Source organism: Oncorhynchus clarkii, chromosome 19 (genome assembly GCF_045791955.1).
Source record: "Oncorhynchus clarkii lewisi isolate Uvic-CL-2024 chromosome 19, UVic_Ocla_1.0, whole genome shotgun sequence".
NCBI classification, from domain to species: domain Eukaryota; kingdom Metazoa; phylum Chordata; class Actinopteri; order Salmoniformes; family Salmonidae; genus Oncorhynchus; species Oncorhynchus clarkii.
Window position 1 is genome coordinate 29,074,246 of NC_092165.1, and position 72,089 is coordinate 29,146,334.

Genomic DNA, 72,089 nt, shown 5'->3' on the forward strand with positions numbered 1-72,089 from the left:
GTGTGCCTTGTTTGAACCAGCAGCAGCTGGTGCCCCGCCTTAAGCTGTGCCTTCTACTGCCCAGATGGGACCTAGCTGGCAACGAGTTTGTCAACAAACAAACAAACAATGCTATAGAGTCATACTGTAAATCCATTTCTACTGCACCCTTTTGACATGCTCTCCTGAGTTCTCCTGAACTTTCTTTAACGGATGTTGAAAAAAGACGTGTTATTCCTCTCTTGCTGACAAACAATTGCTTCATAAAAGCAATCCTAACATTTCACACACACATGGCATGAGTGCTACACTGGAGCACAGTATGAACTGTAGTGTGTCTTGAAAGCAATCAAATGTACCGTTTCTTACCAAAAACACTCGTATGCCTGTTTCTTATCAACCACAGTACTTGAGCTTCTGTCTCCTCCTCCGACTATGTGTCAGAAATGGAATAGGCTGTATAGTACTGTAGACATCGAAATTTCTGTCCTCGGAACTACCCTGCCCTGCATCGTGCTGCATAAACACTCGCTTCACTAATTATTGATTCACATTTCCTGAGAGGCAAAGCACAACACAGTACTGTACAAGCCAGACAGACACCACCGCTAAGGCTTCATGACTTCAGTCCTGGAAGGAGAGACCAACCGAATTGAATATCCATAGCTGACAAAATGTTGCTTATTTATACAGTACCATTACAAAACATGTGAACAGAGAAGAGATTCAAATACATTCTGTGAGTGCTTGTTTAATTAAGTAACCAAAAGTGCTACTATAAAAATGTATAATAGAATATGTCCATGCTCCCTGTGGGAGAGGGATGTTAGCAGGACTCTGCTGAGCTCATCTCCATGTAAGGGCTTTAAATCTAAAATAGATGAACCACCTGCAAGGTATAGGATTGTTCAGTGTGTGTAAACTGTGTGTGCGTGTGTACGTGCGTGCGTGTGTGTGTGTGCGTACGTGCGTGCGTGTGTGTGTGTGTGTGTGTGCGCGTGCATACGTGCGCAGGGGCGTCATGCATCCCAAAACTCTGAGGGGGCACCAAATATGTGAGGATGGCTTTTTTTCTGGATATCTAAGCATACATCTTGAGTTGTATGTATCCTGGTTATAAAATGTAAAAAATACTAAATATGCTTGCAACCCTAGTAGCAACGTTGTATATTTGTTCCAGCAGTTTCATATTTTCTAATGGGTTTACTTATTGTATTTTACACTATAGAGGTCAATCATCCTTACTGTAAGAAAACACCCACTATGAACACTGCACACTAGCCATTTAGAGGGTTGTTAGATACAGATCTCAAACACCGTAAAACATTATACTAACTGGTGTTGGTTGTACATAATTCAGGTGAAGGCAGGTGTCAATGCAAGTGTTAGTGGTACGTCTCAAGTGAAGGCATGTGTAACGTTTTGACAGAGGGTTTAGAAAGAGCTGAAAATGGCATGCAAGTTCATATCAGTCACACAAGAAGGGCTTTCATGGGTTTCTTTAAATATTTGGCTCTTTTTGTCGTTAACCACTGTCACAAGTTGACTCCCATCTACATTTTATTACAAAGTAGGCCTACGGTTTCCTCTGTGCTTGAAGTTCCTATGGACTGGACATAGAGACGAGACCTGCAATTTTAGAATATCTTACAGTGCATAATCCTGGTTGAACCTTATAATTCCCAGGGCTTTAATCACTGTTTGTAACTTTAATAACGCCTGCTAGCATACAGAGCACACATCATAAGGCCATTCTAATGACGTGGCCCTACACAGGAGCCAGGTTATATGGGCCAGCTACCCACAGAGACCTGGGGACGTCCCAAATGGCACCCCATTTCCTACAAAGTGCTATACTTTTTTTTTTTTTTACCAAAGCCTACTGGGTTCTTGTCCAAAGTAATGCACTGTGTAGGAAATAGGGTGAGTCTTTGGTCCAAATGACCACTGAATGTAGTGGACTCTTTCCTCCCCTCAAGGTGGGATAAAGGTTATTTTTTAACATTTCAGAATGTTCATAAGCTCCTCATGTGGCTTCATATTTCTATGTTCCTCATAGCTTGATCAAAGGGGGCATGCAGATTAAACCAACAGTTGTACAGTCAGTAGTCCTGTAATGTATTGCACTTGCAAGCCACCGACATAGGCTACAGTAGGCCTACATTTGTTCCTGTACTAGTTTGTATGGGCTACAGTAGTAGGCTCAAGGGCTACTTAATTGGCCAACATTCCTTACACCTGTTGGACATCTCCTTTATAGTGTCCCCTGGAACTCTCTCTCTCTCCTCTTGACAAATGTTGATGTGTGAATAGCAGGTTCTACTTTACATTTTCCTTGATGGCGAGTGAAATGAAAATGAGAAGTAGTTGTTTGAATGAGAGAGGTATTGAGTACAGGATATAATGCAGTACCATACGGGTGGCGCCCATGCTCGTTTAGTGCTGATGCGCTATATAACTGTAGCGTTGTGGTCCATCAGTTTTTTTGTAACATAAACGTAGTCTACCGGCAGAAGAAAATGTTTATTATTATCTCGGACAGGGAATCATACTAACGCGCCGTGTAATTCTAACATAATGCAATTATGTTTATAGCGGAAACGGTCTATCTGTGGTCCTATTCACAGCCATTCTGAGAACCATATCAGTCATTTTCTCTCTCTCTTTCTGAGCTGAGACTGGCTCTCCTTTCCTCGACTATACAGTGGCGGGATGGTGGGTATATACTGTAAGATACAACAGCCCACCTCGAAAATATTATCCAGGTGCTGTTAATAATTCCCTTCCTCTTTCCTTGTAGTTTGGTCATCTGTGCCATTTTCCGCGTCCTCGCTTTGCGCCATAGTGCTATGTGGGTGCTTTCTACGTCACCAGGGGGAAACTCAACGAAAACAATGATCCTTCGCCAGAAACCGTATCTACGGAATAGCATTAGAGTAGATTAGACCTTCTCTATGCTATAGCCTACCCCACTCGTGGCTCAGCGTCCGGCGACCACCACAATAGCCAGCTAGACAAGGGTAGAACGAAGGGGGATAAATAGGGTTGCCATCTCAATCGCCTCCAGATCACACGGGACTGGATGTAGCGTAGTCTGTTTTTTAAAAATATATATATATCGAAGTCCAGCCTGCAACTTTCCCCAGGGTACCGTCCTGATGGCTGGACACGAGTGGGAGTATAAGGACTGGTTCGAACGGGAGGAATTTATCGGACAGATCAGCGACATCCGAGTGCAGAATCTTCAAGGTATGTGGGGCAACCGTGGCTACCATGTGAAATAGAATGGAACCACTGCGTTCATTAGGCTTTATGTTAAAGCTTTGTATTGGTTGATTAGATTGAATCGGGGGACCCATAGTAAGTCAACCTCATCCGAATACCTTTCATGGTTGTAAAAAATGGTTTGTAAACATTCTACCTGTGCCATGCACAGACGGCTGAAGTTTGAACTTTTTGGGGTTTGTATTTTACCACACTCCGTCCGCGGCTATGGTTGATCTCATATCTCCCATCTAATTTCATGAAATCAGTTCGCGACGTGTAGGAATCTGAAAATGAAAGGGAGAAAACGTGACAATGGTGATAAACTGAAGACGGCTATGCACCACTAGAAACCTCAAAGACAGGGAGACCATGTTTTCTTTTATAGCAGACAATACACTTTCAATGAGGGGGCAGACAATATTTGATTGCTAATTCACAGCTGCGTGTCTGTAAAACTTCTAGAGCTACAAAGTTGCACGTCAAATCAAATTGTTTTTGTCACATGCGCCGAATACAACAGGTGTAGACATTACCTTGAAATGCTTACTTACAAGACCTTAATTAACCACTATGTAGTTCAAGAAATAGAGTTAAGAAAATCTTTATGAAATAAAAAGTAACACAAAAAATAACAATACCGAGGCTATATACAGATGGTACCGAGTCAATGTGCGGGGGTACAGTTTAGTCGAGGTAATTTGTACATGTAGGTAGGGGTAACGTGGCTATAGATAGATAATAAACAGCAAGTAGCAGCAGTGTAAAAGCAAACGGGGGGGGGGGGGGGGGGGGGGGGTTGGTCAATGTAAGTAGTCCGGGTTGCCATTTGATTCATTGTTCAGCAGTGTTATGGCTTCGGGGTAGAAACTGTTATGGAGCATTTTGGACCTAGACTTGGCGCTCCGGTACCGCTTATCGCGGTAACAGAGAGAACAGTCTATGACTTGGGTAACTGGAGTCTTTGACAATTTTTTAGAATTCAGGAATTCCTCTGACACCGCCTAGTATATAGGTCCTGGATGGTAGGAAGCTTGGCCCCAGTGATGGACTGGGCCGTACGCACTACCCTCTGTAGCGCCTTACGGTCTGATGCCGAGCAGTTGTCATACCAGGCGGTGATGCAACCGGTCAGGATGCTCTCGAACTTTTTGAGGATCTGGGGACCCATGCCAAATCTTGTCAGTCTGCTGAGGGGGAAAAGGTGTTGTTGTGCCCTCTTCAGGACTGTGTTTGGACCATGATAGTTTGTTGGTGATGTGGACACCAAGGAACTACAGCCCCGTCGATGTGAATGGGGGTGTGTTCAGCCCTCCTTTTCCTGTCGTCCATGATCAGCTCCTTTGTCTTGCTCACATTGTTGCATGTGACATTGTTACTTCTCTTCGCCCTGTTGTTTCTGACAGTTTCCCTGTGGTGTCAGTCTGAGTCGGTAGCCTATAGCCTGCCCTACGGTAGCATAGTCTGTAATGACTAGGCTATGCGCAGTGAATAAACAAGAATTGGGCAGCAAAGTGGGAAAAATGTATTTAATGAGTGTTGAGAATGAGAGCTTTGTCTCAGTCTCAAGAGGACGGATCACACATTAACTGAGGCCTCTGCAATGGACACACACACACACACACACACACACACACACACACACACACACACACACACACACACACACACACACACACATTTCTCCAGACGGACATATGAGCCTTCAAACGCACTTTGTGGCTGCTATAGCCTGCCAAATGCTTTTCACTGTAGCCAGATTGAGCCATCCACTACAACAAACATTATGTCTGTCTCTGTGTTTCACCTAGTAGTGCAATGAAATAAATGTAAAACGGTCTGATAATGCATAAGATATGTAAGACGTGTTGGATTGTTTGTGTGTGTGTGTGTAATGCATACGTTATAGGCCTATGCATATCCATGAAGAAGAACCTAAGACATGCTCTTGACATTTGAAGTGTGAAATGGTACACGAGGAGAGGTACCTGTTCCTGTTCTGCTCTGTCAAGCATCTGGGGTTGCTCCCCCCAGCTCTCTGTCGTTTTATCTTCCCCACGTTCTCTCTCCCTCCCTCTCTCCCTCTCTCCTTCCCTCTCATAACACCAACTGGTTTGACACTTCCATCTGATGACTAGCTGGCCCTGGAGGCTTTGTGGTTGGAAGAAAACATACTGAGGAGAACCCAGTGCATTAAAACAATGCTCTGAAGGGCCTTACATAACTAATACTCTCTCACCCATCAGAGAAAAGAGCAATGTCCCCCCTCTCTTTCTGTCTCTGCATTAGAGTGCTGAAATCTCAGAACTGTACGTTCCCACACAGCACACACACACAAACCCACCCACCCTCCCTCACTCACTCACTCACTCACTCACTCACTCACTCACTAAGGATCTACCATGGTCCACACACACCAACACAGTCATGAAGAGGGCACGACACGCCTCTTCCCCCTCAGGAGACTGAAAAGATTTGGCATGGGCTCAAAAAGTTCTACAGCTGCACCATTGAGAACATCTTAACTGTCTGCTTCACAGCTTGGTCTGGACACTGCTTGGCATACGACCGCAAGGCGCTACAGAGGGTGGTGCGTATGGCCCAGTACATCACTGGGGCCAAGGTCCCTGCCATCCAGAACCTCTATACCAGGCAGTGTTGTCAAAGACTAAAAATTGTCAAAGACTCCGGCCAGCCAAGTCACTTTATTGATTCATCACATACGCTTCTCCTACTGTTCATTATCTGTCCCTTTATTCCTAGTTATATGTACATACATTTAAAGTCAGAAGTTTACATACACTTAGGTTGGTGTCATTAAAACTTGTTTTTCAACCACTACACACATTTCTTGTTAACAAACTATAGTTTTGGCAAGTTGGTTAGGACATCTACTTTGTGCATGACACAAGTAATTTTTCCAACAATTGTTTACAGACAGATTATTTCACTTATAACTCACTGTATCACAATTCCAGTGGGTCAGAAGTTTACACACACTAAGTTGAATGTGCCTTTAAACAGCTTGGAAAATTCCAGAAAATGATGTCATGGCTTTAGAAGCTTCTGATAGGCTAATTGACATCATTTGAGTCAATTGGAAAAAGACCTCAGAAAAAGAATTGTAGACCTCCCCAAGTCTGGTTCATCCTTGGGAGCAATTTCCAAACACCTGAGGGTACCACGTTCATCTGTACAAACAATAGTACGCAAGTATAAACACCATGGGACCACGCAGCCATCATACCGCTCAGGAAGGAGACGCGTTCTGTCTCCTAGAGATGAACGTACTTTGGTGCGAAAAGTGCAAATCAATCCCAGAACAACAGCAAAGGCCCCTGTGAAGATGCTGGAGGAAACAGGTACATAAGTATCCATATCCACAGTAAAACGAGTCCTATATCGACATAACCTGAAAGGCTCTCAGCAAGGAAGAAGCCACTGCTCCAAAACCGCCATCAAAAAGCCAGACTACGATTTGCAACTGCACATGGGGACAAAGATCATACTTTTTGGAGAAATGTCCTCTGGTCTGATGAAACAATAATAGAACTGTTTGGCCATAATAACCATCTCAACCGTGAAGCACAGTGGTGTCAGTCTCATGTCGTGGGGGTGCTTTGCTGCAGGAGGGACTGGTGCACTTTACAAAGTAGATGGCATCATGAGAAAGGGAAATTATGTGGATATATTGAAGCAACATGTCAAGACATCATTCAGGAAGTTAAAGCTTGGTCGCAAATGGGTCTTCCAAATGGACAATGACCCCAAGCATACTTCCAAAGTTGTGGCAAAATGGCTTAAGGACAACAAAGCCAAGGTATTGGAGTGGCCATCACAAGCCCTGACCTCAGTCCTATAGAACATTTGTGGGCACAACTGAAAAAGTGTGTGCGAGCAAGGAGGCCTACAAACCTGACTCAGTTACACCAGCCCTGTCAGGAGGAATGGGCCAAAATTCACCCAACTTATTGTGGGAAGCTTGTGGAAGGCTACCCGAAACGTTTGACCCAAGTTAAACAATTTCAAGGCAATGCTACCAAATACTAATTAAGTGTATGTAAACTTCTGACCCACTGGGAATGTGATGAAAGAAATAAGAGCTGAAATAAATCACTCTCTCTACTATTATTCTGCAATTTCGCATTCTTAAAATAAAGTGGTGATCCTAACTGATCTAAGACAGGGAATTTTAACTATGATTAAATGTCAGGAATTGTGAAAAACTGAGTTTATATACGTTTGGCCAAGGTGTATGTAAACTTCCCGACGTCAACTGTATCTACCTCAATTACCTCATACCCCTGCACATCGACTCGGTACAGGTACCCCGTGTATATAGCCAAGTTATCATTACTCATTGTGTATTTATTATTACTTTTATTATTATGTTTTTAGATTCATTATTTATTATTATTTTACTTTTCTGGTATTTATTTTTTTCTTTCTCTCTGCATTGTTGGGAAGGGCCCATTAGTAAGCATTTCACTGTCATTCTACACCTGTTTACGAAGCATGTGACAAAAACAATTTGATTTGATTTGACACTGAGAGGCTCCCAGCTCATTGAGATGCTCAATGGACCTCTTTCTGAGCTGGTGGGTAGTTCTCTGTACTGACCTGAAGCATCTTTCATTTGAAACACTCCACTCATCACTAGTTGACAGAAAAGAATGACTATTGAAACATCTCAACTGCCTACAGTATATAGGGAATAGGGTGCCATTTGGGATGCAGACAGTGGATGGTGTGGGGAATGTGTCTCTGAGCTCAGCAAGAATAAATGATGCATAAAAGAGTTAATCAATATCGGACATGTTGTGCTGGACAAAGATCGTAGTAGCTGAGCTTTAGGTCACTAGCACGGCTCAGGAGTGCATGTGTGTGTCTGTTTTGTGTACGTGGACACACCTGCTTCTAAGTAGAGAGACCCACCGGCAACAGCAGTGTGTACACTCTACCTTTAGGGACTGGACATCTGTTGAAATAGTTTATGACAGTCTTCCACTGAAAGGAGCCTTCTGCCGATGCCATACAGTACCTCACAAAACACTCAAACAAGCTAGAGCCGCTGAGCCAGAGTGAAAGTCTGCAGTCCCTGCTGCGGTGGACTTGACTTTCTACTCGGAGAGAGAGAGAGAGCGAGAGAAGGCTTTTCTTCTAAAGCCCAGTGACAGAACAGATTTTCATACGATGTGTGGGGCGAGGAACTGCCTCAAACACTCACACTTGTTTGAATGTGATGTTCTTGAACGCTCACCAGGCCAGTCGAGTCCCCCACATCTCAATACTTATTCAACACAGAGTGACTAAGGGGGAAAGGCTGAGCACACACAGTGCTGCTTCCCTCACATTCTGGTATGAGTTTGAGGAGGGTAGGGTATAGAGAGAGAGATGGGGGTGGAGGCTAAAGGACAATGGTCTCTTCTCTTTCACTCACCCCCTGGCTTATTATCATTTGTGTTCCTCCTAAATTCTGTGTTGGTACTCAGGCAAGGCAAGTAAACGAGCTCAGATGTCCTCTTGATTCAGAACAAATTCAGTGTCCCTTTGATTCTCCCCCTGAAGCCCCCCATGTTTATTCAACTATACTGAAATCGTTGGTGAGACACACGAAACGCACTGAGTAATCACTATCAATGCACGCCATCCATCGCAGTGTTTGGATAACCTAACAGCAGTACAACCTTACATTATTTGTTGTGTTCCAAATGGAACCCTATTCACTATATAATGCACTACTTTTGACCGGGGCTCATACGGTTCGGGTCGAAATTAGTGCACTATCTATGGAATAGGGTATAATTTGGATTCCGTACGTTGTGTGCATGACCATCACTGACCTTCAGCTTGGTTTTCTCTTGGACAGAGCCATTATATTGCAATGTAAAAAGGGAACCAACTCAGATTAAATCAGTGCATAGTAGAGGTCGACCGATTATGATTTTTCAACGCCGATACCGATACTGATTATTGGAGCACCAAAAAAAGCAGATTGCGATTAATCGGACAATTTCTTATTTAATTTATTTGTAATAATTACAATTACAACAATACTGAATGAACACTTATTTTAACTTAATATAATACATCAATAAAATCAATTTAGCCTCAAATAAATAATGAAACCTGTTGAATTTGGTTTAAATAATGCGAAAACAAAGTGTTGTAGAAGAAAGTAAAAGTGCAATATGTGCCATGTAAGAAAGCTAACGTTTAAGTTCCTCGCTCAGAACATGAGAACATATGAAAGCTGTTGGTTCCTTTTAACATGAGTCTTCAATATTCCCAGGTAAGAAGTTTTAGGTTGTAGTTATTATAGGAATTATAGGACTGTTTCTCTCTGTACGATTTGTATTTCATATACCTTTGACTATTGGATGTTCTTATAGGCACTTTAGTATTGCCAGTGTAACAGTATAGCTTCTGTCCCTCTCCTTGCTCCTACCTGGGCTCGAACCAGGAACACATCGACAACAGCCACCCTTGAAGCAGCGTTACCCATGCAGAGCAAGGGGAACAACTACTCCAAGTCTCAGAGCGAGTGACGTTTGAAACGCTATTAGTGCGCACCCCGCTAACTTTGCTAGCCATTTCACATCGGTTACACCAGCCTAATCTCGGGAGTTGATAGGCTTGAAGTCATAAACAGCTCAATGCTTGAAGCATTGCGAAGAGCTTCTGTCAAAACGCACAAAATTGCTGTTTGAATGAATGCTTACGAGCCTGCTGCTGCCTACCACCGCTCAGCCAGACTGCTCTATCAAATCATAGACTTAGTTATAACACAGAAATACGAGCCTTAGGTCATTAATATGGCCGAATCCGGAAACTATCATCTCGAAAACAAGACGTTTATACTTTCAGTGAAATACGGAACCGTTCCGTATTTTATCTAACAGGTGGCATCCATACGTCTAAATATTCCTGTTACATTGCACAACCGTCAATGTTATGCCATAATTACGTAAAATTCAGGCAAATTAGTTCGCAACGAGCCAGGCTGCCCAAACTGTTGCATATACCCTGACTCTGCGTGCAATGAACGCAAGAGAAGTGACACAATTTCACCTGGTTAATATTGCCTGCTAACCTGGATTTCTTTTAGCTAAATATGCAGTTTAAAAATATATACTTCTGTGTATTGATTTTAAGAAAGGCATTGATGTTTATGGTTAGGTACAGTCATGCAACGATTGTGCTTTTTTCGCAAATGCGCTTTTGTTAAATCATCCCATATTTGCTGTCTTTGTTAGGAATAAATAGTTTTCACACAGTTCGCCACGAGCCAGGCGGCCCAAACTGCTGCATATACCCTGACTCTGTTGCAAGAGAAGTGACACAAAGAAATTCATGTTAGCAGGCAATATTAACTAAATATGCAGGTTTAAAAGTATATACTTGTGTATTGATTTTAAGAAAGGCATTGATGTTTATGGTTAGGTACACGTTGGAGCAACGACAGTTGCGAATGTGCACCGCATCGATTATATGCAACATAAACTAGATAGATAAACTAGTAATATCATCAACCATGTGTAGTTAACTAGTGATTATGATTGATTGATTGATTGTTTTTTATAAGATAAGTTTAATGCTAGCTAGCAACTTACCTTGGCTTCTTACTGCATGCGGGTAACAGGCAGGCTCCTCGTGGAGTGCAATGAGAGGCAGGTGGTTAGGGCGTTGGACTAGTTAACCGTAAGGTTGCAAGATTGAATCCTCGAGCTGACAAGGTAAAAATCTGTCGTTCTGCCCCTGAACAAGGCAGTTAACCCACCGTTCCTAGGCCGTCATTGACAATAAGAATGTGTTCTTAACTGACTTGCCTAGTTAAATAAAGGTGTAAAAAACATATATATTTTTTTAAATCAGCCAAATCGGTGTCCAAAAATATCGATATCCAATTGTTATGAAAACTTGAAATCGGCCCTAATTAATCGTCCATTCCGATTAATCGGTCGACCTCTAGTGCAGAGGATTTTGATATTGCTCTGTATTATTGCAGCCTATCCTGTCTGCCTGTACAGAGTGAAGTTCATACAGTATTCAGACATTATCATGCAGTATTCATTTGCTTAGACAGTTCTGCTGCTGCCTTCGCCTCCTCATCATCTCTTTCTCTCCTTTTCTCTCTCTGTCGCTCCTATCCACTCTGAGCCTCTATGTAAAACCGTGGGATCCGCGGTGGGTAAAAGAAAATCAGAATTAAGGTCATGTGCACTCTCTGTCTCTCTCTCTTACAATGCAGTTCTTGTAAGCACAGAAGAAAGAACCACTTTCATCCTCCCCTGCTCCTCCTCCACCTGCTCGTTATTCGAGGATTGCCTCGCTGCACGGTTCTCCAGAGCATCACTGATGTAGCGAGGTTCTGGGAGGCCGTAGATGTACAGCAGTGGACTTCTGAGTTCTGACGTCTATATTTAGTCTATTTACCACTTTCTCTGAGTAGCATGCATGAGGGGCTGACTTCCCTGACATGTACCAAGTGTGTGTAGTGTGTTGAAAAATATGCAGCTGAGAGCTAGAAGCCTGCGCAGCAGAGCTATTATGTAAGCCGTGTTTAACCCTGTCATATCCGGATACAGGAGCATGCTGTTGCTGACATGTACTAAGCGTGTGTGTGTAATGTGTGTGTGTGTGCGCGCATCTAGGGCTGGGTTGATACCAGTATCGCGATACTCGTTAGTATCGTGGCAAGGAAACAAAACGCGAAGCGACTTCACAAGGATTCATTTTCCAACTATAGCACACAATATTTTACATACAGAAGGTGTTTTAAAGGGCCAAAGAGTTAGATCTGCTTCGTGTTTTCATTTATGCCATGGAAAAGATATTGCAATACTTTTATCGTCCCGGCCCTAGCGCATGTGTGTGTAGTACAGAGGTTCAGTAGCATACTGTCACTGTAGCAGCCAGACAGTGAATGTGGAGTGTATCAAATATGGACGATTGCATCACTATTGCAAAGTCTCAGTTGACATGCAAGACGGGGAACAATGTTATTGTGAACTGAATAGTGAATAAACTCAACTGAATGGTGTCCGTATCTTTGAAGAAGCAAGTATAATGTGGACAACACTGTCCTCATAGCGGTGGTTTTCTAATGGGCAGAGATATTGCTAGGGCCAGACCAACAGTTCCAGGATGATGGTCGGTCCAAGTCAACTGTTCTTATTTTATCTTGAGTGATGATAAGTCTAAAGTTACGGTTTATGCTTCAAAAAGCACTCCTTTTGTAGGAGGCCCATTTTCCACTCTAAAAATACCATGGCGCATTTTAAAAGGTCAACGGTTATATTGTCAAATAAACCTGCGGAGAGAGAGAGAGTGGGGTGAGTTTACTCTTTGTCTGAGGTCTGTATGAGGGCCAGTTTTATTAGATGCAGGTGTTTCTACCAATGGGCTGAAGAAAGAAACGGTCCAACAGAACTTTGAATAAGTAACTCTCATAGATTGCAGTGATGATGACAAATCAGGGCCGTGCTCTCTCTGCCTACAGCTCTGTTTTTATAAAAAAGCAATGATTGTTGTTCTCAGGTTGACCTGTAGCTGTCAGGGGAAGGTAATCAGTAACCAGGTTTCTATCCAACCTTTTTATGCGATTAAAGTACATGTGGGGAAGAAAATGTGATGACAGGACGGATGGAAACAGAACATTTGTCGGGAAACTTTCAAATGTCGACAGAACTAAATACGCTAGACAAGATGGGATCTTTTTGTGTCAGTAAAATGTATTATTCAAGAAATGTCCATGGAAATGCTTTTACGCATGTTGTGTGGTCCTCCCACTACGACTCGTGAAGAAAGCTTGCAATTTATTAGGGTGCCGATTCAATAATTTATGATGAACTTCACAGGGTGGTGAAAGTGCCAGGTGATGAGCTCGATGCTCCCTTTGCAATAAATATCGAGGGTCTTATTCTGGTGGCATGATCATTGACGCTTGTCTGCCGTTTGACAAATAAAAAAAATATAGCTCTTTTGTCTATAAAAATGTAACATAGACGCTGGGAGTCGAGAAGCAGTCGCAGGTGGTAAGTTTAATTAATATAACAAGTAACATGGACCGATACAATGTAGGAGTAGCGTCTAGACATGAACAACAGAAACAATACTGCCTGGGGAAAGAACCTAAGGGAGTGCCAGATAAAGGGGTGGTAATGAGTGAGGTAATAGAGTCCAGGTGTGCCTAATGATGAAGCGCAGGTGCGTGTAATGATAAATGCCAGGTTCAAGTAATGATGGTTCCCAGGATCGGTGGTTAGTAAACCAGCGACTTCGAACGCCGGAGGGGAGGAGCGGGAGTAGACGCGACAAAGAATCTCATCATGTAGGCTATACCCGCACTGTATCTGTGAGCTGTTGGCTACAGTTGAAAATGCGATGGAAACCCATTTCACTTGTATTTGTAATTTGGGAGGGTGGTTTAACCATTCCATTTGATTTTTATGTACACTACGTCATCACACAGTCTTTTATCCCAAACTATTCAATTGGATGGAAACACATCTCTGATGGGAAAATGCGCATATTGTTTTTATGCCGATTTTTTTGTTTGTTTATATTCGCATGAAAGTCTGTCACTAATTGCATGGAAACCTAGCTAGTGAGTAGGTATGAAAAACAAACACACGAAGGCTCTTTTTCCTTCCTTCTTCTTTTCACCAAGTTATGCTCTCCTTGCATATGATCTGATTTGAACTTCACTTTTAAAGCATTACTGATCTATAGTGCACTATATTTGGGAAGACAAAACAAATATTTTTTCCCCTTTTTTTTACCAAAGATGACTCCTTCCACCTGATCCCTCAAAGTTATTCATGATTTGAACTTCACTTTTCATGTAGGTTACATGAATGTCATTACTACATAATTACTGATAAGGCAAAGATTTAGCATGGGCCCTCAGATCCTCAAAAAGTTATACAGCTGCATCAGTGAGAGCATCTTGACTGGCTGCATCACCGCCTGGTATGGCAACTGCTTGGCATCTGACCGCAAGGTGCTACAGAGGCCCAGTACGTCACTGACTGACCTTCATGTGTTAAAGTAATGATGGACTGCTGTTTCTCTATTCATTTGAGCTGTTCTTGACATAATATGGACTATTTTACCAAATAGGGCTATCTTCTGTATAGCACCCCTACCTTGTCACAACACAACTGATTGGCTCAAGCGCATTAAGAAGGAAAGCATTTCCACAAATGAACTTTTAAGAAGGCACACCTGTTAATTGAAATGCATTCCAGGTGACTACCTCATGAAGCTGGTTGAGATAATGCCAAGAATGTGCAAAGCTGTCATCATGGCAAAGGGTGGCTACTTTGAAGAATCTCAAATATAAAATACATTTGGATTTGTTTCACAATTATTTGGTTACTACATGATTCCATATGTGTTATTTCATAGTTAGTCTACAATGTAGAAAATAGTCTAAATAAGGAAAAACCCTTGAATGAGTAAGTGTGTCCAAACTTTTGACTGGTACTGTATATATTTAACATTTGTACCCAAATTCACCCTAACTAACTGATCTGTATACGAGCAAACAGCACAGTGCATACAATAAGCAAAGGCCACGTTGGTTTTTGTTCAAAATGTGGACTAGATTTGTATCTTTTTGGTCTAGTTTAGTGGAAGCTTGTCTTTTGTATCTTTGTGACTGTACTTATCTTGTTTATATATTTAGTCTGTTTGGAACGAGGAAGATGCAGCCTGTGACATCAGCACATATTTTCTTTATCTTCTCAAGCTATTCAATTGCCGGTGTGGCTAACATTTTCTTTAACTCAATCGTCTTTGGGAACAATCATCTTGTTCTTCAAGATAATGCCACTGTCAAAAAAAGACCTCTGTGATTTGAAGAATCAATCAGCGCATTGTTGCCATTTACGTGTCTTTCTGCCTCTGTTCTCCTTGGAAGTCTTTCGGAGAGGTAGAGCCCACACTTTTAACCCTGATCTCTGTGAAAGGAACCTACCTGCACTTCAAACAAATTACGCACCAAAAATGTGGGTTCCTCAAGGGTTCTTTGTGAAGGGCGATGGTTCTATGTGGGACCATAATGACTCAAAGTACCCTTTGAGCTCTCCAATGGTCCTTTACAGTTCACAAAATCATGTTTTGCTCTATTTGTGATAATTCAAATGGTTTGCGCACAGCTCTTATTGTGAAACTGTGAGTGAGAGTGTTATTCCAGTTTGTCTAATGTGTTGTGGTATGCCATTACGTAGTAAGTCTTGTGCAAGACTCATGTATGGGCTTGTGTCAATTGAGAACGGTTGACTAAATCAGTCAGTGGCTCTCTCCTCAGGGACCCCCAGCTGTTCCAGAGCTGCCACACCTGATTCAACTAGTCAATTAACACAATAATAACAGCTACGGAGTTTTACAATATAATATGGCTGACCAGAATAGGTTCTATAAAAAAACATAAAGGGTTCTACATAGCTCCAAAAAGGGTTGTATCCATAGTGGAACCCTTGTTTGGTGTTTCTTTATAGACCCATAGGAAAGGGTTCTTTATAGTGCCATACAGATACAATTTAGAACCTTATGAGCATGGTTCTTTACAGATCCTTCAAAGAAAGGGTTCAATATAGCACCAAAAAAGGTTTCGCTATGGTAACAACAAGCCAAAGAACCCTTTCCTGGTACTACAATATTTAGAACCATTTTTTGGGGGGTGTGTAGCTTTTACCTCACAAACACACTGGCTGAGACCCAAATGGGAGTCACATACAAAATCCTGGAATTGTTTGCATATGGAAATGCTTCCGTGAGAGTGTTTTGGTTTCCCGGTATTGTCCATGTTGGATTCCCCGGCACTCGCATTTAGGTAAGGTTTGAACAGAGGCCGTGTCCCAAATGGCACCCTAGTAGATGTGTACTACATAGGGGAATACGGTGCCTTTTGAGACACCGACTTAACCCACATTATAAATGGCCCTTCCTTTCCTGTCAGGAATGACCTTCAACTACAAAATATGTTTAGTCATGTAAATGCAATTCCCTTACAATGCCATGCAAACCTGTAGTTCTGTTGGACGGGAGGGGGGGGGGGGGGTCTTAGAATTAATTCTTGGGCTATGGAGTTTAAGAAGCTACAGGTCTGTACTTCAAAAGTAGTGGGACCCATGCTTTCAGCTAGTCAACCATGTTGGACCAGCTACCTCAAGGAAGAACGCATGCCTTTCTGGTATGAAGAGTGATTGTGAAACATAAGCAAATACTAGATAAGGTGAAGGAAGGAGTGAACACACTTATTTAGTTCAGGTATAGTTCAGGTTCACAGGTCTCTGTCTCACCCAGCTAATAATTGGTGATCGAATCACTACACCCCTCTCTCCTTTTATAATGGTGTGAATGGCTGAGTTTATAGGGCCAAAAATAACCTGATTGATCTTGGCTCTGTGACAATGAATCTGCACCAAGAATCACAATGAATGTATCCCACACTTACTGCTCATTAGTTTGCTGTATTAGTGATTGTAGTTGAGAAGATGTAGTTATTCTTCAGATGAAGTAGGCTAAATGTTGATTTCCTGGCAGTCAGTTATGCAAGCAAAGGCAGCATTAATTCACAGTATATGCAGAAACTGGCCTGCCAGATCACATCCCTGGATTTTATTTGTGTATAGCCTATGCATGTGTACATGCATGTGTACAGTGACAACACTTTTCGAAGGAGAGATAAGGAAATTGATTTCACAAACCTCTGTCTGAACTATTGGTTACCTGTCAAATCATGTTGAGTCACGCTTGGAAAGAATCGAAATGTTATTCTTTTTTTCTGTTCGCTAATTTTCCCCCGTGGAGGCGTGCAGACAACAAATGAACACTTCCTTTTGAGTCATGTCCCTTTCTTCTAAAGGGGCCATCCGGGATTGGTACAGTACATCCATTTTTGGACTTTTAAATGAATGCTGTATAGCCATTGACTCGAGTGACCGCTATGTTGCTTTTCGAATCTGAGATCCCCCCTTTTAAGGCGTGAGCTGAGGTAATTATTATGACACTGGACTGTTTCTATTGTAATCATACGCTGTTGGGAATAGTTATTTGTATCCCATTATCTTCTTACAGAAAAATACATACGCTGCATTTATATTGGCTAATCCCAAACATGTAGAATAGGTCATTTTTCAATTCGACGTGGATGGTGAGGCCTATATAGAACCAGGAAAGGCACTCTAAAATGTGAACTAAAGAGAATTGATATTATACACCCCAGCAACTCTTCTAGTTATACAACCCCTTTGGTGAAGAGTAAGACACCAGCAGCAGTGTCTTTAGGGAATCCCCTATCATGGCAGTTTTTGTTTTAATATTTTAATATAAGATGAGCTCCACTTTGTGTAGCACAGTTGTATTGTTACTCTACACAGTGCAGAACACAACGGCAGTAATGTGATGAATCCAAGCCAACCCACTGGGCACAGACGTCAGTTCATCGTTTTGGTTTTACATTTGAAACCGGCAAAATATTTCACAGTCTCATTGGATTTAGGGTGAAAGTTGGGTGAAAAGCAAATACGAAATCCCCTTTATGTTGATGACTTTTTGCAAATCTAATCAGTTTTCCATGTTGTTTCAACGTCTTCACATTGATGTTTTGTTGTTGAAATGATGTGGAAACAAGGTTGATTCAAGCCGTTTTTGCCCAGAGGGGACCTCATCTTAATGCAAAGCAACATGAATCAACAGCAGGGATATAATTGAGGGAGGGTGAACCCAGCACCCATCCATCCGTCCAGCGTATTTAATTTCATCCTTCTTTCTGTAGATTTATCCAGCACATTTATTTCATCTTTCTCGCCTACTTTCAAAAGGATTCTGCCCTTTCTGTTCCTTCCGAGTGTTCTGAGGTGCGTAGGAGGTGGTGCCAGGCAGACAGTCAACCATGGCTTCTTCCGACATGGCACCCTATTCACCCTATGCCCCCCATAGGGCTCTGTCCATATGCAGTGCACTATATAGGGAATAGGGTGCCATTTGGTTTGAGACGCGCCCCAGGACATCTGGAGACATTCTGTTTACCCAGGGAGGAAGATTCCTGTACCCCCTCCTCCCCGTGTTTTTCCTCCTTGTCTTCACAGCCTCTAATTGGCTGGCAGTGAGGCAGAACTCTGTAGAGGCGCTAGCTGCCCACAGAATTGCCCCCAATCAGACTTTGTTTTGTTTATTAGTGGTAATTACTCTCAGATGGAGGAATGGGACTGTTTGTCATGTGATGTACTTTGTTGGTGGTGTTGTTGGTGTATCTATTGTACACACTCCAATGGTCAGTGAAGGGAGTTATGTTGCTGAAAAAGGATGTCAGTATTGGATCAGATACTTTTCTCTTAGGCCGGGATTCAATCCGGTTGCAATTTTGTCGACAATTCACCATTTAGAGTTCATTCCCAGTTTAGCAATCATATGCAGCATTTACCATGAATGAGGGAACAAAGCTGCATCGCCGACAAAGCGCGATCGGATTGAGTCCCAGCCTTCGTCTCTTACACTTGTTTTTGCACCCTTCCCTACGGAATATCTGCAGATTATTTTGATATGTTTACATCCAGAATGCCGATGCAGAGTTTGGTCGACTCTCAGCTCTCACATCTACTGTTTGTTCCTTTAAATTAGTGGATAATCACATGAACAGTAGGTGAATTTACACTGCAAAGAGACACTAACTAAAAGGCCTAGAAGAAGTGCCTTTATCAGCACACAGCTTGTATATACAGATCTGAGTCAGTGTCATTATACACATCTAGCATGTACAGATCTGTGTTCAACAAAAGCACTGAGTTAATTGCCTCCTAATGATATTTGTTCAGTCCTACTGGGTTGTCCCTTCTCTGTTCAACTCTCTGCGATAGCATGAAAGAGTAACATTATGTACGCGTACCAAATGGCACCCTATTTCCTGCATAGTGCACTACTTTTGACTAGAGACCTACGACCCCCGGTGAAAAGTAGTGCGTTATGTATGGAAGAGTGTGCCGTTTAGGACGCTTTTGCAATGTTAATCAGATCATTCACATCCCAGTTAAAGGCTTTCTCTACCACGTGATTGAGGAGTCTCAGACTTGCTCCCCCCACTCTTTGCATGGCAAGCAAAGGAGAGCGGCCCCATTGCTCCCACCGAGTCTGGGATCGTGTCTAGAGCCAGTCCCACCACACTGAGACAAAAGAGAGGGAAAGGGGTTATAGAATAGAATATGTACGTCTGGTTGACAACTTACTATATCCCATTTCGTTATATGAGAATTTAGGATTATTAGATTGCAATCATGTGATTTTCTCTGCTTCTCCAGACAGTGTTGCTTCAGTTTCCCCTCGATACTGAGTTAAATCCGATCAATCCTAACAATAGAAATGAGTATCAACGGCAACAGCAGCATGTAGTAATGTTTGGTCCGCCTTCAAAACTAACAGTAGCCTAGATAAGATTAGGGAAGATAGCGTGCATAGAGAATTGCTTGTCACACTACACATTGACACGTCAACATTCACAGTAAGCTTGTGTTCAACATGCCAGTCAGACAAGAGGTACCGGTCCTTGGCAGTGTCCCAAATGACACATTATTCCCTACATAGTGCACTACTTTCTACAGAGGAAAAATTGTGCACTATATAGGGAATAGGGTGCCATTTTGGATGTATCCCTCATGTCAGTCAGTCTGGCCTTATTTCCACACATAGAATGACCTCATCTTTAATGGCAGTGCAGCCAGAGAGCTGAAATAATGACACCGCTCTGCATTCACCTGTGTTACTCAGGATGTGACATCATCCATGTATACAGTATGTATCCTATTCATTGTGCTCTTACCTTCTGAGACAGAGAGGGAAAACCAAAACAAAACCACTGAGAACATTGTGTTCACGTAAACTAGTGCTAGTCTATGGATTAAGGTTAGAGTTGGACTCTCTGTGGGTGTTAACCCCGATATCCCGGATACATTCCCAATCTGGCCCACACCATCATGGCCACCTAATCATCTCCAGCTTCAAATTGGCTCATTCATCCCCTCTCTTCTCCCCTGTAACTATTCCCCAGGTTGCTGCTGTAAAAAAATAATGTGTTCTCAGTCAAATAAAGGTAATATTTTAAAAACACTCCCCCCACCCCTTACCATACTAGAATGGGGACCTTCCAGGTGACTGCTGTTCTAAGGACAGACCCCATCAAGGCCTTCCAAGAAATGTAAACTTCTGTGTTGTACTGTGTCTATAATAGAAAACACCTCACCAGAGCTGACTCTTAACGCTGCTCTTTCAGGGGGGGGGGGAAGCTTCGGCTCAGCATCCTGCATTTTACCCAGTACAGAACCTGACCTCAACACTTGACTGACTTACTAAACCCATGCTCTGGCTTTACAGCGTTATTTCACAGTACGGTGTCGTGGGAGAATATACAACATAATCGTAAATTCCTCTATTTCCACCCCTGAGTTCAAATGTCAGGGGCTCCTGAACACATGGCTCTTGGAAGGCCGTGTCCATATTTGCCTGTGGACTGGTGGAGGCTTTCATTGAATGGAAGACATCTGGAGTTGACACATGTTGGTGGGCTAGCAGACAGATTCCCTGAAGAATAGGGCCTGATTATACAAGCCTTTTGACAGATTGTCCCCAGACTGTCCCTAACAGGCAATGTTTCAACCAGCCGAGTCCACACTCCCCCGGACTCCTCTCTGGCGCGGCACTTGTTAGTATTCAAGAAGTGTCACCTTTTGTGTCGTAGGAATCTGAATCAGACACAGCGCTGTGACAGAGAGCGAGAGAGAGAAAGTAGGGATCATTCTTTTCCATGTAGGCCTGTCTCTCATTGCCTAGACGTTAGGTGTCATTCCCGTCATTCAGCACTGTGCTGTCCACACATTTGTGGGGACGGAAAAACAAACGAACGGTCTGGTTAGGAATTCTAGGCGCACAGCCACACACATGCAATAAATCACCACCAGCGCACAATGGTAGACATTCACAGCAGCACACACACTCCAACAGACTGAGGTATCCGAGTGGGTCCGGATGCAGCGTGCCATAGTAAGTCTCTCTGTAGAGCCCTCTGACGATACGTGCGCCTTTCTATTTGGCCCAGGCTCTGTTATTCCTAAGAGAAACCAGTGCAGCATTTTTGGATAATGTACCTGGAAAATTAGATCAACAGTTATGGATGGCCACGGTTATTAATATTTCCAGTGGGCAGTTGGGTTTTCAGACGTTTTTGGTGTGTTTTATTTAACTAGCCTTTTATGACGTGGGCATTTTCTCACGTTGGCTAATTGACAACAGAAATGACTATTCTCATCAGGTGTACATGTCATATACACTACTGTTCAAAAGTTTGGGGTCACTTAGAGATGTCCTTGTTTTTGAAAGAAAAGCACATTTTTTTGTCCATTTAAAATAACATCAAATTGATCTGAAATACAGTGTAGACATGGTTAATGTTGTAAATGACAATTGTTGCTGGAAACAGCTGATTTTTTAAATGCAATTTCTACATAGGCGTACAGAGGCCTATTATCAGCAACCATCACTCCTGAGTTCCAATAGAACATTGTGTTAGCTAATCCAAGTTTATCGTTTTAAATAGCAAATTGATCATTAGAAAACCCTTTTGCAAGTATGTTAGCACAGCTGGAAACTGTTGTTCTAATTAAAGAAGCAATAAAACAGGCCTTCTTTAGACTAGTTGAGTATCTGGAGCATCAACATTTGTGGGTTCGATTACAGGCTCAAAATGGCCAGAAACAAATAACTTTCTTCAGAAACTCATCAGTCTATTCTTGTTCTGAGAAAAGAAGGCTATTCCATGCGAGAAATTGCCAAGGAACTGAAGATCTGTGTACTACTCCCTTCACAGAACAGCGCAAACGGGCTCTAACCAGAATAGAAAGAGGAGTGGGAGGCCCCGGTGCACAACTGAGCAAGGGGACAAGTACACTAGAGTGTCTAGTTTGAGAAACAGATGCCTCACAAGTCCTCAACTGGCAGCTTCATTAAATAGTACCCGCAAAACACCAGTCTCAATGTCAACAGTGAAGAGGCGACTCCGGGATGCTGGCCTTCTAGGCACTGTTCCTCTGTCCAGTGTCTGTGTTCTTTTGCCCATCTTAATCTTTTCTTTATATTGTCCAGTCTGAGATATGTTTTTTTTCTTTGCAACTCTGCCTAGAAGGCCAGCATCCCAGAGTCACCTCTTCGCTGTTGACGTTGAGACTGGTGTTTTGCGAGTACTACTTAATGAAGCTGCCAGTTGAGGACTTATGAGGCATCTCAACATTTTCATAAACTATGAACAAAGAGGATACAATAGAATAGAACAGTCTCATAGAATGTAAACATTAGTTTATGATGACTAATAGTCTTATAAGCATAGTGTGATACTACAAACAGAAACACATGGAGAGTACATTGTTCATCTCTTGGGTTTCTCCTGACTGAAGCTCTTTCTCAGAGCAAGAGCAGGAGCCTGCTTTTACTTCTGTGTGTGTGTGTCACTTTTCTCTGCCTGATAGTGTGTGTGGAGTATCTCTGTGTGTGTCTAAGTTTACGTGTAGGTGTGGCTGTGTGTCTGTTATTGTGTCCGTCTGTGTGTGTATAGGGCATGTCGCTATAATAAGGGGGCCATTTCCCAGCGCTCCAGCGCCAGCAACCAGCCAGCAACCATAAAGACACAAAGAGCCTAGCTGCTCTGGTCTGGGCCAGGGGCTGGGGCTGGGTGACAGCTTTGAGCACTCAGCTGTGAAAAAGAGGGAGAGAGAGAAAGAGAGGGAGCGAGCAAGGGAGAAAGAGAGAGAGAGAGCGCACATTGCCAAGGCTGAGAGTGAGGCCTATTCAGGGCCCAGTGATAGCAGCAAAGAACAGTGTCCAAACTCCAGATGAAACTTTGTTTGGATATGAGGACTAGCAGTACTTCTGTGTCTCAGCTGGAGTCAGCTGTTTGTGTTTTGCTGAATGGGGTGAAGGAACTCCTACATCTGTGAGTAAATGCCTCATTTTAGAACAAACACACACCAGAGGAATGAACAGATGACCCCATACTGACAATTGCCTGGTGGCTGGTCATGGCAAATGAGGTTGTCATGAAAACGAATGGTATAAGGATGACGATTTCATTGCTGCTGGCAATTTTTTTCTTAATATGGCACGTTATTAGCCTGGTTGCCAGTCTGTTTCTGCTCTCTTGTCAACTCCTTATGTAATTATCATGTTTGGTATGAAAATGGAGTAGGCAAGAGCACAAACAGATCTGGGACCAGGTTGGGACATTATTGATTGTCTCTCCTTTTGTCTAATTACTACTCACAGTATGACTGTCTGTCTTTTCCCTATGTCTATCAGACCTCAGGATAAGACCCAGATGCAGACAGTTCGAAATAACAAATGTTTATTTACAAACAGGGGGCAGGCAAAAGACAGGTCAAGGGCGGGCAGAAGTCAGTAATCCAGGGCAGAGTCCGTAAAGTACAGAATGGCGGGCAGGCTCAGGGTCAGGGCAGGCAGGGGTCAGTAATCCAGGCCAGTGTCAAGAGGTACAGAACGGCAGGCAGGCTCTGGGTCAGGGCAGGCAAAATGGTCAAAAAATGGGGGAACTAGAAAACAGGAACTAACGAGAAACATGAGTATGGGAAAAAAAACGCTGGTAGGCTTGACGAGACAAGACAAACTGGCAACAGACAAACAGAAAACACAGGTATAAGTGCACAGGGGATAATTGGGAAAATGGAGAGGGGTGGAGACAAGCACAAGACAGGTGAAACAGATCAGGGTGTGACATTACCCCCCCTCTAGGGACGCTACCTGGCGTCCTACCAGGGCACGTACCTGGTTGACCGGGGTGCCGGCGGTGGAATTCAGCGATGAGGGCTGAGTCCAGGATGTTCCTAGCGGGGATCGAGCACCCCTCCTCTGGACCATAACCCTCCCAATCAAACATGGGATCCCCTGCCCCGAGGTCGAACACTCATGAGACACCTCACCGTGTATGCCGGATGGCCATCGATGAGAAGGGGGGAAAGGGTGGGCCTGGAAAGTAGAGACAGAGGGCTGTGAGACAGAGGTTTAATCCTTGATACATAAAACGTGGGATGTATGCAGAGGGTGCGGGGCAACAGAAGACAAACAGCAGAGGGGCTAAGGATCTTGGAGATGGGGAAAAGTCCGATAAAACGAGGGGAAAGTTTGTGGGACTGTACCCAGAGGGGCAGATCCCGAGTGGACAGCCATACCCTCTGCCCAAGACAATAGCAGGGAGCCGGTGTCTGATGGCGGTCCGCCTGTCAACGATACCTGGAGGTGGTCTTGAGAAGAGCGGACCAAGCTCTCTTCCAGGTACGCCGACAGCGGCAGACGAACATCTGGGTCGAGGGTATGTTGACCTTTTCCTCTATCTCCAGGTAGAGTGGGGGCTGATGCCCTTCGAGTGCTCTGTGGGTTGAGAGCCCAGTGGTCGAACACAAATTGCTGGCTCCAGGTGGTGGGGTTGGCCGAGACGAGGCACCAAAGAGTCGTCTCCAGGTCCTGATTGGCATGCTCCGACTGGCCGTTGGATTGAGGATGAAACCTGGAAGACAGACTGGCCAACGACCCAATGAGTGTGCAGAATGCCTTCCAGAACCGGGACGAAAACGGAGGACCCCGGTCAAAGACCATGTCCAGAGCTGGGCCGTCTCCTTGGCAGAAGGTAGCTTGGGGAGGGGAATGAAATGGGCGGCTTTGGAAAACGTTGCCATCAGATGAAGGGACACCAGTGACGAAGTCCAAGGATATGTGTTCAGGGCAGGTGAGGGACAGGAAGAGGTTGAAGGAGGCCAGCCGGAGCTTGCCGGGGAGTCTTGTTCTGAGTACAGACAGTACAGGCAGTGTCTGGGACAAACATCCAGTTAGCCAGAGCCCTCCAGGGTCCGGCTGGGAATGCTGCGCCTCACGGACCTGGTTCTATTCCCCAGACGAGGGTAGCCACCAGGCACGACGTAGGAAGGACAGTCTAGGGGTCCGAGGGTGTAGATGCAGGGCTATAGCAGCGTGAAAGCGCATCTGTCGTAACATTCTTAGACCCTGGGCGGTAGGAGACGGTGAAGTTGAACCGGGTGAACAACAGGGCCCATCGAGCTTGCCTGGAGTTGAGACGCTTGGCGGTGCGGAGATATTCCAGGTTCTTGTGATCCGTCCACATTATATATGGAAGTTCCGCTCCCTCTAACCAGTGTCTCAACTCGTCCAATGCCATCTTCACTGCAAGTAGTTCTCGATTCCCCACATCATGATTCCGCTCCGTGGCGTTAAGACGATGGGAAAAGAAGGCGCAGGGATGCAGCTTAAGGTCCAGGGCAGAACACTGGGACAGGATTGCTCCCATTCCGACATCCAACGCGTCTACCTCCACCACAAACTGACTGGATGGGTCCGGGTGGATCAATATGGGAGCCATGGTGAAGCGGTGCTTAAGGTCCAGGAACACCCGGTCAGCAGCTGGTGAGGTGAGTACTGACAGGGGGAAAGCCAGGGTGCTGTCAGCCCGGATAAAACGGCGATAGAAATGGGCAAACCCTAAGAAGCGTTGCAGCTGCACTCTGGATGTGCAGCTGCACTCTGGATGTCCACCACCGCTCTTACCTTTCCGGGATCCATCTGCACATTCCCAGCAGCTATGATGTAACCAAGGAAGGAGATTGTGGAGTGATGGAATTCACATTTTTCGGGTTTGACATAAAGCTGGAGGACCTGTTGGACGTGGAGAACATGTTCTTGAGCCAAGCGGGAAAAGACGAGGATGTCGTCAAGGTAGACGAACACGAACTGGTTCAACATGTCACGGATAATGTCATTAACCAGGACCTGGAACACAGCAGGAGCATTGATCAGACCGTAAGGCATCACCAGGTATTCATAGTGTCCTCTAGCAGTGTTGAAGGCTGTCTTCCTCTCGTCACCTTCCGGTATCCGTACCAGGTGGTGGACGTTCCAGAGGTCCAACTTAGAGAGGTAGTGGCCCCCTGGAGCGGCTCGAAAGCCGAGGCGATGAGTGGTAGCGGGTAGCGGTCCTTAACCGTGATGTCATTGAGGCCCCTGTAGTCGATGCACGGGCGCATGGTTTTGTCCTTCTTCCCCACAAAGAAGAACCCTTCGCCGGCGGGAAGGCAGAAGGACGGATACCCCCTGCAGCCAGGGAGTCCTCGATGTACGTCTCCATAACCTTGGTCTCCAGACCTGACAGTGAATACAGGCGTCCCCAGGGTGGTGTAGTGTCCAGGAGAAGGTCGATCCCGCAGTCATAGGGTCGTTGCAGAGGAAGCGAAGTGGCCCGGGCCTTGATGAAAACCTCCCAGAGGTCCTGGTACTCTTCAGGCAATGGGCATAGCAGAACGGGCTCCAGCCCATGATAGTACCAGCAGTCCAGTTGATAAGAAGTTGTGGCACTGGAGCCAAGAAAACCCCAATACCATGGAAACCTGAGGAGACTTGATGAGCATAAACTGTATAGACTCACTGTGGTTCCCAGACACACACGGGTGGATAGGAGTGGTATTGTGGGTGCCCCTTTCTATAGAGCGCCCATTCTGTGCTCTAACGTTCATGGGAATGGAGAGGGGCTGAGTGGGGATGCCCAGCTCAGACACCAGGGTGGCATCCATGAAACTCTTGTCGGCCCCAGAGGCAAAAACCCAGAGAGATTTTGATTGGTCGCCCCACGGCAGGATGGCATGGAGAGGGGTGCGAGTAAGGGGAGAAAAATTCTCTGTATGTTACACCAGAGTACTCGTACCTACTGATGAGCCTAGTCCTTTTAATGGACAGGTAGACACATAATGATCGTCAGTTTCGCAATACAGACAACTCTGGGTGTTAAGTCTGCGTATTTACATCCTAGTACCAAAGTTTCAATCCACTAAGAGAAATAGCCGTAGAATCACACTCCTCTGGCTAGGAAATGAGGAAAGATATTCATGAGGTTGTTGGATGGTACTCCAGTGAGACATTTAATGCACAACGACACACAGGTTAAGAGGTTTTTAAAAATAGCCAAGGAGTGAGCATGCAAGATATGACCATGATTCACCATCTAGCTTCACCGTATTGTGTATGGAAATCAATACAATATATCACATCGTATATAGACTTGTTTATACTGTGTTATTGACTGTATGTTTGTTTTACTCCATGTGTAACTCTGTGTTGTTGTATGTGTCAAACTGCTTTGCTTTATCTTGGCCAGTTCGCAATTGTAAATGAGAACTTGTTCTCAACTTACCTACCTGGTTAAATAAAGGTGAAATAAAATATGATTGGATATAAATTGTGTGTGTGAGCATGTAGATGTGTGATGTTGTATGTTCATGCAAAGGTTCACATGCGAGGGTTGCATGTGTGTGTTTGCACGCTAAGTGCACCACCTTGTTGCTATGGTGTGTTGACAGGTCATGACTGCAGGGTAGAGGTCTTGCTGATTAACGACTGGAGTGTGTCACAAATGGCAACCTATTCCCTATGTAGTACACTACTTTTGACCAAAGCCCTATGGACCCTGGTCAAAAGTAGCGCACTATATAGGGAACGGGGCTATTTGGGATGCTACCTGGTAGTAGATGAGGCTGTTGTCTTACATGAGTCAGTATTGATGCTGCTGGTCTCTTCTCTGTATTCCCATCTTATATTCACAGCCACCATATTCACATCCTCCTCTGTGTTTCTGTTGCTTTTCTCTTGCAGTTGAAAGAGAGGTCGTTCAGAAGAGGACGTTCACACGATGGATGAATCTGCATTTAGAAAAGGTAAGTCAGTCTACAGATCAGGGTTTGTGTCAATTCCATTTTAATTGAAAATGAAAATCCTATTTTCCTCAGAGCTCTATGAGAATTGTATTTATTTATTTTTTTACTTCCTGAATTGACTGAATTGAAATGGAATTGACCCCAACCCTGCTACAGTTCCCCCCAAAAAATCCATCCCTCAAAATAAGCGTATCTTACCCAACACCACAAACTGGAGTATGTATAGACTTATTCCTAAACCTGGGTTATTTTACGTTTCCGAAGCATCTCATTTCAATTTTATTGCCCTTTTTCTGACAACACTTTGAGTCTGTCCCTCACACAAACTGAGTTGTAGCCTCTCCCTCTACCCTATAAATGATAAATGGAGACTTGCCAATGCAGAGAGAGACTGTGTAAAAAATTAATTTGTCAGTAAATGCTAATCTGATAGAATGTGTAGATGCTATCTGTCTGCCCTAGAGTAGATTTACTTCTACTTAATGATGTACAGGTGGTACTGTGGGACTGCATCTCAAATTGCACCCTTTTTCTTATATAGTGCCCATAGGGCTTTGGTCAAAAGTAGTGCACTATATAGGGAATAGTGGAGCAGACTGTATATGCAAATAGTGCTAGATTAGATGTAATAGTTCCATGCCAGCATGGCCCAAAAATAGTTCTGGTATCACAGATTTTTCTGGCAATTCACATTAAAATTTTCATTGGGAGGAAGGACGTTGAACATTTTTATTACATTTTGTATTTTTGGGAAAATTGTGATGAAAGTGGCAATTTCTATAGGCCCTTTTTAGACCTATACATGCCTCCTGTAAGACCCTATGATCCGTGAACCGTACATGGCACAGACAACATCTTGGTGTCATTATCAGTCCCTCCAGGATTTTGCGGAGGCAATTCTGACATTTTGCATGGCAACATGCTATGATTTTGTCCAATTTGTTGTGAAACTGCACTGACGACGGAAAAGGTTTGTTGACATTTGGCTTGATTGAACCATATAATATATTTTTAGTTCAGTTAAGAACAAATTCTTATTTATTTTTAGACATATTATTTGGAACAATATACTCTTTAAAGACATCAGATTTCCAGAGTGGGTTCTCTGGTACTTTGAAGAAATGATACATTTTATACATACAAATTGACATTATAGATCATTAACCAATCACAGCCCTCCTGTAGGATTGCACATTCAGCAAATCACCAGCAGAGGGAGTTCCCTTTAAATCCATTTCCCCATTCACTGTTTTGGTGGCGCTCATAAAATTGCTCATGACTTTAAAAGTAGGAGAGAGCCCACTCTGTAAATTTGACGTACGTGTAGAGTATATTGTTTAAAATAATATGTTTAAAAATGAACAAAATCAAAAAGGGTACTTTTGAGATAATAATATTAATAGTTTTAATGTTGAATAAATTAATGTGTTAAATTGTATTTCAGAATGTAGCGATACTCCATATTTTATAGCACAGTATTAGGAGTATAATGACCCTAAGGTGTTGTCTGTATCATGTACTGATTATTGGGTCTTATAGGGGGCATGTATAGGTCTGAAGAGTGCCCAACATGGCTCCTTTTATCGGGATAAAAAATGGTTTGTTACAAAAGTAATTAGCATATCAAACCTTTCTCCCAATTAAGTTTTTATGTGAGAATTGCCAGAACAATCTGAGATGCAAAAATATTTTTGGGACATGCTGGCATGGAATAATCGCCATAGGCCTTTTTTGTACTTTTTTCCCCTCCTTTCTTCTCAGATTGCATTGTGTAATTTGAAGAACTGCTTTATTTACATGAATAGCATTCCTGAACAAATTACCAAGGAACTATGGTGAAAAGGCCCCCACATACGTTCTCTTTGTCTGCTAACCCACACTTACCCTCAGCCGTTCTGTGTTCCCTCCACTCTCAAGCACACATACACTTGTGCTCACAAATTGTTTACATATTTTTTTTTATCTTTCCCTCTCTTCACCCCCACCTCCTCTGCTCTCTCTCGCTCACAAAGTCACACACACACACACACACACACACACACACACACACACACCTCTGCCATTAGTCATTCAGTGAGTTTTACTACTCTAGCCTTACACCATTGTTTGCATTGGCAAGGCTGTTTTGTGCTTCTAAGGTTTCAGGCGACAGAGAGATGAGATGATAACAGAGCAGAGCCATGAGGCTGACTGAGAGGGAGAAGGTCCAAATAGTGATTAAGTCTTTGTTTCTCTCACACAATGAACCTCTCTTCTCTGACACACTGTCTGGCGTTACATCAAATCTCTGACCCACTAATCGACAATCATACATTTGTCCGCTGGGTTTCGATGGAAAGTTTTGCTCACTCCCTCTCTCAAGTAAGCGTTCAGACGTCGAGAGATTGGTTCATGCATGGTTCGGTTCGATGTCATAGCTATTACTTAATAGCTGTTTTGACGGACTGCTCATTATACTGATAAGATCCATCTTTGACAGTTATTGGCAGTCCTACCAGCCAGCATAAAACCAACACCAGAGAAATGTCAACGGTCGTTTTACTCCACTGCTTATGCTACATGCGCACTTAAGTCAGACATCAGACACACCCACTTTTAGCGGTTGCAGCGCAATAGCATCATCAAAGGAAGACTGAAATGTGTTTTTAACATCATCAGGTCTGTTGAAAGATTAACTCTCCTCTCCTCCTGTCTTCAGTGCACTCCTCCGATGGAGGTAAACGACCTGTTCAGAGATATCCAGGATGGACGAATACTCATGGCCTTGCTGGAGGAGCTGTCCGGATGCAAGCTGGTGAGATTTCCACCAACAATATTACACCATCCACACAGTATTCAGATGTTAGTGAGGCTTTGTTGATTCATTTGCTTGCGTCACAAATGACACCCTATTCCCTATAGGCCCTGGTCAAAAGTAGTGCACAATGTAAGGGATAGGGTGCCATATGGGAGGCAGCCCATGGCTATGCTAGATATGGAGAAGTTATGTGTTAAAGATTGTGTTTGAGTTCGATTTTGGTGGCTAACAATTCACCCAGCTGTTTATTGTATGGTCGGTGTCCTCCTCCAGCTTCATGGGTGGAAACAGTCCTCACATCGTATCTTCAGACTGAACAACATCGCAAAGGTCCTCACCTTCCTAGAGGAAAGAAATGTGAGTATTACAACCAATCACCAATGAATCACCAATCACCTATTTAGGGAAGTGTCTAATAAACATCCTGAAATTATAGATGAAGGTTCAGCTTTATTCCCTTCAATGATATTTATAGCTGAAGTATTTTTTTTTCATATTGGGAGGAGCACCAGCACACCACTGTCTAAATATCCTGTTGATTGGTTGGATTGTTTACCTGGGTGTGATTACCTGCACAGGTGAAGCTGGTCAGTATTGACGCTGCAGATGTCGCCGATGGCAACTCTTCCATCGTTCTCGGACTCATCTGGAATATTATCCTGTTTTTCCAGGTAAAATCTCTCTATACTGTCTCTTTCTTCTCTCTCCTCCCCCCCCCCCCCCGCCCTCTCTCTCTCAGATATTAAGTAATGAAATAAGTGCCGAGTCTTCCTCCTTCTCTCAGATCAAGGAGCTGACAGGGAACATTAAGAGCCAGTTCCCCTCGTCCTCCAGCCTCTCTTCTCTCCCCACCAGCTCCGACTCCGACACCTCCCACTCCAGCACGCCCTCCGATGAGAGGCCACGCTCCATCGCCATGAGGGATCATGGGAAAGCCATCAAGACGCTCCTGCAGTGGGTCCAGAGACGCACCAGGAAGTGAGTTGTGATTGGACAGCAATCATATGTCAAATTCATAAGAGACAAACTCACAAATAGGATATGGTATTTGATGAACCTGTGAAAATTCTGTAATATATACACACAAGTTTGAAAGTTTGACTGCAATCATGTTCAAGTGTTAGTGTCAGATGTTGCTGACTCGCCGAGTCTTGTCTTGTCAGGTATGGTGTGGCGGTGCAGGACTTTGGGAAGAGCTGGACCAGTGGGCTGGCCTTCCTGGCCGTCATTAAGTCTATTGACCCCAGCCTGGTGGACATGAGGAGAGCTCTGCTGAGGACAGCCAGGGAGAACCTAGAGGATGCCTTCAGGACAGCCCACTATAGCCTGGGTATACCCAGACTACTGGAACCAGAGGGTAAATTATTCAATTCAATTCAGTTCAATTCAAACCAATTCAATGAATTGAGACTTTATTCATTGCCACAAGGGGCAATTATGCCAGCCTGATCCCAGATCTGTTAGGGCTGTATAGCCAACTGCTATGGACGTTGTCTTGCCAAAATAGTTGACATGACAACGGCCATAGCAGTTGACAAGACAGCATAAAGAGATCTGGGAATGGGCTACAATTAGGCTGTACAATCAGAGTGTATTAGAAGATTTACCACTAGTCGATCTTAAGTCCCTCTGTTATCATTCCCGCATTTCCATCTCCACAGACGTGACCATTAACCCTCCAGATGAGCAGTCCATCATGACCTACGTGTCCCAGTTCCTGGAGCACTTCCCCGGGATGGAAGAGGTGAGAGAGACTGCATCCCAAGGGCTCAGGTCAAAACTAGTGCATTATATAGGAAATGCGGTGCCATTTGGCTGCATAATATTTATCTCATGATCAATATATGATATATACAGTAGTTTATACAAACCACTAGATCAAGGGTGTCAAACAAATGTTACCTCGCGGGCCGCATTCGGTCTTCACCGAGGTCTGGAGGGACGCCCTTAAAATGTATTATATTTCCCCAAAATGTTCCTTTATCCTTCGCTTTTCGTTTTCCCTGATTATGTAGCTTTCGTTTCAATGGCTATTAGCAGGCTGGACAGAGTGAAGAGACTATAAATGTCGGTCTATTATGATTTCTACACAGCTTTGATTTGGTTTAAGTCATTTCAATATTGATTAAGATCGTAATTGTTTTTAAATTAGGCTCGTGGGCTAGATATTTGACACCCCTGCACTAGATACACAAACCACAGATAACTCTCTTTCTCTCTCTCAGCCCCAGGAGAATGTATCTGATGTGATACAGAGGAGTGTGTCGTCAGGTAGACTCAGCTGTCGTGTCAACGACTCCTCCCACGACCTGAGGAATGGCGTTCACCGGAGTCGGGACCGAGAGAGGCCCTTTGTGGTCCGGAGAGACTTAGTCCAGCACCCGCCCAAAATCTTAATCTCCTCTGTCTCCGAGGAGCTCAAGTCCCCCACATCACCGCTCGTGGTGGAGCGCTCCCCGGTCAACGAAAGCCCGACGGTAGGGACCACACCCAGCCCTGTCCTCACCGTCTCCACTTCCAGCTCTCCGCAGCCTTCATTTGTCAACTCCGTCATCGGCTATGTGTCCTGTGACTCCCCGATCAGTGACTCTGTGATCGGTTCGCCAGACTCCTGTTGGGAGCGCCTGCCGAGCGAGGCAGTGACGCCAGACAGGTCTGTGGAGAGCCGTAGCGATGGGTCACTATGTGACAGCGGGGTGTCCTGGGACATCCCTCCCTCCACACCCCATGGGGTCACACCTGATCTGGAGGATCCATTGCCGTCGGTTATGGGGCCAAAGGCAGGAAAGCCTCAGGATGAGGAACAGGAAGTGATGCCGGAGCTGTTTATCGACGAGGGGAACTACTCTTTTAGCTCAGTGGAGAGCACACAGTACAGGGCCAATACACAACTAGAAGAGGATTGGGAGGGAAGGGAGAAGAAAGAGAAGGAAGACGAGGAGGAGGCGTATAGCTACATTCTGGAACTGAGTGAGGACAAGGCAGCCGAGCAGAAGCCTGATCAAAGAGAAGGAAAGAACATAACAGAGAGAACAGAAAGTGACTCAGAAGGAATAGACACAAATACACGTCAGAGTAATGGCGTCAACAAGGAGCAGGGGCGGCCATCTTTAGAGTTCTCTGACAAGCCTCAGCAGACTGACTCTGACCAGAAAAGGGAGAGTGTGTGTGAGGGTGAGAGTGTGTGTGTGGGTGAGAGTGTGTGTGAGGGTGAGATAGGTGGAGCTGTGTGTTCTCCTCAACACAAGGATACCAGCCATTCACAGCAGGAGACCCCTGACCTGCATGAAAAGCCAAATCAGCAGGACGGTTTCCTGGAGAGGACAGACAGAGCATCAGAATGTGCCAAGAAGGAAACAGTGGAACCATCTACAGATTCCAGAAAGGCTGGAAACCCAGAGGAGGGGTTAGCTATGGAACTTTCTGATAAAGCAGAGGGTCAAGCAGAGGAAAGGCACAAGCAGGTCACAGAAGAGTCAGAAACACAAAAGAAGATAAAGGACGTTCTGAACGGCCACATAGAGTTACAGGAGAACACTACGACTCAGGCGGATGAGGTCACAGAGCAGTCACAACCGTATATGGAGATGGACCAGACTCGGACTATCCAGGGGGGATCCTCAGAACCAGAAGAGGAGAGCCATACTGGGCAAAAGGACCCGGAATCTCTGTCTTGCACAGACAATCGGCAGAGCTCCACACTCCCAGCAGAGGACAGAGAGGATAGGACCCAGAGCCCAGAGAGAGAGGCAGAGGTTGGGGATGAAGACCCAGACCTGTGTGAGCCCCCTGGAGGTGGCTTGGTTGAAAAGAGCGAGACAGCCCCTTGTGGTGGAGATGCTAATGTGAATGTTGTAGTTCCTGAGAAGAAGAGAGGGGCAGAAAATGGCCATGACAGGGTGGATGCTACTGGGTCTGGAGCAACAGACAACAGAGAGACAGTAGTGGAGGTCCCCCATCAGGGCACACCAGTGTCCATTATCCCCTTGGACATGGTGTACTACCCCCACTATGATGTCCCCATCTCCCATGTCACTGAGGCCTTCGTGGAGCCTAACCCTGCACTGGTCCTCACTAGGCCGGTTCCTCGTGCTCCTCCCTCAGACACACACACCAAGAATCAGTCTTTATCCCTATCGCCTGGTCAAGAGAGAGACATAGAAAAGGATGCAGAGGATCATACTGAGGGCAGTCATAGTGAGACAGAGGCCTCTACTGTTGAAGAGACAGGGGACAAAATGTCAGACATAGAAAAGAGTGAAACCAAGAGTGTCAATGTGGCCTATACAGACAGTGAGAGGAGCAGTGCAATGGAGAAGCCTGAAAGTGAACCAATGGACTTGTTCCAAGCTGACATGAGTGGGGCCCTTGATCAGACAATGACATTGAGTGAGACTCTGGAACCCATGGACCTGTTCTACCCGGATACAGATGACTGTGGTCCTGTAGAGGAACCAGAGAATGACATGGAGACCTCGCCGTGGTCCTCTTCCTTCAGCAAGTCAGTAGAGACCTGGCCCTCAACCTTTAGTGTTGCAGCTCTACAACCAGCACCGTCCTCAGAACCAGAACCAGAGACACACACAGACTCTCACACACATAGCCAGGGAGAGACTCATACAGAGACACACGCACACAGCAGTCCAGACTCACACATAAAAAGCCAACTGGATCAAGAAGCTCTCAGAGAGGAGTCAACAATGCAGAAGTATGATAAGGTAAGCCAGTATGTATGGACAACAAGGACAGATCTGCGTATGTGTGTGTGTGTGCATGTATGCGCGCCTCCTGCATGCGTATGTGTGTGTGTGTGTGTGTGTGTGTACAAGGTGATCCAAACAACACCAGACAACATCAGAGTGACGTGACATTTCACACATACACATAGGACAATGTCACTGTCTCATTACGTGCAATAATCTGTCTGCATGTGTTATTATCTGTCATCCTTTTCTCTGTTTCTATCTGACTTGTCTGTCTGGGCGTCTGATAATATATGCATTGTTTTGGTGTGCTAGATGTTCTGCATACCAAGTCTGATTTGGCAGTCATTTCATAAGCTGTGTTGACCAACCATGAATCATGAATCAATCATGAGAACGTTACCCCATGATTTAAAGGAGGGACATTGGAGCTACTGTTCAAGACAGTTAAAGTTAAGGTATTTCTCACTATCTGTCTTCTGCAGAGACAGGAGGGTGCATGATAAATGAGTTTTGATCAGTTATGGAAATAAAAGTCATGAAAACATGTTGGCTCACTATTTAAAAAGGAGATGAAGAACAAGCTATAGGATGAAAAATATTTGAGTTTTGGCACAGGCACACCCGACCAGCGTTAGCTAATGCTACCTAGCAAAAACAAAGAAACATACAAAACATACATATACATATTTATACACTAACGGTCAAAAGTTTTAGAACACCTACTCATTCAAGGGTTTTTCTTTATTTTCACTATTTTCTATAACAGTGAAGACATCAAAACTATGAAATAACACATATGGGATCTTGTAGCAACCAAAAAGTGTCAAATAAATCAAAATATATTTTATATTTGAGATTCTTCATTGCCTTGATGATGCCTTGATGACAGCTTTGGTATTCTCTTAGCCAGCTTCACCTGGAATGCTTGCAGTCTTGAAGGAGTTCCCACATATGCTGAGCACTTGTTGGCTGCTTTTCCTTGACTCTGCGGTCCAACTCATCCCAAACCATTTCAATTCCCAAACCATTAAAATTCCACAAATTCACTTTTAAGAAGGCACACCTGTTAATTGAAATGCATTCATCAAGCTGGTTGAGAGAATGCCAAGAGTGTGCAAAGCTGTCATATTTGAAGAATCTCAAATATAAAATATATTTTGATTTGTTTCACATTTTTTCGGTTACGACATGATTCCATATGTTATTTCATAGTTTTGATGTCTTAAACTATTATTCTATAATGTAAAAAAAATAGTACAAATAAAGAAAAACCCTTGAATGAGTAGGTGTTCTAAAGTGTTGGACCGGTAGTGTGTGTGTGTATATATATATATATATATACATATATACATTTTTTACAAATCAATACTTAGAGTCAAAGTAGCTATATAATATTGTCCAAATTAATATTGTGATATGTAACTGTAGCGATTTTCCCCCATCACTGATGACTAGCCAGTAACCCTTTACCCCCACACCCACTACATCCATACCCTATTATCCTATCCAACAACCTCCACTTTCCCCTTACACTCTAAAGTAGTCCCCCCCCCCCCATGTGTGCCCAGGAGGTTGAAGTGAAAGGGGGCTCCAGGCTATCGGGCCCACAGGAATGGTGCTCCATGCTGGGTGAGCAGACGGAGGGAGATGGGGGTGTGGTGGAGACAGAGATGGAGACCCACCGTAGAGCTGCTGAGAGCAGTGATCTCACCAGGACTGATGAGGAGAAGTCTGACTCTGCTGCCAGAGAAAACAATGAGACCATGAGGTAGGATACTATTCTTAGGTCCCTGGTACAGCTGGGCTGTGTCCAAAATGGCACCCTATTCCCTTTATAGTGCACTACTATGGGCTCTGGTCAAAAGTAGTGCACTGTATAGGGAAACGGGTACCATTTGGGACGCCGCTTGAGAAACCCAGCACAGAACATTATTTTTGGGGCAATGTTAAGCAGCGAAAGACATGACTTCAGAACTGGGCCTCCCAGTTTGATAGAGCAAAATGCCTTCAATTTACTCAATGAAATGTGTTTAGATCTGGCTAGTCATTGATTAGATCTGGCTAGTCACTAATTTCCTCTCCACTAACATTAAGAAGCTCTAAGCAATTCAAATTACATAATGACATACAGTGCATTCGGAAACTTTTTCCACATTTTGTTACTTTACAGCCTTATTCTGAAATGAATAAAAGTATTTTTTTCCCCTCATCCATCTACACACATTAACCCATAATGACAAGGCAAAAACAGTTTTTTTGACATTTTAGCAAATGTGTAAAAAATAAAAATGGAAATATCAAATGTACATAAGTATTCAGACTTTGTTGAAGCGCCTTTGGCAGCGATTACAGCCTCAAGTCTTCTTGGGTATGACGCTACGAACTTGACACACCTTTATTTTGGGAGTTTCTCCCATTCTTCTCTGCAGATTCTCTCAAGCTCTGTCAATTTGGATGGGGAGCGTCCCTGCACAGCTATTTTCAGGTCTCTCCAGAGTCCGGGCTCTGGCTTGGCCACTCAAGGACATTGAGAGACTTTTCCCGAAACCACTCTTGCATTGTCTTGGCTGTGTGCTTAGGGTCATTGTCCTGTTGGAAGGTGAACCTTCACCACAGTCTGAGGTCCTGAGGGCCCTGCAGCAGGTTTTCATCAAGGATCTCTCTGTACTTTGCTCCGTTAATTTTTCCCTCGATCCTTACTAGTCTCCCAGTCTTTACCGCTTAAAAACATCCAACCAGCATGATGATGCCACCACCATGCTTCACCGTAGGGATGGTGCCAGGTTTTCTCCAGACGTGACACTTGGCATTCAGGCCAAAATGTTCAATTTTGGTTTCATCAGACCAGAGAATCTTGTTTTTCATGGTCTGAGAGTCTTTAGGTGCCTTTTGGAAAACTCCAAGCGGGCTGTCATGTGCCTTTTTCTGAAGAGTGTCTTCCGTATGGCCACTCTGCCATAAAGGCCTGATTGCTGCAGAGATGGTTGTCCTTCTGGAAGGTCCCGCCATCTCCACAGATGCTCCACTCTGGAGCTCTGCCAGAGTGACCATCAGGTTCTTGGTCACCTCCCTGACCAAGGCCCTTCTCCCCCGATTGCTCAGTTTGGCCGGACGGCCAGCTCTATAGCTCACCATTTTAGAATGATGGATGCCACTGTGTTCTTGGGGACCTTCAATGCTACAGACATGTTTTGGTACCCATCCCCAGATCTGTGTCTCGACACAATCCTGTCTTGGAGCTCTACAGACAGTTCCTTTGACATCATGGCTTTTGGTTTTTGCTCTGACATACACTGTCAACTGTGGGACCTTATATAAACTGGTGTGTGCCTTTCCAAATCATGTCCAGTCAATTGAATTTACCACAGATGGACCCCAATCAAGTTGTACAAACATCTCAAGGATGATCAATGGAACCAGGATGCACCTGTGCTCAATTTCAAGTCTCATAGGAAAGGATCTGAATACTTATGTAAGGTATTTCTGTTTTTTTCCAAAAATGTCTAAAAAACAGTTTTTGTTTTGTCATTATGGGGTATTTCAGGTCTGGTAATTATACAACACATTTTCCAAAAAGTAGTAGCATAAGTCACGTAAACACAGAAATAAACAAATGGCACATTGGATTCCTAATTTTAAAAATAAGTGGTATTGGGTGTAGATTGACGAGGAAAAAATATAATTTAATACATTTTAGAATAAGACTGTAACGTAACAAAATGTGGAAAAAGTCAAGGGATCTGAATACTTTCTGAATGCACTGTAATTCAATCATATAATCTACGCTGATGATGACTGATTCTGAAATGTTTTATTGCAATAGTAGTGGCTTTCTTCTCTCTGCTTTAATGAGTAAGATGAACAGTATGTTAGTCACTGTGTAAATAATAGCTAACAAGATGTTTTCTTTGTTCTGAATGATAGTGTTCGTACATTTTATATCTAGTAGAAACATAAATATTAGTGCTCTCTCTCTGTCTCTCTCTCTGTCTGTCTGTCTGTCTTTCTTTTTCTCTCTTTGAACAGGAGGGAAGCTGACAGTGATGGAACCACAGATGAACAGTGTTCTATGTGTTCTACACCACTCCACCAGAGGAAGGTGGCTGGCTCTAATGAGGTTTGTTGCAAAACATTTCAGATATTTAGGAACTATAATTATTTCCTATGTAAGTATTTTACCATAAGATGAGCCTACAAACAATACCTGATTTGATTTGATTTGATTTTTATCATCATCACTCATGTTTTTGGGATTGTAATATCCCTCTGTCCCGTAGAAGGACAATCAGAAGAATGGAGCATCCAGCCGAACTCACAGTACCAAGTCTGACACCAGGTAAGAATATGAGTCAGTAGGCCTCTAGCCCCAAAGGGCAGGGTGCAGCATAACTGTTATACATTTATAGCTTATTATGTTCAAAACAGAGGTTTGTTGCACAAACTGTTTCTCTCTTACTCACTTGTCTGAGTGCTCTTGCTCACTTGTCTGAGCGTAAGTCACTGGGTGGGGCTATCGTGCAGTTGCCATGACAACCCTCCTGTATGAGTGTTGAGGTGAGGCATCGTGGGAATCAGAGACACACAATATTCGACTGATACCATCACTCCTATGGGGCACAGCTTGGCTGGTGTTGTAATTGTGTGAAACATTTACGTCATTACATAATCTACAGCCCTCTGGGGAGGGAGATGCCATACAGATAGTCTGTGTCCTAAATGACACCCTATCTCCCTTTATAGTACACTACTTTTGACCAGGGCCCATAGGGTGCCATTTAGGTCACAGCCATAGAGATAAAGGAACACAGCTGTCTGTAGCTCAGGAACAAAGATGTTGTCTTAGTAGTTATTAGGAGGACCAGGAGGAAATCTGACCAAGAAAAACATCAGATGCTAGTTGTATGAAGGGTATAACTAGGGCCCATAGTTGTTCCTGGTCGTGTCAAAACTCCCGTACCTAGTTACAGTATTAGCATGAGACTAACCTTGTCCCATATCTCTTTTTGCTCTTGCAAACTCCATTGCTCATGACAATGAATGACAAGGAGTTGGCATTATAGCACAAGCAGACTGGCATTCAGCCTATCCCAGACATAGTTCAATTATTAGTATCAGAAAGCTATTCAACATGAAAATAACTCTTCAGTCTGGATAAATGAAATCCATCCTGGGCTTTTGTTTTGGTGTCATTAGAGAAGCCTAACATATAACAGTTTTTTGTATTCTAAATTTTTATTCAACCTTTGACCCATTTTACCCTGAATTGTAGCTCTGCAGTTTATGTTGACATTATCTCTTCCCAGCTAGCACATAATGTTCTCAGAACCATATGTTTCATAGAGCTTGGTGAGAGCATGGTTGTCCTGTGATTATTTTGCATCTAACCTTCTCACAACATTCTGGGAATGTTGCAGGATAGCCAGCTAGCGCATAACATTCTGAGAACCATATGTTTCTTAGGTGGGAATTTCAGTACCTAAGCCTAACGTTTCCCACAGGTTTACTCATGGTTCTATATAATGTTCTCAGAACGTTCAGAGAACGTTAAGAAACAACTTTCTTTTGTGGGAATTTCAGTGCTTCACAATAACATTTTCTGAAGATTTCCTCATGTTTCTATTTAAAGTCATGTTCTCAGAACGTTCAGAGAATGTTAAGAAACAATGTTCTTCTGTGGGGATTTCAGTACTTCAGCATAGCCCACTAATTGGCCACACATAATCTTAATGAGTGTGTTTATTTCCTTGGATGGAAATGGGGTCTGCTTGAATAGACTACAATGAACAGCTTTAAAAAATAAAAAATAAAAAAAAAACATGGCACACTAGCTCCATCCTGGTGGCGCAGTGAACGAATTCCATTGATATAGAACAGAAGATCATAGGTTCAGAATCTCACTGATGCCATGGCACAATAAAACAAATACATGTGTTTGCATGATTAATGCCTAAGCAAATGAATTCCCAGGTGTCATATCTGTGTTGGAGTTCCAAACAGTTAACCTGAGCTGTCAGTATTATTAAAAGTCTTATTGAAACATGTTCTCAGAACATTATTTAATTGCCTTCAAATAACCTATTATTTCCGTTCTCAGAAGGTTAGTAAACCTCCTAGGAAAACTTTCAGAGAACCATAGTAGAACGTTTTTAGAACCTCCCTGCAACCTAAAAATTCAAGTTCTCAGAACAGGCAAAGTGGAAACCAAAAATGTACATTCACACAATTTCCAAGGAACCAAATGTGTTAGCTGGGTTTAAAGTTTGTTTGGTTCTGTCGACCTTCTGCTGAACCCGGTTTTCTCTCCCTTTGTGTGTGCGTGTGCGTGTGTGTGTGTGTGTGTGTAGCTGGAGGGAGATGAGGACTCCTACTTCATTGACAGAGTACTACATTCTCCTACTGCTGTGGCTGCTCCTCTACTGCCTGTTGGTGTTGCCACAAATCGACTACAGGAACCTGCCAAGCCTTCTGCTCAACCTGGAAAAATGAATGCACACACATACTGCGACACATGTAGATACTGATACACACATCACAAACATGTCACACACACACGACACATACACACGCATGTACACACAACACTTTTTTTTTATTCCAGAATAATTTATAAAGCTGTTTAGAGATTCTGCTCTTTGGCTTTTAATGTGGCTTGCATTGATATGCTTAAATTGTAAAGACAAACCTATAACTTTGTATGTTTTTCTGAGTTTATTGATGTACAAAGAAAGAAGCACTCTGAGGGCTATTTAATCCGTAGCGCTGAAGATCCTCTTTATAGCGCGATTGACAATTAAAGTCAATGTTCCCGCGGTCGCGGAGACTGCATTCACGGTAAATGCTGCATATGTACGCGGATCGTGAGCGATACTTTGGCAATACGGATTGAATCCCGCCCTAAGAATGTAGGATTGCACGGTGCACAATTACATAAATGGCAATTTGGTGAGTGGAATAACATGTATGTTTCAGAAACGTCCCTAATGTCCTTTTTGAATTTACATGGAATTTGATAAGAAAAAGTGTGGCCAATGAGTTATGCAGAAATATTTACACATTTAAGATAATGCACAACCTCCATTGAGCGATTAACTTATTAAGGTCCTGCATTCTCTTGAAGGTACTTGTTTTACAAGCTCAGTGGATTATGTACAGGCTTGGGAGTGTGTCAGTTGCACTTTTGAACCAGAGTATGTGAACTGCCAAAGATACAGTGTTTGGAATGCTGGATAGAAAATACAAAACTAATTCACCATTAGCAAATTTAGAAATATAAGTGTAACACAGTTGAAATGGTTTTGAAGTGATAATACTGATTTACTAATAATGTTGGTTTTATTTTAATAATATTTTAAGAATGCTGGAGTAAATGTCTATGGATCAGTTGAAAATACAGTATATGAATGGATTTTTAAAGTGTGATTATTAATTCCTTTATTAAATGCTATGTTTGTATGCCTGTGGGTTGGTTTTTAAAACTGCTGTTATTGATTCAGCCGTGCTTGAACTTGTTAGAGCCTTTCAATAAAAAGAGAATGCTTTATGATTAAATGTTTATTTATAAAATACCTTTTATTTTTATACCTGTAACACCTGTAATTAAGTACAGTACTATCATCATTTGCTGTTGCGTTTTTAATCATTTTAATCATTTTAATAAGCTTAGTTTACAGCCACCTAAATCTTCGATATAATTCCCCTAACAACAAGCACAGAATTCCTACACATGGATAAACCAAACTGGATTTCTAAAGTGTGTGTAGTTATGTGCAAAAGCCATACTTTTACATGACTTCATGTCCAGCAGCTGTCCATATGAATTCTGTTTCAATAGATTGCCTATACAGACACTGCATATGTTAATGAGATCTATCATGTCCAGCAGCTGTCCATATGAATTCTGTTTAAATAGATTGCCTATACAGACACTGCATATGTTAATGAGATCTATCATGTCCAGCAGCTGCCCATATGAATTCTGTTTAAATAGATTGCCTATACAGACACTGCATATGTTAATGAGATCTATATGGGCTGTGTGGAGGTCTGCATGATTATGCCCAAGGGACACAAAACATACTGCCTATCTAATTGTGAATGAAGTGACCTAGTACGGCCTCAGAGAGGTCACCTTGCTTTTGTATTGGAACCCATTCTGTTCAAAAGCACCAGTCAAGTGCAACGGGTCATTCCACGAAAAGAGTGCCTTTTGCTTCCCTTTGATATTTTAAGTAGAAATTGTGCACCAATGTTGCAGCATTTTGGCATGTCATTCCATGTGCCCCCCAGTAACTTCTAGGGAAGATTTTAACCCACTTAACCCCAACATTTCTCCAAGTTTTCACCATCATTGTGACTCCCTAGTTATTTAGTTTCTTTGACAAAGTCCTTTCTGAAGATGATTATTTATTTCATGTGATTAGTAATTCATTTACGTCTGTCCCTTATTTGAAGGTCAACCCTGTTACGTGAACTGAACTCTCATTTTAATATGGTGAAACTATTCATAAAAATAAAATAAAAATCTAAAGAAATATTAAACACCTAATAGTGAAATCATAGTGTAAAAGCAGGTGAGCTAGTTCTACTCTTTCTGGACAGTTTCTGTTGTTTTGTGGTGGAAAACTGAGCGGGTTGAGCATGAAACGTCAACCCTGTTACCCATAGATAGACAGGCTAAAAATGTTTAAAGAATTAAACATGTTTTTGTGATGCTTGCATTCAATTGTCACTCCCTGTAGCTTCTATTCTCCCTGTCACAAGGGGATGTATCGTCAACTCTGTTAGTCAACCCTGTTACTTTATTTGGCACTTAATAGGCACTTAATATAGTAGTTTTTTTATTCAACCTCTTGAGATAGGAAAACTTTTCTTATGAAGCTCTTTATGACAGAATGTTCAAATTTAGGTGAAATCTAAAGTTACTTTTTGAGGAACTTACACTTCTCAAATGGCACTGAATTGGTGGAATGACCCAATAAATGACATGTTTTGCCCTTTGTTGTATCAATTATTTGATTGGTTAATCCAGATTGATTTCATGCCTGATGCATGAGTATTAGTTACAACTCACAGCATTTTGTTCTAGTTTATGGTGAGTATTCCCATTTGGAGATATGGTTTGGGAAACATTATAAACATTATAGCCCCAGAAGTAAGAAATATTATAAAACTGACTGGGTAAAATGACAAGTACCCTACAGTGCCTAGTGCCTTCCCTTGGAAGCAAATAGCACATTTCCTGAGTCATTTTTGTTAGTAACTATAGTCAGTTAATCTGGGATGATTTATCAATCATTTTCGGTTCATACTAATGTTGTAAGATAAATTGCCAAAATGCCATATTCTACTGTATGCCATGGTTGCAGGAAATGACCCAGGGCCATAATAATCTAATCCAATTGTATTTGTCACATGCTTCATAAACAACGGGTGGAGACTAACAGTGAAATGCTTACTTACGGGCCCTTCTCAACAATGCAGAGAGAAATATAGAAAAATAACAACATGAGGAATAAATACACAATGAGTGTGTATTTAACTTGGCTATATATTGTACACGGGGTGCCATTACTGACTTGATGTGCAGGAGTATGAGGTAATGGAGGTAGATACTGTATGAATATATAGGTAAAGTGATTAGGCAACAGAATTGATAATAAACAGTAGTGGCAGTGTATGTGATTTAGTTAGTGTAAAAGGGGGTCAATGTGGATATTCCAGGTAGCAACACTTGTAGTCGGAAGTTTACATACAGCTTAGCCAAGTACATTTAAACTCAGTTTTTCACAATTCCTGACATTTAATCCTAGTAAGAATTCCCTGCTTTACATCAGTTAGGATCACCACTTTATTTTAAGAATGTAAAATGTCAGAATTATAGTAGAGAGAATGACTTATTAGGCCTCCTTGCTTGCACACGCTTTTTCAGTTCTGCCCAAATATGTTCTATGCGATTGAGGTCATGGCTTTGTGATGGCCACTCCAATATCTTGACTTTGTTGTCCTTAAGCCATTTTGACAGTATTTTGTACTTTGGAAGTATGCCTGGGGTCATTGTCCATTTGGAAGACCCAAAAAGTACTTGAGATGTTGCTTCAATACATCCACATCATTGTTATTCCTCATGATGCCATCCATTTTGTGAAGTGCACCAGTCCCTCCTGCAGCAAAGCACACCCACAACATTATGCTGCCACCCCCGTGCTTTACAGTTGGGATGGTGTTCTTCGGCTTGCAAGCCTCCCCCTTTATCCTCCAAACATAACAATGGTCATTATGGTCAAACAGTTCTATTTTTGTTTCATCAGACCAGAGGACATTTCTCCAAAAAGTACGATCTTTGTCCCCATGTGCGGTTCCAAACCGTAATCTGTCTTTTTGATTGCGGTTTTGGAGCAGTGGCTTCTTCCTTGCTGAGCGGCCTTTCAGGTTATGTCGATATAGGACTCCTTTTACTGTGGATATAGATACTTTTGTACCTGTTTCCCCCAGCATCTTCACAAGGTCCTTTGCTGTTGTTCTGGGGTTGATTTGCACTTTTCACACCAAAGTACGTTCATCTCTAGGAGACAGAGTGAGTCTTCTTCCTGAGCGGTATGACGGCTGCGTGGTCCCATGGTGTTTATACTTGCGTACTATTGTTTGTACAGATGAACGTCGTGCCTTCAGGTGTTTGGAAATTGCTCCCAAGGATGAACACTGGGATTCTCTGCCTCTAATCCTATTACAGGGGCTGAGTCACTGGCTTACTGGGGCTCTCTCATGCCGTCCCTGGAAGGGGTGCGTCACCTGAGTGGGTTGATTCACTGATGTGGTCATCCTGTCTGGGTTGGCGCCCCCCCTTGGGTTGTGCCATGGCGGAGATCTTTGTGGGCTATACTCAGCCTTGTCTCAGGATGGTAAGTTGGTGGTTGAAGATATCCCTCTAGTGGTGTGGGGGCTGTGCTTTGGCAAAGTGGGTGGGGTTATATCCTTCCTGTTTGGCCCTGTCCGGGGGTGTCCTCGGATGGGGCCACAGTGTCTCCTGACCCCTCCTGTCTCAGCCTCCAGTATTTATGCTGCAGTAGTTTATGTGTCGGGGGGCTAGGGTCAGTTTGTTATATCTGGAGTACTTCTCCTGTCCTATTCGGTGTCCTGTGTGAATTTAAGTGTGCTTTCTCTAATTCTCTCTTTCTCTCTTTCTGAGCCCTAGGACCATGCCCCAGGACTACCTGACATGATGACTCCTTGCTGTCCCCAGTCCACCTGGCCGTGCTGCTGCTCCAGTTTCAACTGTTCTGCCTTATTATTATTATTATTCGACCATGCTGGTCATTTATGAACATTTGAACATCTTGGCCATGTTCTGTTATAATCTCCACCCGGCACAGCCAAAAGAGGACTTTTGGCTGTGGCCACCCCACATGTGCTCTCTCTAATTCTCTCTTTCTCTCTTTCTTTCTCTCTCTCTGAGGATCTGAGCCCTAGGACCATGCCCCAGGACTACCTGACATGATGACTCCTTGCTGTCCCCAGTCCACCTGGCCGTGCTGCTGCTCCAGTTTCAACTGTTCTGCCTTCTTATTATTTGACCATGTTGGTCATTTATGAACATTTGAACATCTTGGCCATGTTCTGTTATAATCTCCACCCGGCACAGCCAGAACAGGACTGGCCACCCCACATAGCCTGGTTCCTCTCTAGGTTTCTTCCTAGGTTATGGCCTTTCTAGGGAGTTTTTCCTAGCCACCGTGCTTCTACACCTGCATTGCTTGCTGTTTGGGGTTTTAGGCTGGGTTTCTGTACAGCACTTTGAGATATCAGCTGATGTACGAAGGGCTATATAAATAAATTTGATTTGATTTGATTTGAACCAGACTTCTGGAGGTCTACAATTTTTTTCCTGAGATTTGGCTGATGTCTTTGCAATTTCCCATGATGTCAAGCAAAGAGGCACTGAGTTTGAAGAAATACATCAACAAGTACAACTCCAATTGACTTAAATTATGTCAATTAGCCTATCAGAAGCTTTTAAAGTCATGACATCATTTTATGGAATTTTCCAAGCTGTTTAAAGGCACAGTCAACTTAGTGTATGTAAACTTCTGACCCACTAGAATTGTGATACAGTGAATTATAAGTGAAATAATCTGTCTGTAAACAATTGTTGGAAAAATTACTTGTGTCATGCACAAAGTAGATGTCCTAACCGACTTGCCAAAACTATAGTTTGTTATCAAGTTTTATTGACTCCAACCTAAGTGTATGTAAACTTCCGACTTCAACTGTATTTAGTTAACTATTTAGCAGTTTTATAGCTTGAGGGTAGGCCTAATCCCCGACAATGATGAGACAGCTTATAGGGAGGAGGTCAGAGACCTGGCCGTGTGGTGCCAGGACAACATCCTCTCCCTCAACGTGATCAAGGACCCTGGGAGCTGTTCAAGATCCTGTTGGTTCCAGACTTGGTGCATCAGTCCTGCTTACCGTGCGGTAGCAGAGAGAACAGTCTATGACTTGGGTGGCTGGAGTCTTTGACAATTTTTAGGGCCTTCCTCTGACACTGCCAGGTATAGAGGTCCTGAGTGGCAGGGAGCTCGGCCCCAGTGATGTACTAGGTCGTACTCCGTACGATAGCCTTTGTCGTGCCTTCTTCACGACTGTCTTGGTGTGTTTGGATCATGATAGTTTGTTGGTGATGTGGACACCATGGAACTCAACCCGCTCCACTATAGCCCTGTCGATGAGAATGGGGGCGTGCTCAGTCCTCCTTTTCCTGTAGTCCAAAATCATCTCCTTTGTCTTGATCACGTTGAGGGAGAGTTTGTTGTCTTGGCACCACATGGCCAGGTCTCTGACCTCCTCCCTATAAGCGGTCTCATCATTGTTGGTGATCAGGCCTACAACTGTTGTGTCGTCGGAAATCTTAATGATGGTGTTGGAGTCATGCCTGGCCATGCAGTCGGGGGTGAACAGGAAATACAGGAGGACTGAGCACGCACCCCTGTGTGGCCTCCATGTTGAGGATCAGCATGGCAGATGCATTGTTACCTACCCTTACCTCCTTGGGGCGGCCCATCATGATGTCCAGGATCCAGTTGCAGAGGGAGGTGTTTAGTCCCAGGGTCCTTAGCTTAGTGATGAGTTTTGAGGGCACTATGGTGTTGAACGCTGAGCTGTAGTCAATGAATAGCATTCTCACGTAGGTGTTCCTTTTGTCCAGGTGGGAAAGGGCAGTGTGGAGTGCAATAGAGATTGAATCATCTGTGGATCTGTTGGGGCAGTATGGGTCTCGGGTTTCTGGGATGATGGTGTTGATGTGAGCCATGACCAGCCTTTGCAAAGCACTTCATGGCTACAGTCATGGCTACAGATGTGAGTGCTACTGGTCAGTAGTCATTATGGCAGGCTCCCTTAGTGTTCCTGGGCACAGGGACTATGGTGGTCTGCTTGAAACATGTTGGTATTACAGACTCAGTCAGGGACAGGTTGAAAATGTCAGGGAAGACACTTTCCAGTTGGTCAGTGCATGCTCGGAGTACACGTCCTGGTAATCCGTCTGGCCCTGCGGCCTTCTGAATGTTGACCTGTTTAAAGGTCTCACTCATATCAGCTACGGAGAGCGTGATCACACAGTCGTCCGGAACAGCTGATGCTCTAGTGCATGCTTTAGTGTTGCTTGCCTCGAAGTGAGCATAGAAGTAATTTAGCTTGTCTGGTAGACTCAAGTCACTGGGCAGCTCGCGGCTGTGCTTCCCTTTATATTCTGTAATAGTTTGCAAGCCCTGCCACATCGGACGAGCGTTGGAGCCATTGTAGTATGATTCAATCTTAGTCCAGTATTGACGCTTTGCCTGTTTGATGGTTCATCTGAGGGCATAGAGGGCATAGAGGGTGTCCGGGTTAGAGTCCCGCTCTTTGAAAGCGGCAGCTCTAGCCTTTAGCTCAGTGCGGATGTTGCCTGTAATCCATGGCTTCTGGTTAGGGTATATACGATATCGATGCACTTATTGATGAAGCCAGTGGTGGACTCAACGCCATCGGAAGAATCCCGGAACATATTCCAGTCTGTGCTTGCAAAACAGTCCTGTATTTTAGCCTCTGCGTCATCTGACCACTTCTATTGACTGAGTCACTGGTGCTTCCTGCTTTAGTTTTTGCTTGTGAACAGGAATCAGGAGGATAGAATTATGGTCAGATTTGCCAAATGGAGGGCGAGGGATAGCTTTGTACGCGTCTCTGTGTGTGGAGTAGAGGTGGTCTCCACACACAGAGGTTTTTCCCCTCTGGTTTCACATTTAACATGCTGGTAGAAATGAAGTAAAACAGATTTAAGTTTCCCTGCATTAAATTCCCCGGCCACTAGGAGCACCGCCTCAATGAGGGTTTTCCTGATTGCTTATGGCCTTATACAGCTCATTGTGTCCTGCCGTAGTGGTGATAAATTGGCAGCTACGAAAAGCATAGATGACAACAATTTTTAAAAATGTTATTATACTAGGCAAGTCAGTTACGAACAAATTCTTATTTTCAATGACGGCCTAGGAACAGTGGGTTAACTGCCTTGTTCAGGGGTAGAACGACAGATTTTTACCTTGTCAGCTTAGGGATTCAATCTTGCAACCTTTCAGTTACAAGTCCAACGCTATAACCACTAGGCTACCTGCCGCCCCGGCACTCTCTTGGTATATAGTGTGGTCTACAGCTTATCATACAGCTCTACCACAGGTGAGCAAAACCTCGAGACTTACATATATTACATATATTTTTTCCCTCCGCCCCTGTTTTGAGACAGATGCATGATTATAGTCCATTCTAAATCAAAACAAATTTCACACATATATTATTTAGTATATGTAAAGATTAAATCAAGAATAGTCTGATGGGTGACAATATTAGCCTATCACTTGTGAATGATGCCCAGCATAAGAAACAATGCCTTTTTTTTGCCACTTTTTCGAATCATTGTCGCACACCTCGTGTAGCCTAGCCCATAGGCCTATATGTTTTGATAAGGTTTGTAACACAACTAAAGTGGCCAAATGACTTTTTAACTTTTTTAGGATAGGGGGCAGCATTCGGAATTTTGGATGAGAAGTGTGCCCAAAGTAAACTGCCTGCTACTCAGGCCCAGAAGCTAGTATATGCATATAATTGGTAGATTTGGATAGAAAACACTACAACGTTTCCAGAACTGTTCAAATAATGTCTGTGAGTATAACAGAACTGAAATGGCAGGCGGAAACCTAAGGAAAATCCATCCAGGAAGTGCTATTATTTTGAAATGGGTATTTTTCCATTGAAAGCCTATCCACCATATAAATGGTTATGACCCAGATTTGTGTTCCCTGTGGCTTCCACTAGCTGTGAACAGTCTTTAGACATTGTTTCAGGCCTTTATTCTGAACAATTAGGGAGAATGAGCAGTTTCAATGAGAGGCCAGTGGAAAGTCCCCAACCTGTTTGGTGCTCAATCCCGAGAGCGCACCTTTCGTTGATTTTCTTTTATATTGATGACGCTATTGTCCGGTTGAAATATTATCGATTATTTAGGCTAAATACAACCTGAGGATTGATTATAAACATCGTTTGACATGTTTATACAAACTTTACGGATACTATTTGGAATTTTTGTCTGCCTCTTGTGACCGCATTTGAGCCATTGGATTACTGAACAAAATACGCCAACAAAATGGAGGTTTTTGGATATAAAGAGGGACTTTATCGAACAAAACAAACATTTATTGTGTAACTGGGAGTCTTGTGAGTGCAACCATACGAAGCTCATCAATGGTAAGTGATTAATTTTATTGCTATTTCTGACTTTCGTGACTAATCTACTTGGCTGCTAACTGTTTGTAATGTTTTGTGTGCTGAGCGCTGTCCTCAGATAATCGCTTGGTTTGCTTTCGCCGCAAAGCTTTTTTAAAATCTGACATGGCGGCTGTATTAACAACAAGTTAAGCTTTATTTTGATGTATTGAATTTGTGCTTTCATGAAAGTTAAATATTTATAGTAATTGCTCTGCAATTTCATCGGAAGTTGTCGAGGTGGAACGTTAGCGTCCCACTGATCCATAAGAAGTTTTAAAATTAAGCAGATCAATCCACTTTACAATGGGTTTGGAGCCTAACTGGCATATATAAGCAGCGCTTGAGTTTCAAGTTTGGGGAAGGTAATTTTCATACAAAAAATGCGCCTTCATAATAAAAACATTACATGCATAATCGCATTTGCGGTCAGTTTTTTGATAATGGTGTTTTCCTGCTAATGGAACATTTGCGCTTATAGCCTATTACCATGTGCTCATTGCTGTGCGTATAATGTGAAGAAATAGCCTCATAGTTTATTAACATTTTAAGCTAAATGTTTTGATCTGTTGCGACAGCCTCATTGCGTGAAAAAATGTATTTTGATACTAGTGGTTGTATTAATTTGGGATCTATTGCATCCCACAACAAGGCCCTCAACTTTTGTACTATGGGAGATAGCAGATTGACATAGGCTAGTGCTTTTGCTGTTTGTTAGGCCTACTCATCTTGTTGGCTGATGAAAAGTAAATATGGACAGTTCTTCTTTAATATGCACCTCGGAATTGGATGACACAAGCAGTTGCATCCCCGATGGGTCTGTCTTCACTTGTAGCCTGTGAGATGACCCAATCACATGATGGAGAGCCATGTGAGGGAGAGATGCTTAGGGGCTCACAGCACTCAGGGAGAAGGGCACAACGCAGCACTCCGGGCCAAGGGCACAACGTCCACTGGTCACAAAAGGCATGGATTTTTTTAGGGTGCATTACTGCCACAAAGGGGATTCCGACCATGAAATTCGAGGCATTATCAAGTGCTTGTCAAATTGTGAATGAGAGACTAATGAAGAGTGTACAGCCTGCGCAAAAAAACAAAGAAGAGCTCATGCAACTTTTTTCAAATCATCATTATAGTTGTATCATGCAGCCTTACAATGTATTAAAAATCTAAACATACAGCCCAATGTTTGTAGAACAACTTAAGTTACATTAATAACTCTAAATTAAGCATATAAGAGTACCTATTTGTTTGTTAACTTCTCAACAAAGAATAGCTGCATGTGCGCACTCCCTCAAATCATTTGGAGAGCTTATGTATATTTTATTAAGTTTTATTACTTACATACTATAAAATAATATAAATAAAGCCATGGAGTTCTAAGCAAATCTTGTCTGCTAAGTTAACTAGTGTAGCCCACAGCCATTTGGCATAGCCAGATCAGGACCTAACATAAGGACAACTCAGAGTATGCTATTCTTCTGAAATAGACTACATTTGCTTCATATCATGCTTCTTTAGATCTGTCTAAAAAATAAATAATGGATTTATTGTGAAGGTGTAGGCTACAGTATATTACATGGATCAGCTATGTGTGGAAGCCAGGAGATGCTAAATGCGTTTATGTTAATTAACAGTCAATTACTGAGACCGACAGTTATTTGCTTGACAATGACGAAATGTCGTGACAGTCACAGCCCTAGTTGGACCATGTTAAACTCCTTAGTGATGTGGACACCAGGGAACTTGAAGCTCTTGACCTGCTCCACTACAGCCCTCAGCCCTCCATTTCTTGTGGTCCACGATCAGCGTGTTTGTCTTGCTGACGTTGAGGAAGAGGTTGTTGTCCTGGCACCACACTGCCATGTCACTGACCTCCTCCCTATAGGCCGTCTCATCGTCGTCGGTGATCAGGCCTACCACTGTAGTATCATCAGCAAAATTAAAGTTGTTGGAGTCGCACGCAACCACGCAGTTGTGGGTGTAGGGAGTACAGGAGGGGACTAAGCACCCACTCCTGAGGGGCCCCAGTTTTGAGGCTCAGCGTGGGGGATGTGTTGTTGCCTACACCCACCACCTGTGTGCGGCCCGTCAGGAAGTCCAGAATCCAGTTGCAGAGGGAGGTGTTCAGTCCCAGGGACGTGAGCTTAGTGATGAGTTTGGAGGGCACTATGGTGTTGAACGCTGAGCTGTAGGCAATGAAAAGCATTCTCACATAGGGTTTCCACTTGTCCAGGTGGGAGAGGGCAGTGTGGAGTGCAACAGAGATCTGTGGATCTGTTGGGGCGGTATGTGAATTGGAGTTGGTCCAGGGTGTCTGGGATGATGGTGTTGATGTGAGCCATGACCAGCTTTTCAAAGAATTTAGTGGCTACAGATGTGAGAGCTACAGGGAGGTAGTCATTTAGAAAGGTTACCTTGGCGTTCTTGGCGTGGCAATTTTAGCATGTAAACCTTGGTGGGGCAAACAATCAAAGAAAACATGGGATGCATGCCAGCAAAGCCACTACACAACACTAAACAATACATTAATTGTACTATAACAGCGACAAACGGTTCCCACAAACTGTTCAGGAGTACATTAAGCTGTCCCAACACCAGAGCTTTTTTTCTCCACACCATGGAGTGAATCCTTACCACTGCTACATCTGGCTATCAGCGGAGCCTTGTCTGGCAGGGAAACAGTTCATTCAGTGTAATTTACTGTATTTAAAAAAAAGATAGCTGATATGGCTGACATGCTTGAACAAATGTGGTTTCTACTGACAATTGAGATGTACAAACTTTGTATCATGTTGCAGGTAAGACCCAGATGCAGACAGTGTCGAAGTAACAAAAGTTTATTACTAGTACAGGAGCAGGCAAAACAACAGGTCAAAGGCAGGCAGAGGTCAGTAATCCAGATAGGGTGCAAAAGGTCCAGAACGGCAGGCAGCCTCAGGGTCAGAGCAGGCAGGGGTCAATAATCAAGTGTGGTGTGGCAAGGTACAGAACGGCAGGCAGGCTCATTTAATGGTGGATTTAATTTTGAAAGGTATTGTGTCAAGCTTTATCAAGTCAGGATTACATGCCTTTTTTCAAAGTTGTTTGAAAATACAAATGCCCAACATGTTTTAATTAAATAGATGATTTAGGATTAGAAATGCTTGTTGCGATGATTTCAGAGAACGTAAAGTGTAGTTTTATATGCAATTTCAATGTGACAGTAAAAGTTGTTTTTTTTAATCACAACTTAGATTTACCATTCTTTTCTTGTTCTAATTGCTTTATCCAGGGTAGGCAGAATGGTCAAAACCGGGAAAAACTAGAAAACAGGAACTAAAACAAACAGGAGCAAGGGGAAAAATGCTGGTAGGTTTCACGAAACAAAATGAATTGGCAACAGACAAACAGAGAACACAGGTATAAATACACTGCAGATAATGGGGAAGATTGGCGACACCTGGAGGGGGGTGGAGACAAGCACAAAGACAGTTGAAACAGATCAGGGTGTGACACTATGGCATAAAGAACGATGAGCAGATAAGCATCAATCCGTAATTTCAATTAAGACATTAATGAGCGAGTTAAGACGAATGTAGTCAGTATAACTATTTGTTAAGCACTTTTGAAATGTACAGCGACAGAATTCAGAACATGGGCTGTTCTTACAGTATTCTCCACGTACACCAAGTCAGGACTGTAGGAAAATAAAGGCTGCATATAAGCAGGCAACAAAAGCTCTTACAATATTTGATGATGACATTTCTCTAAAACAGGCTATAGGCTACATGTGCACCACCAAGTCAGAACAGTAGGTTAAGTTAAGAGGGGTAAAAGAGACCAAAGTACACTGCTCAAAAAAATAAAGGGAACACTAAAATAACACATCCTAGATCTGAATGAATGAAATATTCTTATTAAATACGTAGTTGAATGTGCTGACAACAAAATCACACAAAAATGATTAATGGAAATCAAATTTATCAACCCATGGAGGTCTGGATTTGGAGTCATACTCAAAATTAAATTGGAAAACCACACTACAGGCTGATCCAACTTTGATGTAATGTCCTTAAAACAAGTCAAAATGAGGCTCAGTAGTGTGTGTGGCCTCCACGTGCCTGTATGACCTCCCTACAATGCCTGGGCATGCTCCTGATGAGGTGGCGGATGGTCTCCTGAGGGATCTCCTTCCCGACCTGGACTAAAGCATCCGCCAACTCCTGGACAGTCTGTGGTGCAACGTGGCGTTGGTGGATGGAGCGAGACATGATGTCCCAGATGTGCTTAATTGGATTCAGGTCTGGGGAACGGGCGGTTCAGTCCATAGCATCAATGCCTTCCTCTTGCAGGAACTGCTGACACACTCCAGCCACATGAGGTCTAGCATTGTCTTGCATTAGGAGGAACCCAGGGCCAACCGCACCAGCATATGGTCTCACAAGGGGTCTGAGGATCTCATCTCGGTACCTAATGGCAGTCAGGCTACCTCTGGCGAGCACATGGCCCCCCAAAGAAATGCCACCCCACACCATGACTGACCCACCGCCAAACCGGTCATGCTGGAGGATGTTGCAGGCAGCAGAATGTTCTCCACGGCGTCTCCAGACTATGTCACGTCTGTCACATGTGCTCAGTGTGAACCTGCTTTCATCTGTGAAGAGCACAGGGCACCAGTGGCGAATTTGCCAATCTTGGTGTTCTCTGGCAAATGCTAAACATCCTGCACGGAGTTGGGCTGTAAGCACAACCCCCACCTGTGGACGTCGGGCCCTCATACCACCTTCATGGAGACCGTTTCTGACAGTTTGAGCAGACAGATGCACATTTGTGGCCTGCTGGAGGTCATTTTGCAGGGCTCTGGCAGTGCTCCTCCTGCTCCTCCTTGCACAAAGGCGGAGGTAGCGGTCCTGCTGCTGGGTTGTTGCCCTCCTACGGCCTCCTCCACGTCTCCGGATGTACTGGCCTGTCTCCTGGTAGCGCCTCCATGCTCTGGACACTACGCTGACAGACACAGCAAACCCTCTTGCCCCAGCTCGCATTGATGTGCCATCCTGGATGAGCTGCACTACCTGAGCCACTTGTGTGGGTTGTAGACTCTGTCTCATGCTACCACTAGAGTGAAAGCACTGCCAGCATTCAAAAGTGACCAAAACATCAGCCAGGAAGCATAGGAACTGAGAAGTGGTTGCCACCTGCAGAACCACTCCTTTATTGGGGGTGTCTTGCTAATTGCCTATAATTTCCACCTGTTGTCTATTCCATTTGCACAACAGCATGTGAAATGTATTGTCAATCAGTGTTGTTTCCTAAGTGGACAGTTTGATTTCACAGAAGTGTGATTGACTTGGAGTTACATTGTGTTGTTTAAGTGTTCCCTTTATTTTTTTGAGCAGTGTATTAGGGTGAGGCACATGGATACAGCTTACTACACAAGATATTACTTCTTAGCTACAGTATACATACAGTATCTTCCTGGCATATTACATAAGTTATACAGCAGCCCACAATACATTTTTGAACTCTTCTTGTTGTGCTCACTTGAACAGGAAGGTGGCGCAGTGCTCCTTCTTGAGGGCAAATTTTTTCATCAAACTTTGTCATTAATGTCTGGTTTTCTCTGGATTTATGGCTCCTTCAAGACAACTGGGAACTTGGGGAAAAAACATCAGTAATCTTCAAGGTCTGCACTCTAGAAAGAAGCCCGAATTCCAGACTTGGAATTCCGAGTTTGATGACCGTTCAAAATGTATTTTCCCAGTCGTTGCTCGTTTTTTTCCCTGAGTTCCTAGTTGCCTTGAATTCGTCAGAAGTCATGATGGACTGACTGCATGGCTAATGTATTCACCCTTTTCTGGCCCATGGTGTTGCATGTGAATGTGTATCCTATTAAGCTTGGATAAGAGACCCTTAAACCCAGACTTGGACCACATACGCTCTCCACTGAATAGCAGGCTAATGATTGCCTTGCAACGCTTGCAGTTGGCCACTGATTTGTTCCAAACCACTCATTGTTGAATTTGCAATTTCCAACTTGTTGCGTAATGTTTATGTCCAATGAGCGCCAATACGTTTTATCTATAATTTCTCTTCATATGACAGGGATTGAAAAGGATTTGCCAGTAGATTTGACTTGATTCATGAGGATGACTGCTTGTCTAGCTTGCTAGCTAAGATTTTGAAGGTATGAGGTTGACATGATCAGTGCAATCAAAAATACGGTAGATATATCGGGATTTAATGTAATTTTATCTGTGGCCAATGACCTTGAGCCTTCTTGTATAGGCAGTTCTAGAGTAAATCTATGACAGCACCCAAAGGGCTTGAAATTTTGAGCTCTCCCCTGTAAATTTTGCGGTGACGTAGTTTCCCCATGACTGACAGAACACTGAGCCAATGACGGCGCAACTAGAGAACATTACCTCGTAATATACCTCGTATTTTCCCGCTGGCTGTCCCACCACCACAGAAAGCAAGAAACACCTGCATTTTAGAGCTGCCTTACTCAAGGAGTAAAAAAGAGACCCTGTTTGTATGCGACCTTATTAACTCAATATTACATTTTTACATTGTTTGCAAACGGATACGTGACATGTATTAATGTCAAAATAACATGCAAAACGAGCTCTGCCCCACCTTCCCTGAATGACGGGTTGCCACTGGTTCTTGGGCACAAGGACTATGGTGTTCTGCTTGAAACATGTATGTATTGCAGCATGGGTCAGGGAGAGGTTGAACATGTCAGTGAAGATACCAGCTGTTCAGCGCATGCTCTGAGTACGCGTAATGGTAATCTGTCTGGCCCAGCGGCCTGATGAATGTTAACCTGTTTAAAGGTCTTACATCGGCTACGGAGAACGAGTGTCAAGCGTCTTAGATTAGAAGTGCTGATTTGGGATCAATTTAGCCGTTTGGTCACTATTAATAAGAATATATGGACAGTGGGGATCTGATCCTAGATCAGCACTCCTACTCTGAGAAGCTTGATACATATGGCCACCAAAGATGATCTGTATGGCCACTCTGCCTCAGTTACCTTGTGCATACTGCCATCTAAAGGACAACATCAGTCATGAACCATCATAAGGCTTGAGAAAAGCCTAGATTTGTCTATGGTCACATCAGTGTCCCTTTTGAAACCATAAGGGAGGTAGATAGGATATGAGTCACAAATGTCTTTGAATAATGCTTTATTGGAATATAACAAGAATCCCAAAAACAAGGAATTCATGTCACTAATGACAGATTAACACTTCACACATTGTGTCCAATGGATGATGGTGTTGTCACTTTCTAAAGAGAACATCATGCTAACAAGCTAAACATAAAAATTGTCCATCCACATTGTTACAAGAGAAAAAATTAGGGTAGTCCACTGGACACAACCTTACTGAAGGAAGGAACTATTTTCTCAATGATGAAGTACGTATATTATAGTAATCAAAGTATCAATCATTGTTGTGTCTATTTGTGTTGTCTCCTAAGTGGTATTGTTGACAACCTTCCATTGTCAGTAACACCACTTTGAGCAAATAAAAATGGTAGGTTGTCTTTGAAATATGTTCATACGTAACCATTTGAATAGTATTTACCGATGGCCACCACCCACTTCCAGATACTTCAACCATGTAATTGTATTCTTATGATGAAAAACCTTGCCTTATTTAACTGCCTAGAATAGAAATGAGATTGACACCAACTCTGCAGAGGAAAGTCTCACACAAGAGGGTAGATGGAACGGCCTGCGATTCCACACTGGTTGTATCCTCTAGCGATGATAAAAAAATCAAACAAGCAAAGCGTCAGTATAGGGACAAAGTAGAGTCGCAATTCAACAGCTCAGACACGAGAGGTATGTGGCAGTGTCTACAGTCAATCACGGATTACAAAAAGAAAATCAGCCCCGTTGTGGACCACGATGTCTTGCTCCCAGACAAACTAAACAACTTCTTTGCACGCTTTGAGGACAATACAGTGCCACCGACACAGCCCGCTACCAAAACCTGTGGGCTCTCCTTCACTGCAGCCAACGTGAGTAAAACATTTAAACGTGTTAACCCTTGCAAGGCTGCCGGCCCAGACAGCATCCCTGGCCGCGTCCTCAGAGCATGCGCTGACCAGCTGGCTGGTGTGTTTACGGACATATTCAATTAATCCTTATCCCAGTCCACTGTTCCCACATGCTTCAAGAGGGCCACCATTGTTCCTGTTCCCAAGAAATCTAAGGTAACTGAGCTAAATGACTATCGCCCCGTAGCACTCACCTCCGTCATCATGAAGTGCTTTGAGAGACTAGTCAATGGCCATATCACCTCCACCCTACCTGACACCCTAGAACCACTCCAATTTGCTTACCGCCCCAATAGGTCCACAGACAATGCAATCGCAATCACGCTGCACACTGCCCTAACCCATCTGGACAAGAGGAATGCCTATGTAAGAATGCTGTTCATCGACTACAGCTCAGCATTTAACACCATAGTACCCTCCAAACTCATCATTAAGCTCGAGACCCTGGGTCTCGACCCCGCCCTGTGCAACTGGGTCCTGGACTTCCTGTTGGGCCGCCCCCAGGTGGTGAAGGTAGGAAACAACATCTGCTGATCGTCAACACTTGGTCCCCACAAGGGTGCGTTCTCAGCTCTCTCCTGTACTCCCTGTTCACCCATGACTGCGTGGCCATGCACACCTCCAACTCAATCATCAAGTTTGCGGACGACACTACAGTGGTAGGCTTAATTACCAACGACCTACAGGGAGGAAGTGAGGGCCCTCGGAGTGTGGTGTCAGGAAAATAACCTCACACTCAATTTCAACAAAATGAAGGAGATTATCGTGGACTACAGGAAACAGCAGAGGGAGCAGCTCCCTATCCACATCGACGGGACAGTAGTGGAGAAGGTGGAACGTTTTAAGTTCCTCGGCGTACACATCACGGACAAACTGAAATGGTCCACCCACACAGACAGTATGGTGAAGAAGGTGCAGCAGCACCTCTTCAACCTCAGGAGTCTGAAGAAATTTGGCTTGTCACCAAAAACACTCACAAACTTCCACAGATGCCTGGTACGGCAACTGCTCCGCCCACAACCGTAAGGCTCTCCAGACGGTAGTGAGGTCTGCACAATGCACCACCGGGGGCAAACTACCTGCTCTCCAGGACACCTACACCACCCGATGTCACAGGAAAGCCAAAAAGATCATCAAGGACAACAACCACCCGAGCCACTTCCTGTTCACCCCGCTGTCATCCAAAAGGTGAGGTCAGTACAGGAGCATCAAAGCTGGGACCATGAGACTGAAAAACAGCTTCTATCTCAAGGCCATCAGACTGTTAAACAGCCATTACTAACATTGAGTGGCTTCTGCCAACATACTGACTCATATCTAGCCACTTTAATTATAAAAAATTGGATGTAATAAATGTATCACTAGCCACTTTAAACAATGCCACTTATGTAATATTTACAAACGCTACATTCCTCATCTCATATGTATATACTGTACTCTATACCATCTACTGCATCTTGCCTATGCCGTTCGGCCATCACCGCCTGGTGATGTATATTTTTGTTCCATATATTTTTATGTACATATTCTTATTCATTCCTTTACACTTGTGTGTATAAGGTAGTTGTTGTGAAATTGATAGATTACTTGTTAGATATTACTGAATGGTGGAAATTAGAAGCACAAGCATTTCGCTACACTCACATTAACATCTGCTAACCACGTGTATGTGACAAATACATTTTGATTTGATTTGATTTTGAGGAGATATCTTTATCTCCCCAAGTGGTACCCCAGCTGTGAAATGTAAAGACAACACAGACTTTCAATTACAACACAATGAAGTTACCCTTTAATCAACTGAATACTATTTGTTTGTCGCTGATTTTACTTCATGGAATTTGTTGTCTTAAAACATATACAGATAAAAAATATTAGATAAAGTTTCCATTATCATGCCATGCCTGTCTTGGATACTGATGTCATGACAACAAACTTCACACTCTTGACAACCGGCCAAAATGTGTATATCACTTGCATGTAATGTTTTATTACATTTTGGTGACTGACCTGTTCTTCACAATTCTGTAGCCAAGTGTTCAGTCTGCCATACCCAACAGCCAAAACATTATGATTATAATTTTTGGAGCATGCTGGGTTATAGAGGACTCCTAAAAGTAATTATTGTGGTTGTTTTAATACACTTGTGCTATAATTCAGCAATGCAATTAAATGTAAAACCAAAATTAAATTCTTCTCTAATGTGTTTTGAGAAGTAGGTGAGGAGAGGGAGGATGTGAGGAATCGAGAAAATGCTCACCTGCATGGTAAAACTGGAAGGTCTGAGAGCTTAAATTCATGTGCACAGTGACTGGGCCCACATTGTGCAGACCGTCACACATGTGCTCTTTCGTTGTCAACAGGAAATCTCTAGTATCCCTTGACACAATAAAATAAAGGAAGTTCCTATGAATATTAGTCATGCAAAAATAATAATGTATTACTACACCAAGACACCATTGTGTAGCTTTTCTGACACTTTACCTTGGGGGGGGGGGGGGGGGGGGGGGGGGTAGCAGGCTTTGTACAGCATGTGTCAATTGTCCGACTCCCTCTCATCTATAAAGCAAGAGCAAATACGGGGGATGAAGTTTTGGAAGGTTACCTTGCTGCATTTTTCTCCAGCTACATCGTCAGTGTCTGTTTACATGTGAGATACGTAAAGGAAGTATTATGAGTGTGTGAAATTAAGGAAATATTTGTTGTGTTCTTCTAAGGTCACATATTCGGAATTATGCCAGTCCCATGATGACACGACTTTGACAATACAGTGGGTATCATAAGTATTCACTCCTTTTGGATTTTTTTCACATTTTTTTTTGTCACACTTTGTGTTACAAAGTGAGATTGAAATATATTTAATTTCGATGTCTTGTCATTGATCTATACAAAATTGTCACGCCTGCTTCCGCTCTTCCCCCCTGGCGATCGAGGGTGCGCCAGGCTCCCCAGCATTGCGCACTCCTGCCACCGCCATTACGTACACTTGCCTTTCCCCCGTCACGCGCATCAACGATTATTGGACTCACCTGGACTCAATCACATCTGTCATTATCTTCCCTATACAGTATGTATGGTTCCCCGCTCTGTTCCCTGCTTCAGCATTGATTGCCGTATGTCCTTGTTTACCCGTGTGCCGACGCTGTGCCTGTCTTGTTACCTGTTTGTTCCTGATTAAATGTTGACTCCCCGTACCTTAATAAATCAAATAAGTTACATAATAGGGGTTCACGTGATATTTTTTAATGACTACCCCTTCCTCTGTCCCCTGTACATACAACATCTGTAAAGGTACCTCAGTCAAGTTTTGAATTTCAAGCACAGATTAAACTACAAAGACCACAGAACTTTTCAAAAGCCTTGTAAAAAAAAAGGGCAGTGATTGGTAGATGGGTAACAATAACACATCAGACATTGAATATCTCTTTTAGCATGGTCAAGTTAATAATTATGATGTGGATGATCTATTAAACCACACCAACACATCAAAGATACAGTCCTTCTGAACTGAGCTGCAGTACTGGAAGGAAACTGCTGAGGGATGTCCCAATTAAGCCATTGGGGATTTTAAATCAGCTACAGAGTTCAATGGCTATGATGGGAGAAAACAGAGGAGGGATCAACAGCATTGTAGTGACCCCATAATAATGACCTAAATGAGTGAATAGAATAACAAAATATTCCAAAACATGCATCCTGTTTGCTACAAGGCATTAAAGTAATACTGCAAAAAAACACAGCAAAGGAATACACTTTTTTTGGTGGTGGCTGCATCATGATATGGGTATGCTTGACATCGGCAAAGACGGGAGTTTTTCAGAATAAAACGAAATGGGATGGAGCTAAGCACAGGCAAAATCCTAGAGGAAAACCTGCTCCAGTCTGCTTTACACAAGACACTGAGACACATCTACACTGGAGTTGCTTACCAAGAAGACAGTGAATGTTCCTGAGTGGCCAAGTTACCGTTTTGACTTACATTTGCTTGAAAATCTATCGCAAGACTTGAAAATTGCTGTCTAACCATGATCCCCAACACCTTGACAGAGCTTGAAGAATTTTGAAAAGAATAATGGGGAAAATATTGCACAGTCTAGGTGTGAATCGATCTTGGGGCCCGATTCAGACACAGGAAATGCATGCCTTTCTTACGCACGCCTTTCCTGTACACTTCTCAGTAGTTGATATTCAGATTTACCTTATGCAGGTGTGCAATGGGCTTTGCAGGCTTGGTTCCCTTGCGCACGCTGAATACATACAATTCAACACTGTAAAAACCCTCCCACTTGCTGGCCAACAGATTTTCTCATAGAGTTTTCATTGAACGGGGTTTACAGTACATTTATCTAAAGCCATCCCTTTAAATTTGGTGTAACTTTAATGAGTATTTTCTCGACAGACTCACTAGTATACAATACGGTTCAGTATATTAGAGATCAATGAAAGAAGGCCATGTAAATACATCCAGATACATCGCATTCTGTCCTTGAATTAATTCCCTCATAATTCCACCACCTTTAAGTGCAATGAAACAATGAATAAGGTTGAGCTACCTGTCGGTACCAAGTGGAACAACATCTACTTTATTTTTTCCAATAGAAATAACACCATTCTCAGGGGGGCAGGGTAGCCTAGTGGTTAGAGCGTTGGACTAGTAACCGGAAGGTTGCGAACCCCCGAGCTGACAAGGTACAAATCTGTCGTTCTGCCCCTGAACAGGCAGTTAACCCACTGTTCCTAAGCCGTGATTGAAAATAAGAATTTGTTCTTGCCTAGTCAAATAAAAATAAAAATGCACTGTAATTTACAAATTGAGAAGAGCTATTGATAAGAGCTAGGTAAATGAGTGAGCCATTTGGATAAGGCGATTGTAAACATAAATATACAATTGTTTTAAATGTATTTTACCTTAGGACTGCTGGAGACAAATATGGCAGCATATCAGTATCTCTGCCCACTTGTGGATTTCAATTTGAGCCTCCAAGGCCTAGAAATGTTTTATACGTTTGCCATATCACCTTTTCCACAGTGAAGTTTATGATATGCTGGCCTTATGCACAAATGACAGTTTAGTGCCAAACCTGCCAAATTGGATTTCTAAAATGTTTTAATTATTTGCCCGTATTTTTCACTGTATTTTTTAACATTTGTAACATGTTAAATATGAGCCAGTATCGGTAGCCACCGTCAGTTATATCGGCAAAGACTGGGTAGATTGTTGACAAAAAAGTACAATTAAATACATTTTAATCCCCCTTTATAACAGAATAAAAAAGTGAAGAAATCCAAGCAGGTGAATACTTATTATAGGCACTGTAAGTCCAACTATAAATTGTGGCACTATATCTGTGTATTTATTTACATGGTAAATAATGTAAGTAGATATGCATCCCCAATAGCACCATGTTGGCTAGGTTGTTTAATTTTATTTCACCTTTATTTATACAGGTATGCCAATTAAGATCAAATTCTTATTTACAATGACGACCTGTCCAACACATCAATAAACAACAGATCGTATTGACCAGAGCCTACTTTTGGTAATGCTATTTACTAGTGCAACACATTGAATAGGGTGCCATTTGGGATATAAGCATAGATACAGGACTTACCATGTCTCCAAGGTGCTTCATTCTCAGGGTGTAGGTGTGCTTGCCCTCTGCTGCCTCCAGGTTGTGTTGGTCGATGAATCGCATGTTGTCCTCCCAGACCATCTTCCTGTGGCTCTCCCCCTGGGCCATACAGTAGGAACTTTACTACTGGGTTGTGTCCCAAATGGGATTCTATTTAGTACATTTATTTTGACCGAGACTCATACTGTAGGGTTCTGGTCAAAAGTAGTGCACTATGTACCCAGCTAACAATTCTAGGGAAAGATAACGTTTTTATAATGCTCCCCGTAATGTTGGAGTGTCCAGTTTTACGGTAGTTATGGGAACATTCCACCTATGTTTGCAAAAACTTTCTGAGAACCTTTTAGAATGTTTTGGTGTTAAAGTTAGGAGAACGTTCCTTAATGTCCAGCAGAATTTATATAGAATCTGGCTACAATGTTCTCAGAATGTGCAACATTCATGTGTCCAGTTAGGAGAATATGCCATCAACATTCCACCAAACATACACAGAATAAGACTTTTCTGGAATTTCGACAGTAAAATACTGTATAATGCACAGTATAATACCATACATTATTAAACTGATCAGTTTCAGGTGTCAACATCATGTTGTCGGGTGAGACATGACGCTTAGACAATTTTAGTAAAATATATTCAAGTGGCTGTGAACTGTAAGAATATTTGCAGCAGCTGCTGGGTAGGTACCTTGGCATGTTTATAAATTACTTAATTTCTAGCCAAGTAGAATGTTTATTGCTAGCAGCATGTTTTCTTAGCTAGCTAGCTGGCTAACTTTTGGAAGCTAGCATTACCCAGAGATGAATTATTGTGATGATAGGTGTAATGAACACGATGGGAGACAGAGCTGTTTTCAAGCGCAGGGCGCAGCAGGTGTTTATTTGTAAAGGACCACAGGAGGAGGCAGGTAGCTGGGTCCAGGGGCAGGCAGAAGGTCATACACAGGGGTTCCAAAAAGGCAAAAGTACAGGCAGGGAAAAGGCTAGTAACGTCGTCCGGGAGATTCGGCAATAGGTTAATAACAGGAAATCCGATTGGCTAAGGTACAGGCAGGGAATAGGCAAAAGGCTCCATTTGTGGGACAGACATAAACTATCATACACGGAGGATTAAATTACGGTAAAAGCAGCGCTCCAAAGTGTGTCTCAAAACAAACAATACCTTACAAGGATGGGGTGCAAAGAACTGAACTAAATAGTGTGTGATAATGACATGTAGGTGTGTGAACAGGTGATCAGAATTCACGTGATTGGGATCTGGAGAGTGAATTGTATTCAGGTGATCTACGTGTTTGAGAGTGAGTTGGAAACAGACGTTACGATAGCCTGTATCGCAGCCCCTGAGTGCCATAGAGTATAAGCTAAGTGCAGATTTGTGACCATTATGTTTTTAGCTACCAATACTTGAAAATTAGATGTTTATAGCAGTTCAAAAGATATTACCGGCGCAATGTTTTTGGGGGGGCTTAACATGCCGCATATTAAACATAAACCACGTCGCTGCGAGCTGCTAAATCCGATAATGCAAATGACAAGAACACTGTTTTTTATTGAGATGCCTGCCGATTTAAGAAGGTACAGTGCCACTGGGCAGCTGCAGCCTATTCACACTCAGTGTCGCCGGCATAGCTAGTAATGTGGCCAGTTATTAAGTAGAATAGCATCCTACACAAGAAATAACTAATATTGGTAGTTATCACTGTGATATAGTCTACTCAATGGGGAGAGCATGAACGGCAAAACACTGGGACACAGTGTCCTCCTTAAATGTGTCTGCATGCTTCCCTGGCCAAACAGTTTGGCTGAGTTCGTGCATATAAACTCAGCAGAAAAAAAGTCCCTTTTTCAGGACCCTGTCTTTCAAAGATAATTAGAAAAAAATACAAATAACTTCACAGATCTTCATTATAAAGGGTTTAAACACTGTTTCACGTGCTTGTTCAATGAACCATAAACAATTAAATGAACATGCACCTGTGGAACAGTCGTTAAGACACTAACAGCTTACAGGCGGTAGACAATTAAGGTCACAGTTATGAAAACTTAGGACACTAAAGAGGCTTTTCTACTGACTCTGAAAAAGACCAAAAGAAAGATGCCCAGGATCCCTGCTCATCTGCGTGAACGTGCCTTAGGAATGCTGCAAGGAGGCATGAGGACTGAAGATGTGGCCATGTTTGGAGGAAAAAGGGGGAGCCTTGCAAGCCAAAGAACACCAACCCAACCATGAAGCATGGGGTTGCATCATGCATCATGTTGTGGGGGTGCTTTGCTGCAGGCGGGACTGGTGCACTTCACAAAATAGATGGCGTCATGAGGATGGAAAATTATGTGGATATATTGAAGTGTCATGACGTTGGCCTGGGGGTAGGTTTATGACAGTCATAAATACCTCTTCCCCCCTTTTTCCTCTCTCTACCCTACTGATGTTACATTTGCAAAACCCTTGGTTAACATAGAGATTCTGGGAACATCAGAAGGTGGGGGGAAATGAACTATATTCTGGTAATCCGACCAATTGAACATATGCGGTGGTACTTAATGAATATGATGTCATTTCGGTTGTCATCTGAGACATTCTCATCAATGATAAGATTACATAAACTCTACAGTGGAAAGTCTACACATCAGAGTTATCGGATTCACATGGAATTGTTGTTCAATTTAAATGTTTGAATATGAAATTATTTGTGATGGGATGAAATGTGATTTTAGCTTATAAAATGTGAGATTTGGGTTTCCTTCCTAACCCTCGTTTGCAGTTGCTGTTGCTAACTCAACAGATAGGAGGTATCACTTCTGTAGTGAATAAGAGTTCAAAGTTCATACCATTCACAACCAAAGCTCACGCTGATGTTGGCTTCGTTCTGTAGTTATTATCTGAACCATTCTGACATCGGACCGTCGTCCTCACATCCTGTTCCAATACTGAATGAACACTTATTTTAACTTAATATAATACATCAATAAAATCAATTTAGCCTCAAATAAATAATGAAACATGTTCAATTTGGTTTAAATAATGCACAAACAAAGTGTTGGAGAAGAAAGTAAAAGTGAAATATGTGCCATGTAAGAGAGCTAACGTTTAACTTCCTTGCTCAGAACATGAGAACATATGAAAGCTAGTGGTTCCTTTTAACAGGAGTCTTCAATATTCCCAGGTAAGAAGTTTTAGGTTGTAGTTATTATAGGAATTATAGGACTATTTTCTCTATACCATTTGTATTTCATATACCTTTGACTATTGGATGTTCTTATAGGCACTTTAGTATTGCCAGTGTAACAGTATAGCTTCCGTCCCTCTCCTCGCTATTACCTGGGCTCGAACCAGGAACACATCGACAACAGCCACCCTCGAAGCAGCGTTACCCATGCAGAGCAAGGGGAACAACCACTCTAAGTCTCAGAGCGAGTGACGTTTGAAACGCTATTAGCGCGCACCCCGCTAACTAGCTAGCCATTTCACATCGGTTACACATGCCTAATCTCGGGAGTTGATAGGCTCAAAGTCATAAACAGCTGCTGGCAAACGCACAAAAGTGCTGTTTAAATGAATGCTTACGAGCCTGCTGCTGCCTACCACCGCTCAGTCAGACTGCTCTATAAAATCATAGACTTAGTTATAACATGATAACACACAGAAATACCAGCCTTAGGTCATTAATATGGCCGAATCTGGAAACTATCATCTCAAAAACAAGACATTTATTCTTTCAGTGAAATACGAACCGTTACGTATTTTATCTAACGGGTGGCATTCATAAGTCTAAATATTCCTGTTACATTGCACAACCTTCAATGTTATGTCATAATTACGTAAAATTCTGGCAAAATAGGCGGCCCAAACTGTTGCAAATACACTGACTCTGCGTGCAATTAACGCAAGAGAAGTGACACAATTTCACCTGGTTAATATTGCCTGCTAACCTGGATTTCTTTTAGCTAAATATGCAGTTTTAAAAATATATACTTCTGTGTATTGATTTTAACACACAGAAATACCAGCCTTAGGTCATTAATATGGCCGAATCTGGAAACTATCATCTCAAAAACAAGACATTTATTCTTTCAGTGAAATACGAACCGTTACGTATTTTATCTAACGGGTGACATTCATAAGTCTAAATATTCCTGTTACATTGCACAACCTTCAATGTTATGTCATAATTACGTAAAATTCTGGCAAAATAGGCGGCCCAAACTGTTGCAAATACACTGACTCTGCGTGCAATTAACGCAAGAGAAGTGACACAATTTCACCTGGTTAATATTGCCTGCTAACCTGGATTTCTTTTAGCTAAATATGCAGTTTTAAAAATATATACTTCTGTTTATTGATTTTAAGAAAGGCATTGATGTTTATGGTTAGGTACACATTGGAGCAACTATACGCACCGCATTGATTATATGCATAGCAGGACACGCTAGATAAACTAGTAATAAACGAGTAATATCATCAACCATGTGTAGTTAACTTGTGATTTTGATTGATTGATTGATTGTTTTTTATAAGATAAGTTTAATGCTAGCTAGCAACTTACCTTGGCTTACTGGATTTGCATAACAGGCAGTGTCCTCGCGGAGTGCAATGTAATCAGGTGGTTAGAGCGATGGACTAGTTAACTGTAAGGTTACAAGATTGAATCCCCCGAGCTGACAAGGTAAAAATCTGTCATTCTGCCCCTGAACGAGGCAGTTAACCCACCGTTCCTAGGCTGTAATTGAAAATAAGAATGTGTTCTTAACTGACTTGCCTAGTTAAATAAAGTTTAAATAAAGGTGTAAAAAAAATTGGCCAAATCTGTGTCCACAAATACAGATTTCCGATTGTTATGAAAACTTGAAATCGGCCCTAATTAATCGGCCATTCTAATTAATCGGTCGACTTCTAGTTCAAATCCGGGGCTCTGGCTGGGCCACTCAAGGACATTCAGAGACTTGTCCCGAAGCCACTCCTGCATTGTCTTGGCTGTGTGCTTAGGGTCGTTGTCCTGTTGGAAGGTGAACCTTCACCCCAGTCTGAGGGCTCTGCAGCAGGTTTTCATCAAGGATCTCTCTGTACTTCGCTCCGTTAATTTTTCCTGCTCTTTTTCCTGCTCTGGAGCAGGTTTGTTCTTGGGGACCTTCAATGCTGCAGACATTTTTTGCTACCCTTCCCCAGATCTGTTCCTCGGCAAAATCCTGTCTCGGAGCTCTTCGGACAGTTCCTTCGACCTCATGGCTTGATTTTTTCTCTGACATGCACTGTCAACTGATTAGGTATCCCACTTTTCCTTTCCCTTTCATCTGTGGGTCCTTATAATGACAGGTGTGTGCCTTTCCAAATCATGTTCAGTCAATTGAATTTTCCACAGGTGGACTCCAATCAAGGATGATCAATGGAAACAGGATGCACCTGAGCTCAATTTCGAGTCTCATAGCAAAGGGTCTGAATACTTATGTAAATAAGGTTTTTCTGTTTTTTAGTTTTAATAAATTTGCTAACATTTCAAAAACCTGTTTCTTCTTGTCATTATGGGGCAATGTGTATATTACTGATGAATTATTTGTATTTTATCCATTTTATAATAAGGTTGTAACGTAACAAAATGTGGAAAAAGTCAAGGGGTTTGAATACTTTCCGAAGGCACTGTAGAAGCAGTAAAGAAATCTGAGATAGGAACAAAACATCTTTGAGTCCTAAGACATATTTATCAGGAAAAACACCTAAATCTTACTATCCTCAGTTCACTGTTTTCACGTGTTGAGTTGATCATTATCAGGACATGTAAGGGTCTGTCTAACCTGGGCACACTGTTTGCTGGGTTGGGTTTTTCTGCCCTCCCAGACACCATCCATCTCAGAACTCAGAGGTTGGATCTGAGAGGATGCTGTTGCCACGGCACCCAGGGCCATCAGCATCAGCAAGAGAGTCACCTTCATCCTGGTTTACAGATACAGAAACAGTAAATGGCCAAATAACAATTAGCATATGATTCAGTTGTCTGGGGACCAGGCCCCAGGCAAATTAATCAGGTAAGAACTAAATTTCACTCTAATTATTGTGCGTTTCCATAAGTGGAAAAAAATATGACCTGGTGAATACTTACTGAACATCACACAAAAATCAAGTGTTTAAATAAATCATCCAAAAATGTAATAATCAAGCTCCTGGCTACGTTTCAATGCTCCAGTCACTGCATGAAGAGTATTTTATACAGAAATGTGTTGTTGACATAGATACACATTTAATGTATTTTATTTAATAATGATTATATTATAATATATTTTTTGACTACATAGTTACTGGTTTTGAAGTAATGGGTATGAAAGTCATTCATTTGGTGGAATGAGTTTGACTCTACTTCATGAACTTGGACTCCCGACTGGTGCAGTGGTCTAAGGCACTGCACCTCAGTGCTAGAGGTGTCACTACAGACACCCTGGTTTGAATCCAGGCTGTATCACAAGCTCGTTTGGCTGGTGTAGGCTGTCAGTGTAAATAAGAATTTGTTCTAAACTGCCTTGCCTAGTTAAATAAAGGCTTAAAAATATATATTATGAAGGGTGTGTATACATACTGTATGTGTAAAAAACATGCAAAAATAAGTTAGGATTTATGTGATACCCATAGTTGATAGATATAATTTTTTGAAATTGTTTAAGCTAGTTCCTCTTTAGGTATTAATGGTCACACACATATCCTGTCCGAGTTTGACGTGTTGCCACGAATTGTCCCAAGGGGGGTGCTGAATCATTTGTGAGGGACGACATGTTGACTGTTGACTGTTGCCAGGCTTCAAAGTAGCGGACCCCCCCCCCCCCCCCTTACAAATAAACCAAAATAAAATCACAACCAAGTCAAAACAAAATTAAACAGCTCATAGTTTGGGTCCAGATGACATTTTTTTTCAGGAGCTAATGCTGGGGGCAATAGTTTCACACACATACTCTAGGGGATTGAGGGGATTTGTATTCTCGACCACCACTCACGCATGTCATCCATGCTATGAAAAACAACAATCTTACGTATTTTACGCAAAATGTTTCGAGGGCCCAGATGGGAGGAAGTATCGTGGTGGGGAAGTTCCTGACAGCAGCAGGAGGGAATG

At 42.9% G+C, this 72,089-nt stretch overlaps 1 protein-coding gene and 1 long non-coding RNA gene across 3 annotated transcripts; one reads left to right on the forward strand and one right to left on the reverse strand.

Annotated features, from left to right (window-relative positions):
* The first annotated feature begins 2,715 nt into the window (after positions 1-2,715).
* Positions 2,716-43,070, forward strand: LOC139375017 (calmin-like). Of its 2 annotated transcripts, XM_071116378.1 has the most exons (13): positions 2,716-3,228; positions 27,958-28,019; positions 30,718-30,813; positions 31,090-31,173; positions 31,395-31,487; positions 31,601-31,794; positions 31,980-32,173; positions 32,478-32,560; positions 33,042-35,534; positions 37,091-37,290; positions 39,549-39,639; positions 39,800-39,858; positions 41,867-43,070. In XM_071116378.1, the coding sequence occupies exons 1-13, from the start codon at positions 3,138-3,140 to the stop codon at positions 42,006-42,008; spliced, it is 3,882 nt and encodes a 1,293-aa protein (XP_070972479.1). In that variant the 5' UTR covers positions 2,716-3,137; the 3' UTR covers positions 42,009-43,070. The 2 variants fall into 2 exon arrangements, with proteins under 2 accessions (XP_070972479.1, XP_070972480.1); XM_071116379.1 differs by lacking the exons at positions 39,549-39,639; positions 39,800-39,858; positions 41,867-43,070 and adding an exon at positions 37,952-39,470.
* Positions 23,679-31,517, reverse strand: LOC139375019 (uncharacterized). The gene is made up of 5 exons (XR_011627746.1): positions 31,387-31,517; positions 30,613-31,158; positions 27,852-28,004; positions 24,073-24,273; positions 23,679-23,801 (listed from the first exon to the last, which is right to left on the reverse strand). It is a non-coding gene; the product is annotated as an uncharacterized lncRNA (long non-coding RNA).
* Positions 43,071-72,089: the final 29,019 nt, after the last annotated feature.

Excerpts from the sequence above, each read along its gene's own strand:
- LOC139375017 (XM_071116378.1), top strand. The coding sequence starts at position 3,138 with ATGGCTGGACACGAGTGGGAGTATAAGGACTGGTTCGAACGGGAGGAA. Across the intron at positions 32,561-33,041 it reads ACTTCCCCGGGATGGAAGAG|CCCCAGGAGAATGTATCTGA; the intron begins GTGAGAGAGACT and ends TCTCTCTCTCAG. Across the intron at positions 35,535-37,090 it reads CAATGCAGAAGTATGATAAG|GAGGTTGAAGTGAAAGGGGG; the intron begins GTAAGCCAGTAT and ends ATGTGTGCCCAG.